Below are 56,232 nucleotides of genomic sequence, written 5' to 3' on the forward strand. Positions count from 1 at the left end.
TGTATGTATGTATGTATGTATGTATGTATGTATGTATGTATGTATGTATGTATGTATGTATGTATGTATGTATGTATGTATTCTTTAACACAATTAAATCTTTGTTAAAAACCAGCGATTCTGTCCTTAGGGAAATTGGGGGAATTAAAGAGAAACTAAAGCAAATATTTAAAGAAGGAAGAAGAAATACGAAACCTAGTAAGAAAGTTAGAAAGGCCAAGTATTTTTTCTGGGGATAAATCTCAGATCATAAAAGATCTATGTGTGACTCTGGGTCGTAGGGGCATCACTAAAGTCCACAAGTTACTGTCGCAATAAGCGTTTTGTGAGTTGAATTGGCGTGAGGTCTACCACGCTATAACGTGAGATCTACCTCCCGTTAGTACTGTAACGTGAGGTCTACCATTTCCATACATTTATTCTAGCGATAAAAACAATTTGCACATATCCTAGGAATGACTTAGATAGATAATTGGATTTCTAATTACATTCATATTAAAGGAAGAAATAGAAGAATAAACATGTTATCATATATTTCCATATATTTATTCCAGCAATACACACTTCGTACATCTTCTAAGAATGACACAAATAGGTTAGGTTAGGTTAGGTTAGGTTAGGTTAGGTTAGGTTAGGTTAAGTTTGGTTAGGTTAGGTTAGGTTAGGTTAGGTTAGGTTAGGTTAAGTTTGGTTAGGTTAGGTTAGGATAGGTTAGGTGAGGTTAGGTTAGGTCAGGTCACGTGGAAAGGTCATGTCTTTTTATGTATTTGGGCAGGTCACATGTTTAATGGGCAGGTGCGGGGAGCGTCCCGGAGGAACGCGGGTCACGTGGTAGACCTTAGGCTGCACCTGGGTAGATGACATATGGCGGTAGACCTCACGCTGTAGTAGCGCCTGAAATTTTCTCCTTTGTGGTTTGGTAATTCTCTTTGCGTTTAGTATTATTTTTTGAGCGTAAGTCTGACTATGATATATAAAGTATGCTAGTCCAGAGAGATGAAGAAGCTGTGTTATTTGTTCATTTGCCTATATGATATACAGTAATATGACGTAAGTCCTAATATGGCACATATCTGTTGACGCTTTGAAATGATACGATATATGTGATGAGTACTATATATCATTTTAAGATTCATTTACACTCTGTATCTAGCATACTGTAAATATGACAAAAAAAATTAGTATGGTGTATTTGTGATAACTTAGAAATAGTACGGTATATATATAATGAGTATATAATTCTAAGATTCGTTTACATTCTGCATCTAGAATGTTTACTAATCTAGTTTAGGAGTAACTCAGTCCTAGGACGGCTTCGTGTGACTAATTTGACGATGGCCTCAAACGGATTCATCCGGCAAGACTTGAACGTAATTGCAAACACACTGAAGTCAATTAAACTTGTGTTGTATGAACACCCGTTTCATGCAAGTGGGGGTCAAAGAGGAAGGTACGAGTATCCCACATCTAAGAATACGTAATAAACGCGGTTCACGCAAGAAATGTTTCGGCACCAAGTTCCCGCTTTTTCGGCAGCTTTGTCCCGCTTTGCTAGTGTGAACCACGGTTCACAAGATAGATGTATGAATGAATGAATAGATGAATTAATAAATGAATAAATAGATAAATAAATAGATAAATAAATAGATAAATAAATAAATGAATAAATAAATAAATAGAAAATAAACAAATTGATGAATAGATCAATAAATTAATAGATAAATAGATAAATGAATTAAACAAACCAATCAATCAACAAATAAACAAATTAGTAGATAAATAAATATAAGAATAGTAGATAAATAAGAATAATTGAATAAATGAATAAATTCAACCACATATTCAAGGAATGCCATATACTTCCTTCAAAACCAGTTTCAAAATAATAGATTGTAATGTTTATCAACTGATTAACACGTTTGCTGTTTAGTGACCTGTTTCTGTATTCGTTGTCATTACGAAATACAAAGTCTTCTGTTGGAATAATTTGTCATAATGATTATAATTAATTATCAATAATATAACTTTTTTTTTTTTTTTTTTTTTTGCTACCTCCCTTGTAAGGGGGGAAAAGTCTTTGGTATATGTGTGGTATATGTATGTATCACTCTATGCCCATCAAGTTCAATTATTTTCCCTTTTCTCGTTATTTATGTGATTTATTCCTAGGCTGGCAGTGATCAGCACCACACAAAATCAAGTCTTGTTATATTTTTATTTAATGTTCCCGTTATAATTTCATAGATTTATCTCTGCATCACCATCCAAAACTACATTACGCAAATACATACATACATACATACATACATACATACATACATACATACATATATATATATATATATATATATATATATAATACTGATGACCCACTTTCGGAGAAGAATAAGCGAAGATATAGAGATCTGTATATTTCGATCACTTACTGTGATCCTCTTCGGCAGATATAAGTTACAAAGTACAGAACAATGTGTATTTATAGTAAAGCAGTGAGGTAACATGAGGGGACGAGGCTCAGGTCAACACGCCCGGCACGCATGCTCGCATCTTGGTGGCTCAGGTCACATGACCGGCGTAGCATGGGCCTTGGTGATTTTTGTCCACCGTTAATGTTGATGGTAACATTTTATTTATGGCAAAAGAAGAAATACAGTCTGGTGACCATTGACCATGGGAAATGTTATAATTTGGGAAATTATTTATTAAGGAGGATTCTACTATTTTTCTTCTGAAACTACATTTGGATTTATAAATTATTTCAGCATCGTCCCAATTTATTCGGTGGTTTTTATTGGCGACGTGCTGAAATACTGCGGAATTTTCCTGTCCGTATTTAACAGAGTTCTTGTGCTCCTTAACCCTGGTATTGAGATCTCGACCCGTCTGTCCCCAATATACATCATTGCAATCTAAACAAGGTAATTTATAAACTCCAGGAGTTGTATTACTCTTGGATCTGTGATGTATATTGACAACTTTACTGAACAAATTATTAGGATAATGGAAGATAAAATTTACCTTTTCCTTTGGTAACATGTGAGACAATTCATGGATTGATTTGTTAAAAGGCAATTTTATGCTTCTATTATCCCAATGATGATTCATGGCGGAATGGGAATCTGTTTTGTGAAAACTAATTTTGGCCTTGATGAGAGCTTTTTGTAAAAACCACGGCGGGTATCCTAATTTTGTTAGTTGATTTTTCACTGAATTTAGTTCCAAATCTAAGTATTGGGAGCTACAAATTCTCAAAGCCCGTAGGAATAGGCCTGAAGCTACACTATATTTTATTTTGTCAGGATGGTGGCTAAAGAAATGTAGGTAGCTCCCTGTGTGGGTGGGCTTCCTATGAACTGTGAAGGACAGTGACTCCGCATTTCTTATTATTAAAATATCTAGAAAAGGTAATTTGTGATCTAATTCCCATTCCACCTTGAATTTAATATTGTTCGTTAGGTGATTGAGCTGGTTGTGAAATTCTTGGAATGATCCCCATTCATCATCCCAAACCGTAAAGATATCATCTACATATCTATGCCAAAACATGGCGGGTGGTTTAATTTTCGGTAATAGCACTGATTCAAAATATTCCATATATAAGTTGGCTAGAACTGGCGAGAGATTAGAGCCCATGGAACATCCGAATTTCTGTTTATAATAAAGATCTTTGAATGAAAAAACATTAGTGTTGACACAAAGTTTCGTTAAACTTAATATTTTTTCTAGTGGCAGTGGTAGAAACTTTGTGTCAACACTAATGTTTTTTCATTCAAAGATCTTTATTATAAACAGAAATTCGGATGTTCCATGGGCTCTAATCTCTCGCCAGTTCTAGCCAACTTATATATGGAATATTTTGAATCAGTGCTATTACCGAAAATTAAACCACCCGCCATGTTTTGGCATAGATATGTAGATGATATCTTTACGGTTTGGGATGATGAATGGGGATCATTCCAAGAATTTCACAACCAGCTCAATCACCTAACGAACAATATTAAATTCAAGGTGGAATGGGAATTAGATCACAAATTACCTTTTCTAGATATTTTAATAATAAGAAATGCGGAGTCACTGTCCTTCACAGTTCATAGGAAGCCCACCCACACAGGGAGCTACCTACATTTCTTTAGCCACCATCCTGACAAAATAAAATATAGTGTAGCTTCAGGCCTATTCCTACGGGCTTTGAGAATTTGTAGCTCCCAATACTTAGATTTGGAACTAAATTCAGTGAAAAATCAACTAACAAAATTAGGATACCCGCCGTGGTTTTTACAAAAAGCTCTCATCAAGGCCAAAATTAGTTTTCACAAAACAGATTCCCATTCCGCCATGAATCATCATTGGGATAATAGAAGCATAAAATTGCCTTTTAACAAATCAATCCATGAATTGTCTCACATGTTACCAAAGGAAAAGGTAAATTTTATCTTCCATTATCCTAATAATTTGTTCAGTAAAGTTGTCAATATACATCACAGATCCAAGAGTAATACAACTCCTGGAGTTTATAAATTACCTTGTTTAGATTGCAATGATGTATATTGGGGACAGACGGGTCGAGATCTCAATACCAGGGTTAAGGAGCACAAGAACTCTGTTAAATACGGACAGGAAAATTCCGCAGTATTTCAGCACGTCGCCAATAAAAACCACCGAATAAATTGGGACGATGCTGAAATAATTTATAAATCCAAATGTAGTTTCAGAAGAAAAATAGTAGAATCCTCCTTAATAAATAATTTCCCAAATTATAACATTTCCCATGGTCAATGGTCACCAGACTGTATTTCTTCTTTTGCCATAAATAAAATGTTACCATCAACATTAACGGTGGACAAAAATCACCAAGGCCCATGCTACGCCGGTCATGTGACCTGAGCCACCAAGATGCGAGCATGCGTGCCGGGCGTGTTGACCTGAGCCTCGTCCCCTCATGTTACCTCACTGCTTTACTATAAATACACATTGTTCTGTACTTTGTAACTTATATCTGCCGAAGAGGATCACAGTAAGTGATCGAAATATACAGATCTCTATATCTTCGCTTATTCTTCTCCGAAAGTGGGTCATCAGTATTATTTTACATATGTGCTACGACATATCTTTGTTGATATATATATATATATATATATATATATATATATATACCAAAGGCTCTTTCCCCCTTATAAGGGAGGTAACCAAAAAAACAAAGGCATAAAAACCACTCCCACCCATTCTATCCCTAACATACTCCACTCCCCTCCACCCTCTTCCCTCCCTCTTATCTTGGCACCTCCTGGATGACGGGTCATCCCTGCATCTCGCCCACTGCCCTGGGTCAGAAGCAGTGTCGTAAACATACATACATTAAAAGAATTATTCTTAACAAAATTTCTGATAGGTGAAATATATATATATATTGTTTAGTTCCTACAAGCGAAATGGCCTTTTCATATATGTATGTATGTGAATTACCATGGTCTTGAATCATGTGTTGGACTCGTGATCGACAGCTATTTCCCTCCCGGAAGAGAGATCAAAGCTCATATATGACCGATGTATGGGTAATGCTGTGACCTTACATGCACACACACACCCAACTCCCCACCCACAAGAGTTGGAGTAACGACTCGCAGCGCAGCGGTACTGAAATTATTTCAGCCCTGGGCGGGATTCGAACCCAGACCGCCGTAGTGGCGACCGGGAACTCTACCATTGTATGTATGTAGGCCTATGTATGTATGTATGTATGTATGTATGTATGTATGTATGTACATATGTATGTATGTATGCATGTATGTATGTATGTATGTATGTATGTAGGCATATATGTACAGTATGTATGAATTTATGTATGTATGTATGTATGTATGTATCTATGTATCTATGTATGTATACATGTATCTTACGGAAAGTCAAGCTAGATCGGCGCAGACATGAAACTGAAGCTAAATCATTAGCGTAAGAACATAACGACATACGACTAAACTAACAAACAAAATTAAATAAAACTATTATCACTACTCGTGAAACTAAGTTCTAAACATAGGAAGATAACGATCCATGGCTAATTCAGTATAAGTAAAGAATAATGATAATAGACATCATCACCAAGAAAGCAGAAGGAATAACATAAAGCCGGACGATCTTATTGAGACGCGAAGAAGACATGGCGTGGACGTGAGGCGGTCCCCAAGCTTCTGAGGGACTCACGGTAACCTTGAGAGAGGCTTGGTCAATGACCACGTGGGCCATGATCACCAGGAATAGTAACAGCACACACATGAAGAAACATATGTCGATAGCTTTGATGTATGCGCTCTCAGGGAGGGTGTTTGATACCTGTTCAAATAGACAAAGAAAACGGGTTTATGAGGTGTTCGTTCTTGAAATATGGCGTCTTTGATAAGGTCTTGGTTTTTGTGGGTTGTATTCATCTTTCTTTATTTATTTATTCATTCATTTATCTATTTGTTTATTTATTTATTTATTCATTCATTTATCTATTTGTTTATTTATTTATTTATTTGGTTGCTTGTTTGTTTGCCTGTATGTGTGTTTGTGCATGTGTGAGTCATTGTTTGTGCGTTTGTTTGTGTGTATGTGTGTTAGAGTGTGTGCATGTAGGTCTATGTGTGTTTGTGTTTGTAACTACAAGTTCATGTTTGTTTGTGTACGTGTGTCTGCGTGTTTGCGTGTGTTTGCATCAGTGTGTGTGATTGTGCCTGTGTTTGTGCCTATATATGCGCTTCTGTGTGTGTCTGTGACTCTGTACATATGTAAATATAATCAATAACAATATAACTGCATTGTGCATCGACCCAAAACTTGTGCGATTACTCACCTGTGAAGCGAGTGTAAAGAAGACCAGAAGAGTCGTCAGCGTAGTCATGATTCTGGGCATAAAGAAGGAGAGCTGGATGTAGAAGGTAATGTACCCAATACCCAGCAGGATCAGCGTGGGCAGGAAGAGTGACAGCACCACATAAGCGTTGTGCCTCTTGAGCTCAAAGAACACCCGCATTCCAGGGAAACCTCTGTAGGGGGTCTTCTCGATCCAAACCCTCAAGACCTCAAAACTTCGGAGCATCTTGGGACCGAAGTAATCCACGCGCAGGGCGAGTTCGTTGACGTCTATGATGTCCTTAGGTCCTGAGACCACAACGGCGTCGATGGAACAGGTTTGGACGTCGAAAGGGTATTTGAAGACGTCGAAGTCGCATGCCAAAGGGCCGGCAAAGATTTCTCTCAGTCGTAATCGACCGTTTGTTCCAGGGAACACCCTGTCTGTCAAGAGATAAGAAAATGTATTTCACTTAAGTTTACTTCAGAATGAGGCATCTACGTATATATATATATATATATATATATATATATATATATATATATATATATATATATATATATATAATATATATATATATATGTGTGTGTGTGTGTGTGTGTGTGTGTGTGTGTGTGTGTGTGTGTGTGTGTGTGTGTGTGTGTGGGTGTGTGTGTGTGTGTGTGTGTGTGTGTGTGTGTGTGTGTTTGTGTGTGTGTGTGTGTGTGTGTGTGTGTGTGTGTGTGTGTGAGAGAGAGAGAGAGAGAGAGAGAGAGAGAGAGAGAGAGAGAGAGAGAGAGAGAGAGAGAGAGAGAGAGAGAGAGAGAGAGGAATGTGGATAAAGAAGACACGAATTTAGGTCCGAGTTCATTACTGACTAGATTTGCATTAACCTTTGCCAATTAAATTAATTAATGCTTGTACAAAACTAATGAGAAACAATTTCAGATCAAATTCCCTTTTTTTTTATCCACCTTCCTCATCTTGCCAAATAAATAAACAAATGAAATATTATAATCAGATTATAGAAGATACTTTATTTCCAACAAACAATTATAATTTCCTAGGTTGACGTATGTATTTCAATGCAAATAGATAATCTATCTGTGAAGCTTAGCATTTGAAGGCATTAGGAGCTTATACAGATCAACTGTCGAATGCATTGCGTGCATTAAGATCGTACAGGAAAAATATATATATTCAATTTTGTCAATGGAAAATATCATCATTGATGGTACAAATCTTTAGAGAAAAAAAATTCTAATTTCAACATGTATGATCATTACCCAAATTTGGTGTAATTATTCATAAACTCCGGAATACTTCTGTTTTATTTGTTTTGTTTTAGTTTATTTGTCTATTTACTTATTGTTGTCGTGTCATGAAAAGCGTAGCATAATTTTTTCATCTTTTATTATTATCATTATTTTCATCATCATCATCATCATTATTATTACTATTAATATCATTATTATTATCATTATTATTATTATTATTATTATTATTATCGTTATCATTATTATTATTATTATCATTATTATTATTATTATTATTATCATTATTATTATTATTATTATTATTATTATTATTATTATTATTATTATTATTATTATTATTATTATTATTATTATTATTATTATTATCATTATTATTATTATTATTACTACTATTATCATTATTATCATTATCATTATTATTGTTATTATCATTTTGTCTGAGTGATATTTTAGTCCTACACGAGATTTTTTTTTCAAAAAATATATTAGTCATGAAAAAGTCAATGCATAATTTGTTCTAATTTCATTTTCTGCTTCATCTGCAAACAGATTAACATATCAAAGTAATATTTCTAAGAGATATGAAATATAATTCTGTTATTTATATTAGTTGTATGTCTTTATTTACTTTTCTGTTTTTTTGTTTTGTGTAGTGTATTTGTCTTGTTTATATATTTTTCATTAATCTATTAGTGTACTTATTTATTCACTTATCTATTTATTTTGTTTGTTCTTTTGGTCACATTTATTTTATTTTATACAATTGTTTATTTATTACATTCATTCATTTATTTGCCTATATATTCACCTATCTATTAATTTATCATTTTACCTATGATTATTATCATTGTATTCAAACACGTAAATTCTCCTTAAATTATCTATTGACTAACATGTATTATCTTAGCAAACAAACAAAAATCTTACCTCTACCTATATCTAGAAGATTATCTGGGGCTGGAGGACCAGTAACTTCGATGTGAGTTAAACGTTTAAGTGTCCTCGGACCTCCGTTAATACTATTCTTGAAACTGAGACTTGGACTCCAGACCATTCTGCTGTGATTCTGATTAATGTAATTCAAAATAGTTCTTCGGCTCAGGTTCTTGTACCTGACCCTTGTGTCTGTCCACAAGAATGAGATTTCAAAATCAAGGGAGATGTGGCCGTGTTTGCTATCAATCTTAGTAAATCTGTAAAGGAAAGCGGAGACGTCAAGTAGTAGAGGTTCCTCCCTCCTGTGTCCCGGAGGAGGCTGGTGAGGTCTGTAATCTTCGTCGACCGTCAACAATCGACAATCTTTCTCGTCACTTGTGTCCGGACAGTCGTCCCTGAGGTCGCATCTTTGGTCCATTGAGACGCATGTTCCATCCCAGCATGAGAACTCGCCTTTGGTACACTTAGATAAAGTTAAAAAGACGATCTGACCTTGAGACCGTCCACAAACAGGCTTCTCCAGCTTCCAAGGCCTTCTCCCTAGTGGATGTGTCAAAACTGTTTCAGAATCGAACACGGCTATTGTTTCATTGTCAAATCGATTCTTGAGAATCCAAGTTTTTTCTTGTGCGTAGATGATCTTGTCTACCAGGCCTAAGAAGAAAGGTCTCCCGTTCGTGTATCCGTATACATAGTAAACCGTTTCGCTTTCGTGGTTCTCGCAAAGGCCACGAAAGAATAAGTGATGATTGGGCTCTGCCTGACACACTGGACACGACAAACTGAAAGACCGACAAGGTCCTGCAATCCAGCTTCCATCCCATAGCATTCGAAGGCATCGGTGTCCATAAGTTTGAGGTTTAGTCTCGAGTAGTTTCGAGAATCCAAGAACCTTCCCCGTTTCAATATGTCTCCAAGAAGAGTTTCCAAGTTCTTGTCCTGCCAGCCAAAGAACTTTGCGGGACGATTTGCAGATTCCTGTTACCTTTTTCAATGAGGATACGAGATAATCATCAAGTTCCTGTGTTTCTGGGATATAAAAGCTCATATTGTACATGTGACACTTTTCCAAAGCCGCATCAACACTTCTGATTCCAACCGGAAGGATGACTGGTTCCTGAACATACATGCATAAGTCTGATCTATTCCTCAACTCAACAACTGCATGTGAATCTTCATTTACGTCATTCAAATTGATAAAGAGCAAATCTCCCAACATATCTTTCTGGCACTTCTGGAACTGAACGATGGTATCAGTCTCCAGACTTCGATTCCAAATGTTGATTTGGGCCAAGTCTCCATGAAATCCAGTCACAAAGCCTTTGTCTTCCAGAATCCTGTCTGTTTTAGTCCCTAAGACGAGGAAGCCGTTGGCTAACTGAGGCATAGGATCTTCCAGGGGGAGTGTGATGCTCCCTTTGGACTGTCCATTCCTGTAAAGGTGCACTTCTCCACTGCTCGAGAAAGTGAAACATTCAGAAAACCAACGATTCCTACTGGCGGGCAAGGACCATCCCGTCGGACCCCAGACGCAGTTGTGCTCCACACATACACCCGGTAGATTGTACTTGTACTCTGCAAGGATTAAACATTTCTTTAAGAAATACAAGAAGTCAATACTTCACCATGTAGGAATACACATATTGACAGGGAATAATATGAGGACAAGATACACTTCCACGCCAATAAAGAAAAGTCAATGTGACTCGAAATTGCTATATGACAGCCCAGATGACCTCCTACGGAGAAAGCATCTCACATCTTGCAAGAGAGAATAAGTCTATCTTGCGTAATAAGGAGAATATCCTTAAGAAAATTCAACATGCTGAATCATCTATCACTTTTAATGAAACATGTTTGAGAGAAGACCTCCTGCCCATACATACCCTTTATATATATATATATATATATATATATATATATATATATATATATATATGATACTATAATACAAAAACCAATTCGTTCAGCTATATAGTGATCAAATTTATTTCTGATACGTCATTGTAGGCTGAATCCTAGTCAGTAATAGTAACGAGCTTATAATCACCCAGCACGCTCATCATAATCTATCTAAGCTTAGTGTATCTGTACTCTTAGTTCGGTACTTACTAATTTTTATGTGTCCTTCGATGTCAACAGAGCTTCCAGTCCCTAAAACAGAGTTCATGAAGAACAGACGATGGAACATGACCCAATAACATATCGTGAGGTCATGAACAGGAAGCGCGTCCAGAGAGATCTTGACGGAGCAGTCCAAGCGAAGACATTCATCTTTGCTCATGGAAAGCACCCACGTTTCCTCTGCCAAGTATAAACGAGACCCTTTAAAGACACGAAGAGTAAATAGAAGTCAATATGGACTTTCTGTGTGACTCACCTTCGTAGTCCTGGTTCATCCCTTGGACTCGTGGTCGACAGGTATTACCCTTACCGATGAGAGCTTAGAGCTCATATAAGGCCCGGTCTGTAGGTTATGCTGTAACCTTGTGAACACACACACGCTATGTGGGGATTTCAATGAGTTAGACACCAGTGATATTCAAGAACATCTACATAAATCACAACACGTCAACTTCCCCACACATGGCGCCAACACGCTTGACCTCATTCTTAGTGACATGAGTGAACTGTGCCTCCACCCACAACCCCTCCCCCCAGTTGGTCGGTCCACCCATTCATCCATCTTGTGATTACCGGCCGGCACGACTTCGTTGGCACTCAGCACCACCATCCACCTTCACAGGCCCATGCCCGACTCACATTTGGGTGAATTTGGACATCTATATCAATATAATTACGCAGGCATTTCATCGTCATTTCCCTTTGAAGCAAATGCGGACACACTCAGCCGATACCCCATGGCTCACTCCCAGGATTAAGAGACTGATTCAACAGCGTGCTAAAGCTTTTTACACTGACATGAACCTTTTTAGACAACTCCGGAACAAAGTCATAAGGGAAATAATAAAAAGGCCAAGATGTACTACGCCAACAAGATCAAGCACTTTCAGCAGAACAGCAGCCTGTGGTTTAGCAGAGTCAAAAGCTTGTGTGGTATGAGGCAGGCATCTGACATCCCCCTCCTGTCACAATTCCCACCAGTCCTTGCGGCTGAGCAATTAAATGGCCATTTCGCCTCCATCTGTCAAACGCTGCCTCTCTCTCCTCCCTGCCTTCCTTCCCCTTCCCCCCCCCCAACAGTACATGTTTTTCAAGTTGCCAAGAAGCTCACTATTATCAAATCAAAAATGGTATCTACACCCGTAGACTTACTTATCAAACTTTATCGTGACTTTGCTCGCGAACTTGCCATCCCGCTCTGATTAATAATCAATGCCTCACTTAAGCAGAGCAAATGTCCCAGGGATTAAAAGACAGGCTTCATTACTCCCATCTCCAAACCTTCCAATCCCCAATCCTTTAGTGATATCAGACCCATCACTATCACTCCCATTCCTAGTCTTATTTGTGAGGATTTTGTCTTCGAGTGGCCATACTCCAAAGTCAACAAATTCATTGATCCCCAGCAGTTTGGTAACGTGAAAACATCCTCCACCACTCTCTTATCAGCTTACTTTACTTTATCTATAAAAATATCAAGCAGCGCAAGACTTCACTTGCAGTGGTGTTCATTGACTTCAAGAGAGCCTTCGATCTTGTAGATTATACCACTATCATCACCAAAGCCATCCACCTTGGCCTTCCTACATCGTTGGTGACTTGGCTGTCTGACTTCCTGACGGACCGTTGTCAAGCTGCCAGATATCAAGGACACGTCTCTGCAGTCCAGCATATCTCCTGTGGGGATCCCTGTGTCCAACACTGACCTGAACTACGACCCACTGCAGGACACGCTGGACAAGCTACACACATGGACAGTGCACAACAAAGTCTCCATCAACCACAAGAAAACTGTGGTAATGCACTTCCACACCTCCAATGACGTTCTCCCCCCTCCCCTGCTGACAATTGACGGCCAACCCCTACAAGTGATCCAGTCAACCAAGCTGCTGGGGATAACCATCGACAAGTTGACCTGGAAGGAGAACACCGCCAACACCGTCAGGGCAGCCTCCTACAAGTTGTATATGCTGCGTCGACTGAGTTCATTAGGGGCACAGGCTGAAGATCTCAAGACCATCTACACTTCCTTCATTTTACCCAAGTTGATGTACGCATCACCCTCCTGGGACTCCTCACTCACTATGACGCAGCAGCGACAGCTGGAGAAAGTACAGAAAAGAGCCTGTCGCACAATCCTTGGCAAAGAATACACCACCTATCAGCACGATCTCACCACACTAGGACTACCCACCCTTGCTGACCGCTATCTTCAGAGTCTGAGGTCGTTTGCGGTCACCCTAGTTAAACATCCGCTGCACCGGAACCTGCTACCTCCTCAGGTACCACGACCACGGCTGCAGGTGCGGCACCATAATACCATCAAGCCGATCAGAGTACGTACCGACCGGTATAAGAGCCCGATACCGACATTTGTGAACTTAATCAACAACCAGCATTAACATTGTTGTACTGCACACCTATTACTCAGCTTACTGTTTTTTGTCTACTTTTTTGAATGCTTGTAACATCTTTTCACTGTCATAGTTTTATATTGTAACAATCTTGTAGGATGTATATTTTCAGCGGTAATGCTACTATACCCAATAAACCGTTGATTATTATTATTATAATTATAAAACCAGCTCCTTTCCCAACAGAGCGGAGTAGCTTACAGTGTTGCCATTCTTTTCAATCCTGGGAGGGGAATGAACTCAGACCGATGTGTGTGTGATTCACCATGGTCTTGGATCACGTGTTGGACTCGTGATCGACAGCTATTCCCCCCACCCCCGGAAGAGAGCTCAGAGCTCATATATGACCGATCTATGGGTAATGCTGTGACTTTACACGCACACACCACCCAACTCCCCGCCCACGAGAATTGGAGTAACGACTCGCAGAGCAGTGATACAGAAATTATTTCAGCCCTGGGCGGAATTCGAACCCAGATCGCCGTAGTGGGGGCCAGGAGCTCTACCAAGTGCGCCATCCAGGTGTGTGTGTGTGTGTGTGTGTGTGTGTGTGTGTGTGTGTGTGTGTGTGTGTGTGTGTGTGTGTGTGTGTGTGTGTGTGTGTGTGTGTGTGTGTGTGTTATAATGTTTATACTGTATATCCACTAGTAATCCAAATGTTTGTTTGGATACTTTCTGATTATTACTCGATGGCTTAGTCTTTGTCATGACCTTGAACTTCGACAAATATATATTAATGAGGATCAGCTGATATCTGTCAATCTATTCTGAACGTAATTGGGAATACTCCAACTCTGATTAAATATTTAACTCTGGTGTGGGCACATAAGCCTCAAGAGCTCTGTCTAGATGAATGGAGAAACAAAACAATGAGTTGGGAACACCCAGCTGTTTTTCATTTTCTTCTTCTTCTTCTTCTCCTTCTTTTTCTTCTTCTTCGCGTTCTTTTTCTTCTTCTTCGTGTTCTTCCTCTTCGCGTTCTTCTTCTTCGCGTTCTTCTTCTTCTTCTTCATCTTCGCGTTCTTCTTTTTCTTGTTCAATTCTTATTTTTATTTTCAATTATTCATTTATTTTTTCGTTTTATTTTGTCTTATTCTACTCATTTTATCTTATCTTATTCTATTCATTTATTCTTTGAAAATGGCTGAAACAATTAACATGAATTTTTTATATAAAGATAGAGTTGTATGTGATCTTTAACTTAACTTAAAGGTCTCTGGCATCGAATAAATTTAAAAACCAATATCTAATTCATATATACTATGACTGTAACGCTCCCGAAATTATTAATTTTCCATAACAAGCACCATAGAAAACGTGTATGATACTGAGCATCAAAGAAAATGTTAAAATATTTGAATAACTGCACATCAGACAGTTATGTACTCAGTTAATTATTTAGCCTGTACTCTAAATGTACTCACCTGCAACAGAAAAGATGACGAAGAATGGAAGTGCAAAAAACAGTGCTAATTTAAGAATCTTCGTGTCCATGGCTGTGCAACTCCAAATTCGAAAAAAAAAAAATCACCATTTAATGAGGCAGTCTCTACACCTACAATTCTGTAAAGAATAAGAAAGTCTACTGGTAGCCTACTCCATTGAATAAATATGTTAAAATACATCACTAAGAGCGGGTAATAATGTTATTGAAATATTTGTGTGATATTCTCTTCAACACAAAATCGATCCTGCCCAAAAAAAAAGTCGGAATAAAGACTTTAATGATGCCAACATAGCCCAAATATCTTCATCACAAGGTCTTACCCTGAACTGAATGAAATCTATTCTTGTTGCTTACCAGACCATAACCCATAAACCGTCACTAAGGTGTTGATGCCACTGTTATGGACCGCTATTGATTAATACCCCCATAGGTTTCATCCTTATTCGCCCACTAGACCTGGCACAGTTATCCGCAGGAATTTTTCTAGGCAGGAGCAAAATTTATATTATACATATATGGTTAATGGTATCAGTTTATATCAAGATACTAATCACGGTAATAAATAGTTGATAAATGTACATGGTATTCTATTCATTTTGCATTTTCCATGTAATTTTTTATTAATTTTGTATTTTCCTTGCATTTTTTTCCATTAATTCCAGGGGGGACAACCCCCCCCCCTGCAGTCAAGTACTACAGACCACATTTAAACGAAATCGCATTTCAGTGAAATTAAAACTTAGTTGATTCAATGCTACTTTAAGGAAAAGTTTACCTTTTTCAGCTCCGTGATATGAGGACACTAGGAGACTACTTTCATTTCCTACCGATCCATAAAACAGCCATCTTTATTTTCATTGTAATTCGAAATCTGGTTCTATTCCACACATGCGATTGGTAAATACGAGTATGGTAATCATGTAAAAACCACAAGAGACGTCATCTAACTTTACAACATTCATTATTCTTGTTCTTTAAGTCAATTTATGTTCATTATGAACGATCAACAACTGCAGGACAGGTCATAGGCAAATTGAGAACAAACCATTCTAACCTAACCTCAGACATGTTAAAATATATACATGTTAACACTATATTTGTGGAGAGTAATTCATAAATAATCCACTAAGATAAACTTCCCAAAGTCAAAAGGTAAGGGTGTGATTTGTTGCATTTAAGTCCTTCACTCTCAAAATGAACAAAGTATTTTTTCAACAACCAACATCTCAATGCGACGTCACTTTGTACAGTGGGGCATAACTGAACTAGGTCAGGGTTCAAAATTCACTTATTTAAGACGTATACGTACACTAACACTTTGCAATCTAGAACACAAATTCTTTGCTGAAACCACGAAGGTAACAAACGATATTGACAATGATCTGAAACAACTGGGAGGTATAGAGGTCTAGCAGAGAACTTTAGAAGCGCTAATGCTTCACCAACAGCAACAACCACACACCACACCCAACATTTCCATTGTGCTAAACATAAATCAATATGCTTTTACCTTTGCAATTCCAAACTCATTAATCCTGATCTCAACCAAGCAAACATATGCGGCAATGAGAGAGGGCCTTTTTTGATAGACTGTTGATCAAGAGAAGAGTATTGTCTATTCTTTTTGTTTACGTTGGTGTGGTGCTGTATTGCGAGAGTTGTTTACATTGGCGTGGGGAGCAATCAGAATGTAAATGACTGGGCCAACAACTTGATGAAGCCTTTTTTGTCGGATCATTTTTCAAAGACGAAAAGATTTTTTTACGTGCATATGATTACGTTTATTGCGCAATATTAACTTAATTATGTGTGTCAGGTTGATGGCATTGGGCCCTAGAGAGTTCAGCAGTGATCCAAGACCACGCTTTAGATCAGAGGTTTCCAAACTGGGGTCCGTGGACCACTGGGGGTCCGGAAGAAAGCCCGAGGGGGTCCGCAGCACAATAAAGGAAAGTAATTTTTTTAACTAATGAAAAATATATATGTAGCCTACAATAAAAATGATATATCACTGCTTCTCTATCGTCATATTTTCTTATTTATGCGATGTGCAGTAATAAGTAAATATTAAATGTACTCCGTTGTACTGGATAATACTGGGTATTCCGGTATGACATTGTTAACTTTTATTTGGTTGGGGGTCCTCGGCCGGGACTCTTCGTGTTTGGGGGTCCCTGGTATGGTCAAGTTTGGGAACCTCTGCTTTAGATTATTCTTGACAATATCAATACACCTGAGAACAAAACCTTCTGATATTCTTCAAAGTTAATAGCTATACTTCTAAGTAAAGATTGACTTGTCTATTAGTTTATCATATTTTTACTGCAAGTAGCATTGTGCTAGTAATGAGGGGTTAGATTATTTTATTCATTAAGTTATTCTGTTAAGAGTGCATACTATTTGAGTGTCACTAGAATAAATGTAGAAAATATTTTGGTAGCAACAATACGCGTTGCGGACTTCAGATCTCACAAGAAATACACAGTAGATCCATTGGGTATATATATGTATATATGTATATATATATATATATATATATATATATATATATATATATATATATCTATATATATATGCATACATACACGCACACACACACACACACACACCAGGCCAGTAACTTCTTACCGACTGAGCTAAAGGAGCTTCAAAAGACTTTAACTTGGAGTTTATCTAACTCCCGATGAATCTATGTAGACTACTAACTGCCATCTTTACCTACTTTTCACAGAGTCCTGAGCTCAACTCATAGACAATCGGCAAGGCTGGTACGAAACTTTGATGAGCTTTTGTTGTTATGAATACCTGAAGCGAATCGATAGTAACCCACGCTCATTCCCCGAGGTGACTGTCGGAAATTATTTGCATGGTATACGCTGCTACTAGCAATTGCGTCCAAATAATTGAAATGAAATACAATATTTAATGTGATTTGTTTTTGACGTTCATTTGTTTTGAAGGGGTAAAGGTGAATGATGAAACACATCCTATATTTCTTCGATACTCCCTGCATCAGTTTCATCCCTACCAAAATCCGAGTCCAAGGCTGACATGACCAACGGTTTCAAGGAACAAATAATTTATAGCATCTGAATGAAATATTCTGTATTTTTCTGAAAATATTATATCAGAATTTAAAAAGCAGAAAGTCTGTTTTCAATCTAAAACCTACTTTTCATACATTCATTTACATATATATATGTGTGTGTGTGTGTGTGTGTGTGTGTGTGTGTGTGTTTGTGTGTGTGTGTGTGTATGTATGTATGTATATGCAGAAAAAACACCAAGGAAAATAATAAATCTATAACCGAGCGCTTTCTTCTATAAGACATTCTCGGGGGTACATACAATAGTGATGTGATGCAAACATGAATATATATATATGTATATATATATATATATATATATATATATATATATATATATATATATATATATATATATATATATATACATACATACATACACACACACAAAGTGGGAGGCAATGGAAGAGGATCACAGTCCGTGATCGAAATATATGGAAAAAAAAAAAAAAAAAAAAAAAAAAAAAAAAAAAACATACCGTTCGCGGCAGCGGACGTTTGGGCCACCACTTTTTTGACAATGAAATGACCAAGTTTATACATTCCTTGACTTAAATCTAAGTTGTTGACAAATGTATATTTAATCAAACTGAAATATATTATATTTCTAGTCAAATTTGACTTTTCTAACAATTTCTTTGGCACCCTCCCAATAAATGAAATTATCAAAATCCATTAAATGAACAAATAATGGGTTAGACATTTGACCACTCCTGACGCTATACTGATGTTTACTTATCATTATTTTCCAGTCTGACCTTTATATTATTTGTCACAATTTTACATGAAATTGAATAGATACATCCTTCTTCCTTGTTAGGAGAATTTCTAACTAAAAGGCTTCCAACTGTGTTGGAGTTCTTAAATGCTACTTAAATGTTGAAAGTCTGAAGAATTGAGGTAGTTTGACGAAATTCTCGTGAAAAGGAAGAACAAGTAGTTTTTTTTACATTAAAGATTTTACTAGTATTTTCCTCATAGATTCTTACTAGCATTTTCCTCATAGATTTTCTTCGTAGATGTCATATATTCTTAAGAATTCACCATCCAAAAACTCCGGACTACAGATTCTATACACTCTAAGGAACATTGATGGTAACACTAACATTTCTGCCCTGTAATGATGAGACGAATAAAAATGTACAAATGAAAGGACATTGGTGGGTTTTCTGTAGATATCAAATATGATAGACCTTTCATTTTTGTACATTATTACATCAAGGAAAGGTAAATGATTACTTTCTTCTTTTTCCATGGTGAATTTAATAGAAGGGATTAAGGCCTTAAGTTTAGATAAGAACAAAATAGGATCATCATTGTCAGGCCAAACACTATGATACCATCATAGTATAGATACATTGATGATATCATATGTATCAGAATATGAACAATTGTATACAGAAATGAACAACCTATTCTGTATATAGTAAAGGCATACTCATTATACTACTACAGTGATATTCTTTGTACTACAATGAGTATAACGTTTCAGGATTATAACAACGATTTTGATCAATTCCATGACACTTGGCTCGCATTTTTTCAAACGTTGCCATCCCAAGTTGTCACAGGTTAGACAGGTGGAATGTGGTGGATAATTTTTATAATCTTAAAAAAGTTACACTCATTTTATACAGCTTCCTTTACTACACACAGAATAAAAAAAATCAAATAGCACATAGATGGGAAATAAGAGATGGAAGCATCTGCTGATGTAGATTTACTACGATGTTTGCCTTACCCAGCAAGATCGACTCCATAGACAATAGACTTATAACAAGGAAATTTTGATATGGCGGAATTATTCTAAAATTGACATCTCGTCATTTGTTTCAAATAAAAATAATTATCATGTCCTAGATAAGCTTTCTAAAAAAAATAGTAAGGTAAAGTTGATATGGCGGAATTAATTCTAAATCAACATCTTTCCATTAGTTTCTAATATAAATGAGAATCCTGACCAAGATATGCCTTCTCGCGCTAAAAAGTAAGATAAGTGAAACCTCTCCCAGATTTCAGAGTGAGGAATTTATTGCTTTAATTTCATTCCTCGGTTGCTCTCCATACCAAACCATTAGGCTACATCCTTGAAAGGGGGTAGCAACAAATTTATAAGTAAATTTATTTATTTTTAATTCGGTGTGGAAATTATAGACCAATGCTGTTTTTGCCATTCAGATTCATATGATTACCACAGAAAAAAAAAACGTGGACATAGTCAGGAAACGATAATTTATTCAAACTTATACGATCGTAAGAGAGTGTGACAAATACAAGACGAAACGTATCGAAATCAGTATAGCGTAAAATAGTGTAAACAATTAACGCACAAACTGTAGAGGTCGTACTTTTTGGTTATAATGAGTTCAGGTGATACCACAGACGAATTAGAGACAAGTTCTCTCTTTACTGTACTTGGTGCCCTTCGTTCAAGCAGGAAGGGAAAGCTGAAATATGACAGGAATGGAAGAATCGATTTGCAGGTAAGATAAAGATTTGAATTACGAATGACTCAATGAGGGAATGATTTTATTAAGTTACTTGGAGCTCAGTAGATTTCCTCGCTGTTACTTGCAGTTCAGTTGATTGGTTCGTTTTATTAATGTTATATTATTCTGTATTCTCATATTTCGTGTTCATTGCAAAATCATTAGGCAATATCATAAAATATGATCGGCTGTCTAACTGATCTTTCGTCAAATTTTTACATTTTCACATTCAAGGTATGCAACTGTTGTAATTTGATTTACGAAAGCCACAAATTAGTGACTGCATGCTTGGGGCTGCTATGTCCCTAACTAAAGCTGGTATATGTTTATTTAATTCTCCAAGACTGATGTATTGGCAAATGCAACCAACTCTCCTTTCCTTCCAGGATATGTAATTATGTTTGGATGACAGTAGGTTCTCTTCCAATAATATGCAAATGCATTTTTCACTTTTCTTCTTTGTATTTGAAAGATCTATTTTTTATAAGCTGGAAGTAGGTTAGGACGTCTTGGACATTGTAAATCTCATGCTAAATATCTGTGCTTTTGTGTTTTGGGAATTTAACCTGAAATTATCACTGTAGTTACCAGTTGAGATGTCCTGGGATAAAAACGTCCCCAGGGCTAGATACAGTGAAAATATTCTCATTCAAACATACCATCACATTCTGGCTGATGGTGACGGATAACTTTTATTGTTTGTCCTTGGAGTTCTTCCAGGGAAAGTTAATCTTTTCTCAGAATTTGTAAAGTTTTACCTACCCACTGGGAGAGCAATTTGTATATTTTTTGCATCTATGTTATGACAACTCCTGCAACTTTTCTTAGTAATGTTTCTTGTAGCAATTAATGTTAAGGGCTAGTGAAAAAGTAATTCCTGCAACCCTCCCACTACCCAGCAGTGAAGCACATTTTTTTTTTTTTTTTTTTTTTTTTTTCTTGACAAGATTTTCTCCCTATTCTAACCTAACCTAAAAATGTGTGCAGGGACAGACGTACGTTTTGCACAATGGACAGCCATGACACGGCTTTTGTGTAGTGGGGAGGTTGTGGGATTTATTTTTTCACCATTCCGTAATATTAATTTCTGGGAAAATGTTACCAAAAAAAGTTGTAGAATAGAAGCAAAAAATATACAAATTGCTTTACAAACAGGTAAGATGAAATGGCAAGTAGCGGAAAGGTTGCGGGAATTATTTTTTTTACTATCCCTTGATATTAATTTCTGCAAGAAATGTTACTAAGAAAGTTGTTAGGGTTGTTGTAATAGAGATGTGAAAAATATACAAATTGTTGTGTGAGCAGGTGTGACAAAACTTCGTAAATACACATCTCTTTTCACTCACAGAAATATTTCAGTAAATTTTTAGTAGTGCACACCTATATTATATGACATTAGAAAATTAAACATTAATTTTATGAATTATAATACATTAACATAATATATGTTTTTCTTATTTGAAATTAATAACAGAAAAAGTTGCTAAATGTGATACTTACAAATGGCACTGTGGTGGCTGCTTGAGATGACATCTTTGTTTTCATAGATGTGGAGGGCAAAGAAATTAAATTATGATACATTTGTCATTCTAACCTAACCTGCATTTAGTAATGCAGTACCTGTAATGCTAGATGTAATTACGGTCATTGTCATCATTTTCAACCTCTGAATCTGTCAAATCAAAGATGGCATCTCAAGGAGTCGCCACGGCTTAGTTCGTTTGTGTATCACTCATAACTGCTTTTTCTGTTACTGATTTCTGCCAAGAAAACATATGTTGATGAGCTATAATTTGCAATATTTTTATTTCATTTCCTAATGCTTTATCACATAGGTGCCCACTTTGAAAAAATACCAGCATTACTATTTCTGGCATTTTCGTTGATTCCTGTTACAGGGGGTCACCGCAATTCGACAGGGATGGGGCGGTCTATCATCAGTCGAACCTGGGCTTTGTCTAATTATGATGCAGTTTTTCCCTTAGGAATACATTGTAATTAGGGGGGATAGGGACCGACCTCCAGCTCAGACCCCCCAAAATATCACTATGACCTCTAAAAAAAAACACTAACTTAGACTAAATCAGTAATATTAAAGGCTTCATTTATATCTAATTTTGTTTATTAAACACATTAAGCTGCTGTACAGTACATTTTTGGTGGTGGATGTTGTGGCCTGCAAGTCCTCCCACAGTGACAAGGCACGCTCCTGCACGAGCCCCATGCTGATCGGCATCTTGCGTTGTGTCGTCTTCTATCCACTTGAACAACATGTCCTCCATCGTGTCGAGACGGGAGTCCCTTGAGCCACAGGGAAGTCATGAAAGATGTTGATGCAGTGGCCTGGCGGTATTTGTCCCTGTTCTTCCAAATTGTTGATGCTGTTGATCTCGGGACACCCATTGCCGCTGCAACGGCAGAATGGGCCATACTTGCCACACACTTTCTTATAAGCTCAAGCTTATCTTTGAAAGGCAGGAAAGTGTGTTTCTTAGGGCTGGGGCTGGAGGTGGATTTGTGTGACATGGTGGAGTTGGAACAGCGGAGCGTGGCTTGCCTCGATGATGGCTGGGGTGAGAGTGAGACAGAGTGGCGGCAAATTCGACCGGGTGGGTGGCGCGCGAGATTTGAATGTCAAATTGTTGAGTCTGGCTGTCGAACCTTGAGGGTTGGGTATAAATTAGCTACTGTCGAATTTGCGATAATTCGAATTGCGGTAACCCCCTGTATTTAGAAATACAGGGGACCCTAGGATAACAAACTTAATCCGTCCCATGACGCTGTTCTTAAACCGAAACAATTGTGGTGCAAACGCACCAAAGCACTACTGAGCCGGTGGGATTCACATTGGTCTTTGGATCATGGGTTGGACTTGTGATCAACAGCTATTTCCCTCCAGAAAGAGAGCTCAGAGCTCGTATGACCGATCTATGGGTAATGCTGGGACTTTACATGCACACACACCCCGAACTCCCTGTCCACTAGAATTGGAGTAACGGCTTGAAGCGCAGCAATACTGAAATTATTTCAGCACTGGGTAGGATTCGAACCCAGACCACCATAATAACAGTCAGGAACATATGAATCTGTTTTCCCTAAAAAAAGCGTAGACTCAGAGGTGACTTGATACAGGTCTTTAAAATTCTAAAGGGTATTGACAACATCAAAAGTGACAGTTTTCACACTGAATGAGAATCAGACAAGAAACAATGGTCTCAAACTCTCCGGTGATAGATTCAATTTGGAAGTGGGTAGAAACAACTTCGCCAACCGTGTAGTTAATAAATGGAATAAACTTCCTGCAGAGGCAGTGCAATGTAGTTCAGTTCGAAGCTTTAAAAATCATTTAGATAAACACCTAAGCAAGATGCTGTAATGATTATTATTATTATTTTCTTTTTATCATTTGTCTGTTTGATTCTCATTTATTATTAGTTATATGTCAATTTATTATTATTTACTATTTACCTGTTTGTTTGTTGTTTGTGCCTATGCATTTATTTATGTGTATTATTTGATACTCGCATTATTATAGTTTTATTTATATATTTATTATTATTATTATTATTATTAGGACTTTTTTTGCATCCGACCTAGATATGGACCAAAAGGTCTCCTGTCGGCATGCTCCACCTTTGTAATCCTTTGTAACTCTACCAACCGCACCACCTAGTGTGTTCAGGTGTATGTGTATGTTCGTACCCTAAGGTATCATTCATTAACATAGGCTAAGCAAAACATTGTTCACAAAATTTGTTTGTTAACCGATTTGTTCATTGACTGGGGCTTTCATTATCTGAGATTCAACTGTACATAGTATCTGACATTCATGCAATCTCTCAGATTGGTACACTGCAATGGTGCACTCGCTGTGAAGTTTGATGATATTTTGCCTGTGGAGCAATTTAAAAAAATGCATGCATTCATTTTGAATAGATAAATTACTTATTCAGAACCAAAGTATGTACAAAATTGCAATATAGCTTTCAACCACAAAGAAGAGCAATGTGATAATAAATTCATATTATATAATGTAAAATAACTTATGGTAACCCACCAGATATTTCACTCTGGATTAATGGTCAGGGGAAAAAAGAAGGGACACATTTCCGTAAAAGCTGCTTGGCCATTTCATCTCTGTTTATATATTTGTTCCTTACTGTATTCAACTGACCCTGAAAAAGGCGGTATTGATGGTGTTGTAGATTCTCATTCCAAAAACTAGATGAACCTGGATTTCAATATCTCTGTTCCTGTAGCAGCTGTACAAGCAGGTAAAATAACAAATTCCCCCTGTGGGCGTGGCAATTCAGGGCTCCGTGCCGACCCTCTATGCCGTTATTGATTCATATGGGTTGTCTGAAGACACCATACACTGGCTTCCATAAAATTCCTTTGATCCATAGACTGTGTATGTAGACTTAGTAACTGTGTAGTGAGTGCTAAACTCTCAGTTCTTTTAAGAAACTGTTAGATGACTTTATGGATGGAGATGATTGGTGGTAATGGACATGGAACTGCCTAGTGTAGGCCTTATGGTATCTTGCAATCTCCTTCATTCTTATGTTCTCATATTCCCTCACTCTCTTGCTTAAGAACATGGACATCAAAAAATCATTCTACTTGTCTGGATACTATTACTTAGTTCATTAAAGTCTATCAACCACCCTTTCATCCACCACAAGTATTTTCAAATTTGTGACTATACTTAAAGAAGAACCGGAACAAGCTTGAATGGAACTCACAAAAAGAAGTGCTAAATTGGGTTCACAACCACCACCACCCAGACCAATTTATAGGGAAAGACTGCAAATGATCTAAACTTTATACCGGGAACTCCAGAGAAGAACCTTGAAAAGTTCAGATCCATGTGGCAGCATATTTATTTCTATGTATCTATAATGTTTTTGGTATTCTGAGATTTGTTCACTTAAATTCATTTTTATGAAGTATGTTATTCTGGGTTTTGTCACTCAAGGATAGCATCATATGCTATAGTTATAGCCTACTAAGAAACAAAAGACATCATCATACACTATACAGATTACAGGCATGATATTCCTCCGATTTAAATTGGGATTCCGATTTTTTTTCTTTTCCTGACAATGGTCTCTATTTTTTGTCATTAATTCCTGATTGTCATTATTTCCCAATTGTAATAAATGATCATGTTAAAAAAAAATTTGTGGTTGAATAATTTTTGGTTGATGTGAAGTATTGGGCAATTCGTATGTCGGCTGTACCTGTGTGTAAGCGGTTTATTTTGTGCTGGTCCGCAAGTGATTCATTTTGTGTAGCATTGCATGGTGTGGTGTGCACATGTACGCATAGCAAGGTGATGACTGGGGTAGATTTTATTTTGGCCAAATTATATTGATAGCAACATCAATGGAACAGCTTGCATGCATTTGTTTACAAGTGATTCAGCCCAGGGACATAGCCTCGGCCCGCGGCCCCCTGACCGCCCACCGGGGGTTCTGCCCCTGGACCCCCGGCCAATGTAGACTTTTTTTGGTTACCCACCCCACTACCGTTATCATGCCTGAGATTATATTTTAAGTCCTTCATAATTATTTTTGTGGAATTTGGCAATGAATGATTTGTTTTTGTTAGTACTCTGTCTCATTTTCTCGTGAGTTTTGGAGAAGAAAATATATTATTATTCTATTTTCAGGATGACACATCTGAAATCTGTGATTTGAAAAATGTGGGAGACCTTGAAAGGGTGCAGGACTCAAATGATTTTTCATTTAGTCAAGAAGAGGAAAATGAAGCCACCCAGACAGCTTGTGATGCAGTTGATAGTGATATCAGTAAATTTCAGGACAGCAATAAAACAGCAGACCCACCAGAAAGGTATATATATATACTATTTCTGTTTCTAACTACTAGGGTATTTCCAAAAGTAATGCCTTTTTTCCACTCATAACTCAAAAAGTTGAAGAGCTATGAAGATGGGAGTGACAGCATTAAAAAAGTGGGCATTTTTGCTCTAGAGTTTATTTTTCCATGTAATCAACATGGCTGTCTGGAACATTGTTTGTCACTCACATCTCTGTTGCTGATCCAGAATTGATGAATCCCTCTCCAGACCATGCTGGCATCAACTGCCTCTGTTCTGTAAATGTTCCCAGAGTGCCAGTTTATTGGTTCCACTTCTGTGTGGAGGAATTCAATGACTGGTTTCTGCTTCTGATGATCCATGACAAGGGGTATTTTATTAGACTGTCACACTGTCAGTATTGCAACAGAGAGATGAAAATTTTAGATTATGGGCATGAAGATTCAGTCATCACAACAATGTCATAAACAACTCCCTCAGATCCCGTAGTGCAGAATAGAAAAACAAGAGGCATTAATTTTGGAATTCACCCTCGTATGGTTTGATATAATATATAATTGCAGAATGGATGTTTCCAAAGTCATTGTATGATATTGATCTTTGCAGTTTTTAATTTGTATAATTTTTGCTTTTACAGGACTAAGAAAAGTAAATCAATGCTCAAGTTAGAGATTCAACAAAACACAGAGGTTGCTGACCCTGTTAGCCCTGCCTCGTATCATATCAAAAGTTTATATTACCAACTAGAACAACTTAGATTGGAGCAAGATTGCAAAAAGGGTTCTGAGGTATGTCAAAGATCTTCAGTTTCTAATAATATTCTAGGGCCATTTGTTGTGTTTATATGACTTTGCCCCACAGAGTAATGCAGAGTTGTGGTGGTTATCAGGCTGTAGACTGTACACACACACACACACTGCCTGAAGCACTAAAGATTTATTGTAGGTAGTGGGTATGGGATTACAAGACTATCTTTCTTTTTTAAGGAGTCATAATCCAAAATGTTTAAGAACCACTTCTATAGAGGGTACTGCTAGCTCAGAAATATGAAGGCAGTACTGAACTAAATGGTTCTTGTGGTTATTTCCTTAGACTTGAGTTGTGTATGCTCTTTGAAGCTTCTAATGTATATTACCTAGTTGTATCTTACAAGAAGGGGAGCAATGCTCATGGTGTCCCATCTTTGTATCTCACAGTGTCTAGTTTGCCCTTAAATTCATGTATAGTTTTTGCACACACTTGTTTTATCCAGTTTATTCCAAATATCCATTACTCTCTGTTTTTTTACATGTCTTTTCTATAACTATCCATGTATTTCTCTTGTTCCAATTTAGTAAGTCCTCTCTGTCAAGGACTTCTGTGCCTTTCATGATTCTATAAATGGTCAACAGATTGCCTCTTTCTCTTTTTGTTCCAAAGTCTAATTTCAATTTAGCCAGATTCTCCTCGTATGACAGATTTGAAAGTGTTGGGGCCATTTTCATGGTTGTACTCTGGATTCATTCAATTTTCTTTGTATTATTTTTGGTTCTGGGTGACCATAGTGTCACAGCATACTTTAGTCTAGGCCTTATTAGTGTAACTAGTAATTTTTTAACCATTTCTTCATCTAAATAGGTAAAAGCCACCTTTATTGATCTTAGCAATTTAAGATTCTCCGACTTTTTTGTTTATCTGTTTATCAGGGGACATGTCATTTGAAATAATTACTTCCAGGTCTTTTTCAGATCCCACTTCTTTACTTCCTTTGTTCCAATTTTATATTGTCCTGATTTTTTTTTTTTTCCCAAACTACATTATGATGCTACATTTCTGTAAGTTTAAGTTTAAGTTTACTTCCCACTTTTGGCTTCATTTCCAAACCTTGTTTAGGTCTCTGTAGTGATTCACAATCCATTTCAGTATTCACTTTCCTCAGCAATTTAGCATCATCTGCAAAGAAGCTCATGTAACAATCCACATCTTCATCCGTCATTCACATAAATAGCAAACATTATTAGAGCCAATACCGATCCCTGTGGAACTGCACTAATCACCTCCCAAGCTGAACTCTTTTCTCTGAGCACTACTGTCATTTTTCTGCCAAGCAAGAAATTCTCCATCCATTTTAGTAATTTGCCTTGTATCCCTCCTATGTTTTCCATTTTTTTTAAATAATTTTTTGTGGTACTTTGTTGAAGGCTTTTTGTAAGTCTAGGAAAGCACAGTCAGCCCATCCATCCCTTTCTTATATTACATCTATTAGTCTTGAGTAAAAACAGATTAAGTTTGTGGCACATGATCTTCCCTGTCTGAATACAAATTATCTCGGTTTTATTATATTGTTTTATCCATCTATTCTTGTGTGTGTGTGTGTGTGTGTTGGCAGAGATTCCTCAGCTACACTATTTTGTATTATTCTGGAATTCATTTTTGGCATTTGTATTATCTATGTTCTTTCTGGCTCTAGATTTTTGTTGTTAGATTTCTTTTATGATGCAGGGCATTTGAGACTAGGTCAGTTGAATGAAGTATTTTAGTTTTCATTCATTAGCTAGAGGCTTTCACCTACATGTAGACCCTTGGAAAGCTCATCTGGGAAAGAATTGTCTCAAATGTACATTTTATTTCCATGCAGCTGCTCTTCAGCCTTGTTATTATCTAGTCATGTATAGTTTCAAACAACTTAAGCATATCATACTCTTTTCAACTCTATTATAAACTTCTCTGCTAAATGTTAATCTGTTGTATATGACCAGTGAAAGTATTTAGCAACCATAGCAGAATAATTTACTTTTTCTTAGTCTCTATTCTATGTAATGCTGTGCTTTCTCTTTAGGTAAGGGGGTTTGAACTTTGTGTGTTATGTATATTCTAAACTGATTGGAATCATATTCTCAACAGGATATTATTAGGGATTATCGCAAAGAATTTGAGGCTAAAATAAGGCTCATTCGTGAAGAACATGAGATAAAGCATGAGACCTATTCAAAAGAACGAGCAAAGAGGATCGAAGAACAGCAAGAAAAACAAGAACTGGAAAGAAAAAAGGAGAAAGACGAAATGATAAAAGTTTTGTAAGTGCTTTACACCTGTTTACTCTTGAGTTGTACATACATATACCAAGGCTTTTTCCCCCTTACAAGCGAGGTAGCCAAAAAGGAAAAGGCACAAAATCACTCCCACCCATTCCATCCCTGAATACACTCCACACCCCTCCACCCTCCCTCTTATCTTAGCACCTCCTGGATGACGGGTCATCCCTGAACCTTGTCCACTGCCCTGCTCTTGAGTTGTACTTATGATTAATCATTGTGGTGCAGTGTATTGGATCTTACTAAGAAGGGATGTTCGTCTTGTATGAATAAAAAAAAAAAATTGAGTGGATAGAGGTAAGCAGTACCATTTAAAGAAACAGTAGAAGAAAACCAGCTCTAGCAGTTGGGCCCTGCGGTGAAGGTACTGTTTTCTTAAATTGACTTTTACATTGAGACCTCTCATTAACGGACGTTAATTAGCTGTGTTTTTGGTGCTGTTGTTTAGTGCATGCAATCACTATGCCACCCAAAAACCACTCCAAATCAACGGATTATTCACATCAACGGACACCGTTACCCCCCTTTTAGTCTGTTAATGAGAGGTAGTACTGTACTTCATTAGCATAGTAAGAGACAAGGGTGTGAAGGAGGGAGTGCCAGAGGGCTGGAGGAGTGGAAATATGCCTTTTGACTTTGGCTACCTCCCTTGTAAGGGGGTGATAGCCATATGTATGCATGTATTTATAAATGCAATATAACTATGTATTCATACATACTGTATATGTTTTCTATACTAAACTGATTATTGTGTATGGTGTAATGTACACGATACAATAGGTATCATATATGCCTATAAATAAGCCTATCGGTTAAACCGGACAATCAGCTAAAATGAACACCCTTCCCCTGCTATTAGTCTGTTTTAACCCCTTCCATACGGTGAAGCCTACATAGGCGTCATGAGGAGCAAGTGGGTGCGCGAGGATGCCGACGTCAGCGTCTTGATTATATTTACTGTAGTTGTACCTGTGTGACCCCCATACTCTGTAAACTGGCTTCATCATATTTTCTATGGTTATCAAAATTCACGGGTGAAAGAGAAAACGATTAATACAGAGGTGACTTTATTTTTTATAATGCAAGTATTATGACGCAACATTGCACGTCTGGCAGCTGATGCTGCCCACGAGATTTTGGCTCGTATTGAAGAGGTTTGACTATATATCAGCTGGCCCATTCTTCCTTGTAAGGGGGACAGCCTAATTAAGGCATACACCCACCCTTCACCCATTCAACACCCATTTGTTGGCCGTCCCCCTGACCACTGCTTAGATCAGAAACAATTAGCTTCTGACTTGAGCATATTATTGTACAAGGCTTTTTCCCCCTTACAAGGGAGGTAGCCAAAAAGAAAAAGACATAAAACCATTCCCACCCATTCCATCCCTAAATACACTCCACCCCCCTCCATCCTCCCTCTTATCTTAGCACCTCCTGAAAATTTCTTTTAGACATATGCCAACCTTTCTTATTCATCATTATATGATAAATACAGGTTACTCCTTTAACCACACAGGAACCAGCTTAACGAAAGGGCTGCTGCTCAGTCAACAAGAGTAACTGAAAAGATTGCTGCTGCTATAAGAACAGAAAAGCTGGCTGCATCGTCCAGCCTCCAAAAGATACAAAAATTATATAAAGATTATACGGATAAAATTAATGATTTGCAACAAAAAGTAAGGTAAGGTTTCTTGTTTTGATTGTTTATTTTATTTTGAATAACAAAATATGAAGAATTGCTCACTAAAGATTTCTGTTTTTCTTTTATTTTGTCTTTTATATATGTTTTTACTATTGTTATTATTATTATATATATATATATATATATATGTGTGTGTGTGTGTTTATGATAAGTATTTTAGACAAATGATTTGGATGATTGAGAACAAACACAGGGAAGGCACAGAACCCTAAACACTCTAACGTTTATCTTCAGATAAATTCTATGCGAACGAAACATTAGTGTTTAGGGTTCCATGCCTTCCCCTGTTTTTATGTTCTCCATCATCCAAATCATATATATATATATATATATATATATATATATATATATATAATTTCTCTCTCCCAATTGCAAAAGCTTATAAAAAAAATATTTTGTTTTTAAGATCTCTGGGTAACCAAGGATCTATAGGCAAGGAAAATCAAGAATTTTTCGACCAGAGTCAACAGAATATTTCTCTTCTTATGCAAGAAGCTGAAGAAAACCTTCAATCATTGACAGAAGAGAAGGCCAAGACTGCTCAGAAGACATTAGCTGCAGGTTTTGAGAAAATTCAACAGGAACTCAGCATAGTTGGTAAGTGTAATATTAGTATTTTAATCTGTAGAATATATTTGTACTTAACTCTGGTTTGGTGTGTATGATTCACCACAGCCTTGGATCATGTGAGGGACGTGATTGGCAGCTACTATCCTCCTGGATAAGGGCCTAGAGCTCATAAATGCCCCAATTCATGAGTAATGCTGTTATATTACACACACAGAACTTGTTGCCCACCAGAGTTGGAGTGCTAGCTCACAGTGCAACACTATTGAAATTTTCAGCCCTGGGTGTTAATCAAACTTGGTTTGTTGAATTAGCAGCCAAATTCAATACCACCACTCCATCAAACTGTGTGTATGTGTTTATGTACACATACACAGACACAACTTTTTTAATTTGACAAAAGCCCTAGAATACTAGGCCTTACTTTTGATACACACATATTCTTCAGCCCATGCATCAAGAACCAAATAATGGAAATCAACAAGAAAGTAAGCATACAAAGATCATATACATGTTTTGGTCAACAGAAAGAATACAAACAGCTCATAAGAACCTTTCTCGACTGTGCCCCATTAGGATCACTTGATCAATTGTTCCCATAAATTTATCAGAGGTAGGGGCTGGTAATGGTCCTCAGAACCTCCCATAGGTTCCTCTGGGAAGAAACCTTGGACTGTTGTCAGTGTTGTATTAGTGCGGGAGAGGAGAGCAATCTCTGGGTGTCAGCTCTCCATACGTGAAGAAGTATAAGAGATACAGTTGAAGTTGATAAAGAGATCTTGGGCCCATTCTGGAGAAAAGGCATTGACAAGGTAGACAGGAAATCACTGTGGGAGATTTTGCAGATTTATGGGATTAGGAGAAAACTGTTAAGAGCAGTCAAGAGTTTTTATGAGAGTATTATAGCATGTGCTAGAATTGGTAATGGAGTGAGTGGTTTGAAGTAAAGGTGTCTATGTATCAGGGATGTATCATGTTGCCATGGCTGTTGAATGTGTACATGGATGGGGTGGTGTGGGAGGATAAGGATGATGAATAGGGACCTGGATATGGTGAAAGAAAATAGGGAAAAGTGGGAGGCAAGCCAGTTGTTGTTTGCTGATGACACTGCACTTGTGGCAAGGTCAGAGGGGGGATTAAGGAAGCTAATGACAGAGTTTGGGAAGGTATGCAATATGATAAAGTTGAAGGTAAATATGGGTAAAAGCAAAGTGATAAGATGTACAAGGGGAGAGGATGGAAGTGAGTTGGAAGTTTTAAAGGAGAGAGGCTGGAGGAAGTGGATAGCTTTAGGTATTTGGGGTCACATGTGGCAGGAAAAGGAGAAGTGGAGGTGGAGGTAAATTGTAGATTGAAAGAAGCAAGTAAATGCCTTGGGGGATTAAAGAGTGTCATAAGAAATAGGTAACTGGGAATGGATGTATAGAGATTGTATGAAGGGATGATTGTGCTGATGGCATTGTATGGGGCTGAGACTTGGAATTTAAGAGAATCAAAGAGAATTTTTTTAAATGTGTTTGTGGTCCGAGAAATATGGTAGGGGTAACTAGGTTAGATAGAGCAAAAAACAAGGAGGAGAGTGGGGCTGATGAAAGAGTATTGGGATGGTTTGGACATGTGGAAAGAATAACAGAAGAAAGATTAGTAAAAGTGGCATGGAAGGCAGAGGTGGATGGAGTGAACTTGAGGGAACGACCAAGGATAAGATGGATAGATGTGGTGAAGGGGGTATTGAGCAAGAGGAAGGAAGGGAGAGGTAGGGGATGTGTGGTAGGGGGTGCATATATATATTTTGACACAGCCCAAAGGGATTTCTTTCTGTCGTTTCTTTTTCTGCATGAGGGGATGGTTGGGGTCACTGATTAAGTGAAACAGCCTTGCTGTGGATGTACTGTGTCTTGCTACATCGCTTCTGACCCAGGGCAGTGGGCGGGATACAGGGATGACCTGTCATCCATGAGGAGCTAAGTGGGAGTGAGGAAAGGGTGGTGGATGGGATTGAAATGAGTGGGAATAGATACGTGCCTTTGACTTGACTACCCCCTTGTAAGGAGGAAAAAGCTTTTGGTATATAGATTTATATAATGAAAATTATGACACTGATAGTCTTATGGTTTTGGAAGAACGATGGTCGACAAAGGATCCTGGGAAGATGGTGGACATTGTAGGCTTGGGCAGACTTGGGCAAGTCCTTGCCAAGATGGCAGACTGTTGGTATGGGGTTGGAGTTGGGGCAACACTTGTAGGAAGGTCTACAAGGCTGGAACTCCAGCGATGTCCACAGAAAAAACACATAAGACAATGTTAAGAAGATCTGGCTGGAAACTTCTGCAGAAACACTAGGAAGGTCTCATAATTTGACATAGAATTTCTGTGTAAAAATGGATGACACATAGAAGTTGAGGGCAGTGGATATGTGGTGATTGAGGCAGAAGATTTCCGTTTGTTAAGTTATGGATTAGATGGAATGGCAACATACTTTATTGATAATGTGTGTATTGTAGTGGTTCAAATCTCACCACTGTCACCAAATATTGTTCTTTATAACATTACACAATAGATGCATGACAACTAAATATGATTCAAAGTTTCTGTGAGTTCTGTAAACACATACACAAGTAAAAATTAAAAGAAACCAAGTCTACCGCTAGATGTGGCATCACCCGCTTAATTCTGCTGAGTATGCGTTTCCACGCTGTCTTGAGCATAGCTAATGTCATCTCTTGACGAAAAATATTACTAACTTCGTTGCAAAATTTTCTACCCACTTTAATTCAGTTTTATTTAATCTTATATTAATCTTCCTATCACCACTACAAATTAAATTACCTGAACCTAGATAACCTAACTTAACAGAAGTAATTTTCATAATTCTACGTACATACATATACCAAAGGCTTTTTCCCCCTTACACAGGGGGTAGCCAAAAAGAAAAAGGCATAGAAATCACTCCCACCCATTTCATTTCCCATATATTCCACTCCCCTCCACCCTCCTCCCTCCCTCCTATCTTGGCACCTCCTGGATGATGGGTCATCCCTGCATCCTGTCCACTGCCCTGGGTCAGAAGCAGTGTCACAAGACACAGCACATCCACAGCAAGGCCACTTCATAAATTCGGCAACCCCCCTCTCCTTCAATGCCCGGAGTCTAGTACCCCTTAGTGACAAAGAACAATTGTGTCTCAGTATACACAGACTGTAATGCAATGTAACTTAAATTGGTGTAATAAAAGTTTAATATCTCAACCTTGTAACAAATTTGCTAGCAAATTTCATTCGGCTGATGACAGGACCTCATGGTGAAAGGGGTTAATCAGTGGGTTGGCAAAGTATGCTGGTGGAGAGAGGAGCCAAACAGTCTTCTCCCATATGCCAACCTTTCTGTATTACCAGAAGAGTTGGGTACGTTCCTCAATTTTGGGTAGTGCATCAGCATTCCTGTGTTCCTTCGGCTGTGGTTAGTGCATTCATGGAATAGCAGTCCCCAAATGTTTTTGCTCAGTGCTTTCCTGTATCCTTGCTGTTCTGTGTTAGCGCTTCCAGACTATTAAAGCGTCCCTCAAAAAATAAAGTAGTGCATTCCTCAAAAAACCTGAAAAGGTAAAAAAAAAAAATGTATTCCCCAAAAACACTACTGTGCGCATCAAAAGAACTATTCTGCAACACAAAAATAAAACAAAATACAATGTGATAATACATCAGAGTTTCATACATTACAGTATATGTATATTTCAGACAACTAGACAAGTTACAACATTTAAAAAAATTCTAAAGAATTAGAATTACTGCTCCTACACCATTTCCTTCTCCTCCTCCTTGTCCTGCTTCTGCATCCCCTTGTACCCAAGGAGGTGCATGTTCCCCCTCACAAACACCATCTGTTCAAAGTTAAGGCTGCTGAGGCTAGACCTTTTTGTCTGCAAAATTTCTCCAGCTGAGTTAAACAGCCTCTCTGCAGAAGACCTAGGAAGAGGAGTATTGTATTTTTTAAAGAGGTCCAGATAGGCATCCCTGGGGAAGAGGTCATAGCTGAGGGGGACGCTCACCATCGCTCTCTTCCACTGGTCCAGGGTCTTGATGACCATCTCTTCCACCTAAACACCTAAACATAAACAACTAAAGGTTTGGTCGTCTTTGCTGCTGACCAATGGGAGAGCTTCCCGCCTGAACGTGAATGACAGAATGTTACCGCATAGTGAATGTCATCTTTGTTGTTTCCATTAAAAATATTTTGAAAAAAAAGTTTCATAACACTTGGAATACAGGAACACAAAAAAATCAGGTGGTGCATTCCTCTTACTTGCATTCCTGCATTCTTGCATTCCTAAAAAGTCAGTGTGTACATACACAAGAATGCAGGAACACACTAAAGGAATGCAATTGCTCACCTCTGCTTACAAGTGATATAGGTTCTGCACACCTGACTTTGTTGTTCAGGTATTTCATCCCCACATTTTGCACTTTCATATTTTAGTTGTTGGAAGCATTTACACCAGAATATTTGTGATCAAGTGTAAATGGTGAGAATATTAATTTGTTGTAAAGCTAACAAGAACAAGGTTAAGACTGTAGTAACCATTATTCTGTCATATACATTCTTAAAGATAGTTTTGTGAAAAAATTAGAAGAGGTGTTTTTCATGAATGAATAGTTGGCAGAGGTCAATGTATATCCTCCTGTACTTGGCACAACATTTAAAGTTTTTATATAGCCAAAAATTATATGATAATATATTATTCCAAAAAACACCAACTAATCTCAAATGTGCATTGTTTATTATATTTATATATATAGATGTATACATATATAATTTTCATAATTATAACATGTTTCACACCAACTAATCTCAAATGTGCATTGTTTATTATATTTATATATATAGATGTATACATATATAATTTTCATAATTATAACATGTTTCATCATGTGGTATTGATGTTTGACTGTTTTTATGAATGCTTATATCATTTGCATTAGAGACTTCATATTTGCTTGTAACACTAAGGAATATGTGCAGTGCATATTTGTTTTTTGTATTATAGGAGTAGATGTTAGTGAAAACTTTTCATTCTATCAACTTATTCTAGGTGATAAGACCCGGGAAGCTTTAGAAGCAGAGAGGCTACGGGAACAACAAGAAAAGGAAGAACAAGAAAGAAAGCGAGCGGAGGAGGAGGCAGTAGCTAGGGCACAACAGGAGGCTGAGCAAACTGCAGCAGCAGCAGCAGCAGCACCACCACCACCACCACAAAGTGCAGAGTCATCTTCACGAGAAGTGCCATTTTATAGCCAACTGGCACAAAAGGTTGAAGTTTTAAGGAAAAAACAGAATGAATGTGCTGAAGCTGCATCTTCTATGGTAGAACAAAGGAATATGCATCATCGTGCCAAGTTAGCTAAAGCTGTCGGTATTATAAACCAGTTAAACTCTGTAAATTCATCTGCTAATCGTGAAAAGTTACAAAAAATTATATCTTTATTAAATGGAAAGCCAATAACCGTTTCTGATAGTCAGGTGGGAACGGAAAATAATCCTGCTGCATTAGCTTTTGTTAAGGAGATGTTGGCATCCCGTTTGGTCTCCTTAGGCTCTGATAAGCAAGTAGCTAATATGGCCGTATATGCATCATTCATATTTTCTCTTTGGATCCATTTTCCAGATTTAGGAGAACTAATTTTGTTCAGGCTTTATGACACATGCCCTTACTTGGTTCCACTGAATCCACAGAGACAAGAAGGCCAATCAGATGTGGACTATTGTAAATCTATTGGTCGAAAGTGGAGAGACAGTAGAGAGGAAGGTGCTCCGGAAAACTTTGATCTTTATCTTAAACGGATGGGCAATGCTTCTCGGCTATACAGCAGAATAATTGCCATGCAAGTGAGACAGGGAAGCCATCCACACGGTATTCAACATGGATGGTATTGGATCTGTGCCTTACTTTCTCTCCCACCCGTTTCAGGAACAACTGCCACAATAATTTTAGGCTTTCTTGAAACTGCAGGTAATGCAATGCTGAAGGCTTACAATAGGCAGTTCCAAAAAGTCTTGAATTATATGATTCAGAATTACATTCCATGTATAGAGGCTGTTACCGAAGATGGTGGTATAGGTGCTCTTTCTCTACTGAAGAAGTTTCTGGAAACTTTTGTAAAGACTGGGAAGATAAATCAGCCAGAAGGTGGAACACTATGTCATTTTTAGTCATAGTGTAATGATACTTTTTTGAGGGAGAGAGAGAGAGGATGGGTTATGATTAGGTGAATACAAATTAGCGTTAAGATGATATTTTTTATTCAGATTTTTGTGCAACAGAAAGTACCACAGTTTATGGTAATACACAAAATAATATCCACACACCATTCAACTCTTGGAACTGAAATTTTTACACATGAATTGGGTCTAGGTTTGTTGCATATGTACAAGTTCATGTATCGGGAAATGTACATAATGAAAGACTGGTGTATGTCAGAGATAAATGTAAAAAATTTTAACAACTAAAATATGGACTTTTTTGGGCTTGTATTGGCTCACTGGAAGGATTGATATCTGTGTGTTATAACACACAGATATAAAAGATATATAGCATTGTACCAATCGGAATAAAAGGAAAAGAGTAGCTTTGATACAGGTATTTGTGGGGACTGGAGTGGAGGCAGTTTGAGTTAATAGTAAAGGACTACAGTAAATTTACCCAGCACTGTTCTAGTCCTCCCTGAGAGGGAAAGTTTGTGACATTAAATTGATTCAAATACCCGTAACTACCAAGGGGATACCTCAGAAATTAATAGAGTAGTTTGTCAATAGCCAGAATAAAGTGAAGAGTGCCACTCAGTCTATTTAATTTTGAAGGGAGTGATACAAGGATATATCTCTACCACTGGGTCAGTCCCTGGCACAGAATATCCACAATTCTTTTCAACTTTGTAGCATATGTTATGAAATTTCCATGTGCTTCTCCAAAATTATTTTATCAACCTCTTCAATACAAGTCAAATATTCACATGCACGTCAGGTTGCCTGATGTACGCCGATACATCACAATACACACATTACAAAATATAAAGTTACTGCTGTTATACACATTCTATTTCACCCTGAATAGATATCACAGAAATCGTGATCAAGCCTGTTCACAGAATATGGGGGTCACTCAGATACAACAAAATAAATATAATCAGGAAACCGACTGGCATTCTCATACACCCCACCTGCAGTTCATGACATATACATATGCGTCATCGTATTCAAGATGTGGGGTATCCCTGTGGACTTGAGGGTTTAGAACTATTACACAAGTAGCTCTTCCTAAACATGGGCATTTTGAGTCGAGTATAAAGTGTTAGACATGAAATTATGCAAGTTTCTACACTTTTCCATCCCAGCAATAGTTCAAACTTGTATGATCTTGATTCTAATACACTATGGTTGACTTGAAACAGTTACATTCAGGAAGAGCTACTTGTATTGAGCTGTTAAACCTGATATGTTTTATTGAGTGTGATGGTTTTACACCTAGTTTAACTAATGTAAATTTGGTAACAAATTTTCTTATGAGCTCGCACCAGATTATTTTTACTGCTGAAGAATGGCATCTTGAATGAATGAATTTATATTGTGGGTTTGCATGAGATAGTGTTCTACAGGTAGAAGTGCCTTAAATTGATTCCCAAAAGGTATTTATACCTATATGAATTGTATGTTTAAAGAATAAGAAATTGAAAGGTATTATGTAGGATGACAAGATTTATGGTCATAAAGATCACAGGAGTATATTGTATTTACATTAGGAAATGTAAAACCCCTGTTATTGAACTATTGATGGTCTGATGTATAAAAAATATTAACATGATCATAATATACCATGATAATACTGTACACACCTTTTATATGTTACAAAAAATGCCATGTACATTTAGACTTTGTAAATAAAATTTTAATTTTTGTTGAAGAAATAAGGATATGATGTATCCCCAGTGTTGTTATTTTCTGTATTCTGATGCTTGAAGTACTTTTACTTATGTGATCATAATTACAATATAGACTGACCTTGATAATACATGATAATTAGTTTCCCGAAATGCAAGGGTTTACAAACTGGCTTTTTTTGTTTACCATATTTATCTACATTTTTCTCAATATTTTGTAATTCATTAGAAAACACCAGTAAGTACCACAAATAAGTACAAAATAGCATTTGATAATGACGAATATTAGCCCAGTTCCCCTATGCTTCACAAACTAATACCAACACTCACAAACTTCATAAATTTGATGTGAATATATCATTACACCTAGGTCTCTTAATCCAACACTTGGCAACTGCAACTTGTGTGGACATTTGGGGCCAGGACATAAACCCACTTTGGGAATTGGTCCAGGACATAAAACACTAATTCTAGAAGTGGCTTTATGTCATAGGTCCAAACATCCACACAAGTGGCATTTGGCTAGTGCTGTTGGATTAAGAGTCCTAGGTGTACATTAGTAGAGGGATATAGGCTGGTTAAGTATTATATACATACCAAAGTACCTTTGACCCCTTGTAAGAGGTTATCACACTGGGCTATTTTTCCTTCAACATCCCATCGGCTTCCATTTGAATAACTAGAATGACTTACATACATACATATACCAAAGGCTTTTTCCCCCTTACACGGGGGGGTAGCCAAAAAGAAAAAGGCATAGAAAGCACTCCCACCCATTTCATTTCCCATATATTCCACTCCCCTCCATCCTCCTCCCTCTCTCCTATCTTGGCATCTCCTGGATGATGGATCATCCCTGCATCCTGTCCACTGCCCTGGGTCAGAAGCAGTGTTGCAAGACACAGCAAAGCCACTTCATAAATTCGGCGACCCCCCCTCTCCATCCCTTCATGCAGAAAAGGAGAAGACGGGGAGAAATCCCTTGGGCTGCTTACAGAAATCTAGACTTCTCTAAGAACATTTCAACAGTATGTCTAATGTTCACATAGGTTTAAAATCTCTTGGTTCATCATTCAGCTTTGCTATATGCAATGGAAAGATAGTTTGGTATTTAGAGATTTGAAAAAATAAAATATTGTAACCAAAGTATGGTCATAAGATGTACACAGGGAGAGGATGTCAGTGAGTTGGATGTAAGTCTTACAGGAGAAACGCTGGAAACAACTGCATAATTTTTATGCAGTCAATACTTATAGGAAGCTTGCTGGCTGAGCGAAGGTCGAGGTGAGGGCAGATTGAATCCTGCCACCGGCGCAGTTGAACCAAGGGGACGTTTATTTAAATTCCACACTACAAAAGCCCTCTGTGAGGGGCACTGTCCTAGCCTCCCGATAGGGGGGGAGTATGTGACATTAAACCATATCATCATCATCATCAATACTTTTAGGATTTTAGTGACATCTACAGATCAGTTATGCTGCCTTATTTCATAACACACATATACCAAAGGCTTTTTTCCCCTTTACATGGGAGGTAGCCAAAAGACAAGGCATAGAAACCACTCCCACCCATTCCATCCATCACACACTCCAGTCCCCTCTGTTGATGCAATTGAATTAGTGAAAAAGAGATCAAGAAAGCGAGAAAAAGCACCTTGTCATGTATGCATACATGTTAACATGAGTGCAAAAACAATGCATTTGGAGTGGTGTTGATGGTCAAAACTACCAAGGAAGGTTGACCACAGGTCAGGTAGAGTTATGGTGTGGGGTCAGCGGCCAATTAAAAGGGGGACCGGCAGGTGTCAATACTCATTTCTCAGAAACTATTCTTCAAGAGATCTGTGTCGCCTTGTCTCACCCTTCCCAGGAAACCAGTTACATTAGCCATGTGGTCCCTCTCTTCAGACCTTTGTTTTTGTAGTTTCATTATTGTTCTTTGGGTTAAGTACATTGTAAATAGAGAAAATAGAATTATTGTCTATTATTCTTTCATTTGTGCCCATACTAGACTCACCCTGATTCGGATGAAACGAAAATACCAAATGGGGAAATTATTTTCACAACCTCCATAGCAGGGCCTGACAGCTGTATCTGTTTTATTTACACTGCTTCAATGACAATAATTTAATCCAGGTGACTTTCCAGCTTTGCTCTTTTTCTATGTTGCTTCTATCTCCTGCTACAAACTTATCTTTCTCCTCTCCCATCACAGTCACTGTCCTGCTATTATACACCCCCCACAATTAAATCCTCCCTATCCTCCTATACATCTATACATTCAACAACTCTGAAGTACTCCAACTACCTTCATCTACAGTTTTCAATTATTTAATTATCCCTTTGCCTCCATCACCCTCTCCTCTACCTGACTCCCCTCTTTGCACTGCATTTCCTTAAAAAAAAAATATATATATATATATATAATTTTCAGAAAGGAGGAGTTTAAATGTATTTGAGATGAAGTGTCTTGAGAAGTATGGTAGGGGTTACAATGATGTATAGAGCAAGAAATAAGGAGAGTGGAGTTGGAAAGGGAGTTGGTAGATAGGGTTTATTGGGATTGTTTGGACGTCTAGAAAGAATTGGTGAAGTAAGATTAGAAAAAGATGTGTGGAAAGCAAAGGTGAATGGAGTGAATTCGACAACCAAGGACAAGATGTGGTGAAAGGGGCCTCGTGAAAGAGTGGAATGTCTGTTGAACAAGGCAGGGGATAGGGGTGATGTCTATTGAGCAAGGAAGGGGATAGGGGTGAGCGGGGACGGATAGTTCGACGCAGCATGAAGGGATTTCTCTCCCTGTCTTCTCTATTTTCCACATGAGGAGGAAGCAGTGAATTACATTTCCTTCGGCTAAAATACCCAGACAGACCTTGGCTTATAGCGTAAACTAGTAAATCACTGGTCTGTCAAGCCCTTCATAATCACTTGTTCCTAGATGCAACTCCAATTTTAGGAAATGAGGCAGATAATTGTTTGCGCTTTTTATGGCAACCTCAAGCATGTCATTACCAGATTACAGAAGAAATAGCAGTTTTGATATGAAAGTAATGTTGCTGGAAACTTGTGTCTTGATAAGAACTTTCCGTGATTGTAGTGTTATATAATTCAAATGTCAAAAGATAATTACAATATGAGAATGTTATTACATTCAATGAAAAGTATAAATTTTTGTCTTGCCTATCTATTTATACATATAACTATATATGTATGTGTTTGTTCAAAGAAATCACAAACAACTCGTGATTCACAAAATATGCAAGTAACCACTAGGAAAATGAAAACTTAGTAACCAAACGATTTCGTGTATCTATAATATCTTCAAAGGTACCTTTGAAGATATCTTGAATAGACGAAATCGTTCGGTTACCAAGTTTTCATTTTCCAAATGGTTATTGTAATAATAATAGCAATAATAATAATGATGATGATAATAATAATAATAATGATAATAATAATAATTTTATTTGGCATTGAATCAATATACATGAAGTGCAGATAATGAAATGAACACATAGTTCGAAATAACAATTACAATTGCCGAGGATAACGCAGAAAAAATATATACAGTATATATATGATGTACACCAAGAGGCTTCTTCCCGTTTATTAGAGGTAGCCGCCGAGACCCGAGACCCTCTTCCTCTCCCATACATTATCCATTTGTTTCCCTTCTATCTCAGCTCCTGGATGAATGCCCATCCATACTCACTGACCGGGTCAGAAGCAATGCAGCAACATACAACATATCCACAGCCTATACTTCTTTATTTACATAACGGCTTTCCCGCGTCGTCCATTCATCAAATTTTAGTGGTAACATATTTGCATCTAAAGTATCTAGCTTTAGGAGGTAAGATAGAGAATGTTTCAAAAGCTCACAATTGTTTTCTATATAAAAGAAAACCCCAAATAAGCATCGTTTCTAAGACACCCCCTCCCCTCAAAGAAAAAATCCAAACTTCGTTTAATTGAAAACTCGCTATCCGTTTAGGCTGGCTGTCACTCACATACATATAGACAGACAGACAGACAACTAGATTCCTGCGCATTTCAAACGAGGAAGGAACAAATGTAAAGCATCCTCTTGTCATATCTTATCTAATCGTTCACCACGCTTTCATGGCGATTTCCTGGATCTTATCGACATTAAACAATAAACACACATAGTCCATTGAACTGTTTTGTCTGTTTGTTTATCATTTATTCATCCATTTACCTGTTTGTTCCCTTAACCATTTACTCGTTATATCTTCCTTTATTGACATATTTACTTTCTTGTTTATTTATCCGTCATCTATCCATTCATTTACTTCTTTATTCATCTCTCCATTTTTCCGTTTACTCGTTTATTTTTTATTCGTGTTTATTCTTTATTCATGTTTATTCATTTATGTTTATTCATGTTTATTCTTGTTTCTTCGTTACTGTTGCATACAGCGCTACTGTCTTGCTCTCAAGAAGGTAAAAAGTTATTCTACACATATACATACATATACCAAAGGCTTTTTCCCCCTACACGGAGGGTAAGCCAAAAAGAAAAGGCATAGAAACCACTCCCACCCATTCCATTTCCCATATATTTCACACCCGTCCACCCTCCTCCCTCCCTCTTATCTTGGCTACTTTTGATTATAATAGGTAGGTCCAGTTATAACGATTTTGGCGCCCTAGGCAAGATTAGAATTTGGCGCTTCCTGAGGTAGCTCCATCCTCCCTCTTACCAACACACATATCGGTACACCAAGTTCAATTGACTTCAGTGGATATTGGCGAAGTGTTCAAATGGATCGAGGACTTTAACAAAGGGGATGCAGACAAGGTCATCATATTAAGACAACAGTGCAGGACTCGCAGTAATGGGTTAAAACTGGACAAATTTAGATATAAGAATGAAATGAGCAAGAACTGGTTTATTTATTTGCATTTTATATACTTACTATTCATACTTTTTATATTTATTTGTTAATATTCTATTTTTATTTATTTATTTATTTTATTTATTTGTGTATTTGTTTTAATAAGTGTTTACAGGGTCAGTAAAGTCAGACATTGTCTTTGCTGATGATGCTGTCCTTGCGGAGTCGTTGGAGGTCCTGATTGCATCCCTCGAGTCACTGCACTGGGAAGCTAGACCGCTTGGACTTCAGGTCTCCTGAACCAAGACCAGTCCAGGCGTTTGAGGGCTAACTAAACAACACAGTTCAGTCTGACCATACATATGGCGAGGACATTGAGGTCCTAGGAAGTGTCACACACTTCGGTAGTGTAGTGCATAACGGTGGCGGCTCATATCAGGAAGCACTTCAAAGAATTGTAGTTGCCCATGATGTTATGGAAATACTCATCCAGAGTATATTGCGTTGTCGATATTTATTCAGGAAGACTAAGATTCGAATCTTCAAGTCACTTGTGCCCCCTGTCCTTCTGTACGATTGTGAGGCATGGACATTGAATGCCAAATCGAAGAGGGGTCCCGATGTATTTGGTACTAAGTGCCTTCGGAGAATCGTGGGTGATAGGCTGGTAGTCTGCCCCACGTTGGGCAGCCAGATAGGCAGGTTGAAGGCAAATTCTGGTGGAGATAAGGGTTGATTTTATTTAACAATGAAATGTTGGGCGCGTATGGGGGGGGGGAGACGGCGAGGGAGGTGACAACTGTGTTTCAAATCGTGTCTCCGGAGCGATCTGCTTGCGAGGGAGCAAAAGGGTGGGGGGGAGGGGGGGAGAAAGCAAGGGCTAATAAGCCAGGCTCGCGTGTGTTTCTCCGAGGCTATCTGCATCTTCGGGAGTTGTTCCATCCTTCATATACACGGGCAGGTCATGACCCGTGCTTCCCCTCACAAATAGGAAGATTCTTCGACTCCAGGAGTCCAACAGACGCGAGCGTGTCTCACGGGGTCACTCGGGGGTCAAAGGGTCGTGAGACGTCGAGAAGAGGTGAGGCGGGGGAGTGAGGACCGGTGAGTGAGAATCGGTGATTGGGGACTACTCCAAACAGTGAGGGTGTTGCTGGAATGACTTCGAATCAAACCAGAGACTGTACTGTGACGCTAAGTCTAAGCCAGTTACTACCACGTCAGCTCCGGTTCTATGGGCGTGTGACACGTTTCTTTGGTGTTGATTCTATTCACAGTGTTATCTCCATAAAAGACAACCCTCAATGCACGAGAGGGGCCAATTAGATATATCTCAACGCAATATATTTTAAATCATAATTATCTTTGCAGGTGGATTTTCTTATTTTTTTCTGTGCTTATAGTGTACTTAGAATTTTTGGCATGCACATAAGGAAAACGGATATAATTGCGGTCCTGACCAGGGCATAGAATAAGCGAATAAATAAATCAGTATTTCAATGAACGAGTGTAGTGGCGGTACTCCATCCAACACCCACCGCATCCGAGACAACAATCTTCCATGCTGATCGAGCCGGGACTGATGACGTCACCAAAGCTTGCGCACTCACTAGGGCTTGGATTTACCCCACAGCAGAAGGGAAGGTGGCCAATCATAAGACTAGTCAGAAAATGGGACCTGACTGTGAACCGCTACCAGCAACAGCAACAACTCGTCTAGCTCCAAGACATTCTCTCTCCTAGCATCTGATGGGGGATCCATAACCTCCAAGACCTTCTCTCTCTCCAAACACCGGATCGAGGACCCGCTCCAGACCTCAGGCTCGCCACATTGTCGCCTGATTCAACCAATAAAGAGGAAAGGTAATGCTTTGATTTAATTCCTTGGTTTCCCTCCATACCAGAACACTACATGAGTAATAAATAAACGAATGAATAAATAGAATAGTAAATGTATACATATATAAATGAATAAAACGATAAAAAACGCAATTAATTGTTTGTATATGTTTATCGATTTATTATAATTCATAATAATTACAATATTCATCATAGATGAGTAAATAAATAAACTCGTTTATTACAACAAATTGGTAAATAAACAAACGAACAAATACAAAGGGAATGGACCCTACTCATAGACCTGCCAAGGACGAGGAAAATATTTCTCTAAACATCTTCACCATTCACACGTCTTCTGGCAGCCAGACGCGCTGAGAATGCAAAGGAGGTGGTTGGGCCGCGGAGGAGGTGAGAAAAAGTAGGTTAACAAGAATGACTCGTCAGAATGCGTGTCACTTCCACGCCACGGGTCGTTGAGAACGGCATGTACAACGGAAAAAGAAGGAAAGAAAAAAATAAGATAAGAAATATATAAACAAATAAATGAATTAAAGTTGCATTCTTGCTTATGTGTTGGTCTCAAAGACCTCGAAAACTTGCCGTATTAATGCGTCTGAAATGAATTGGTCTTAATTATTTGTTACGAAGAGTACCTATGGTGATTGTTTTAATGTATGAAAATGAATAAATGCGAGCAAAATGTAGACGGGATGGGTTAATTTTTTTTTTTTTTTTTTTTTGAGGTTCTTTCTAATAGAAACATATGAAGCTCGAAACTTTAACAACCGGAACGAAAAATTCCGAAATTTAGAAAATTTCGCGTAGGAGAAGCACTTTCCCAATATCACCATAAATCATCAAGCGAGATAAGCAAGACGCGTTGCTCTCACGTTCCATGTTCTACCTGAGCAAGTTTCCATGCAGCCACCCTTCCCATGCCAAATAACTCTTAATAGGTGCTATCAACTTGCCTCAGCCATTAATTCTGTGGACGTCCCGTTCTTCGTCGTCTCTTATGGAGACATGAACCCTGTGAATAGGATCACCATCTGGGGAACTTGCCACATGATGCCCATATAGAATGTTGACGTTCACGAATTACGCTAAAGGTAATCGACCCAGACTCACACTAGGCTGGTTTGCTACGAAGTCATTCCAACGATACCCCATGATTCTCAATATACATTTATATAGAAAACCATTTCTTCAAATCCTTTAGGTATGTAGTCTTCCTTAATTTGTTCCCATGACCTCTTAAAACCCTCCTACCCTTATCAAAAAATCTCCTCTGTAAATATAGTCTATCGACCTGAATACTGTAATCATATTACCTTTTTTCTCTTTGATCTTTCAAATTTTGCAAAAAAAAAAAAAAATTCCTCGTATGATTTATCTGCCAGGCTGGGAACCATTTTGGTTTCTGCCCTTTGTATACTCTCGATCTTGGTTATATCCTTCATTCTGTGTGGGAACCATACCATTGACAATTGGTCTTTGACAGATCAGGGCTTCTATGCGTTTTTTCATCCTCTTTTCATCCACATGATTAAAAAGTTCGATGATCTGTGATTTATGAAGAGAGCGAGGTAAAGGAGGAGAGGAGGGCGAAAATATTGTAACATTAGGAAAGGTTCCTGGTTTGATTTAAAACTTCCTATACTTGAGCTCATTCTCCCTCGCGCTGGTTGGGGTAACGGACTCGCTGTACAGAAAGGAACTGAAATTCTGTACATTCCTGAGGCATATAGATAATACAGTATGGATCGTCAACCGTGACTCAGATGAAAGAGTTCATAAAGAAGAATTTGTGTAAGGAGAAGGAAATGGAGAAAACGACGTATTCTTGATTGGTGAGTGATGCGGGAGGTGAAACGGATGGTGAGCTGCGAGCAGGTGACGCAACAGCCAACGATGCAAGTGAAGATGGTAGATCGCTTCCGCAGTTGTGGGAAGTCCGAGTGAATCAGAGAAAGTGAAAGTGTGCGCTGATTGGCTCGCGGTAAGACGACATAATGACGTGCAACTTAAACGTCAGCCCGGTGGTGGAAGTAGTGGAATGGGAGAAGAACATGAAATCGTTGCTAGGCATTAAACGATCGTTTAAGATCTATGGCGACTGATGCTATTGATTATGAAAGATTCCTATTTAAATTATGATGCTACCAGGAGGATCCTTTTGGGAGCGCCAAAATAAAGTTCGATTTTTTTGGAACCGATGTTTACAGATTTTGGTTGTGAGCATAAACATATAGATTTGCATCTATTATGTAGCCTACAATATGACAATAATGTTATTTTTTTGAGTAATTTCCTGTAACGCTGTTTAATGTTTGTTCGAAAGATAATGAATGAAAATGTAAATGTTTTAGAACTACCCTTGTGTTGGGAAAACTGTCGACTTAGTCCAGATGGAAAACGGTACACAACAGTGCATGCAATTAACTACATAAAATCATAACTGCTATTTAAGATTGTTGACAATCTGGGGGATTTGAAAACATTGAATTTTGCACAATATCTTGCGGCCTTCACAGTCTGGTCAGGCAGGCCATATAGATAATAAAAAACGATTTTACATATGATAATTGCTTTACTACATACAAAAATCAAATAAGATTTGGAGGATTCAAAGCTTCAGAATCCGAGGGAGAGAAGAAATCTTTGATTCAGCAAACGAATCGCCTCGCAATACTATTAATATTCTTCCGAAAATATCCACTTTTATCGGCTATTTTGACGGGATCCAACTTGATTTAACTTATTCAAAATACCAGTCACTAAAAACGGCTACTTTGGATTTTGTTGCAGACTCCACTAGTTTTTAGTCCTCAGCACTCCAACCAACGTTTCAATTGATTGTTGATCTAACTGGCAATACATTGAATGTCACCCTGGTCCCAGGGACATCGTCCTCTAATAATAAAACATTTGGAAATAGGCCGCTTGTCGCCATAGTGAATTCCCTTTTCATATACAAAATGCACTGAATTTGTCCGCATCATCCGTAGTTTGTCCAACTGCCGATAGATAGCGTGGTAACTGTGACGTCAACTACACGGTTTGCTATTGGCAGGCCGGCCGTGTGAACCAGATCAGAATCCAAAAGTCATTGAAACGTTCTGGTGGCCTTGGCAAAAACATCGAGACCTTGAGGGAGCATCTGCCGATTACGAAGTTTGCGTTCTTGTGGCTGGCGACTTTGGTGAAGCCGGCTGGAAGGAATGGGTCTTTGTCATTGTGACGTCATGTCGCTGTTGTTGTGTTGAGAAGAACCTCGGAGAATGTTGTGAAAGATCACCAGGAAGATGCACGTTCTCGTCATAAAGAAAATTAAAGAAACTATCCACCCAGAACGCAGAAGTTCTTTTCAGCCCAATAAAATCGCTTGGTGTTAACCAGAACTATGTATATTTTATTAAGAAACACTTTCGTAATAGGATTTAATCGATATTATTGATTAGTTACGATTTTTATCAAATTATATGCGTGAGTAAAAAGGTCAAAGGATTAAAAAAAAGGGGGGAATACTCTGTTGGCCGGAGTTGAAATCCAACGACTATTGGTTACTGCAACTTGAACGCATAGGACAGTGATTGTATGTCAAAGGTAATTTTACTACTTGGAGATTAGTGAATAAAAGGCACACGAGGGTTGAATTGAAAATACCTTAAATATTACATTGATTCTGTAACACGCCATAACTGACTAGCCATGTGTATATATATATTTATATATATATATATATATATATATATATATATATATATATATACACATATATATATGTGTGTGTGTGTGTGTGTGTGTGTGTGTGTGTGTGTGTGTGTGTGTGTGTGTGTGTGTGTGGAATGTATAATCTCCATCGATCAAAGTTTATTTCGTACAGAACCGTATTATAGTTATGGTGATTAATATAATTGTTATCATGATCATTGTTATTACTATCATTATTATTGTAATTTTGAGTTTTGATCTATATTTGCTGGTTTGGTGAAATAAACTAGTTGAGGTTGTCATCGCTTTGTCTCAGTCTTCTCTGTGTACAAACATGAAGCAACCTCCGAAGAAAACTCGGGGAGTTGCCAAAATTATAATTTACACATTTTATTTACAAGTGTTGACATATGCTGATCGGGAAAGACTGGTAGAGTTTATGTCTATTTTGTTGTGTCAGGTGTATGGGCGTTGCACGAAACGCCTGGCTCCACTGGTAACTGTCAGATCCGGTGACAATGGAAATATCCCTTAGGAGACAGGTCCGGGCACAATGGAGGGTAATTAAGAGTTGGCTGAAGATGTCGGAGTTCACTGTCACTCCATATGCGCACGTGCGCGCGTGTGCACGCTAGACATCTAAAGGATTGACTCTTCATTTCAATTATCTTGTAACGTTATAATCATCATTACTATCATCATCATTATTATTATTACTCTTATTATTATTATTATCATTGGGAGATGCCGAGATGAGAGGGAGGGTGGAGGGGCGTGGAATTTATAGGAGATGGAATGGGTGGGAGTGGTTTCTGTGCCTTTTTCTTTTTGGCTACCCTCCGTGTAGGGGAAAAAGCCCTTGGTATATGTATGTATGTATTATTATTATTATCATTATCATTTGTGGTATCATTACCACGATATATATATATATATATATATATATATATATATATATGTATATACATATATATATATATATATATATTCTAACCCAATGCATCAAACCGAGGTGGCAAATACAGTATATGACCACCATCTCTTTGACACGGAAGTATTAAGTTAGCTCTCTCCCGGCCCTCATGGTTGCCGTGTTGCACTGGGGGATGATTTCTGATCTTCTCCTCCTCCTCCTTTTTTTTTTCTTCTTCTTCTCCTCTCCTCCTCTTCCTCCTACTCCTTCGAGGCGGTATTGACTTCCCCCGACGAAGAAGAGCCCCCCCCCAAAAAAAAAACAAAAAAACTCGATTAATGAAAGCTGAGGAGGCACTGGCCTGCGGGTCCCCCATCAGCCTCCTCGTTCAGCTGAACAAAATCGCCTGGCGGCAGCTAGACTAACAGAAAGATAGTATAGATGTGGTCACGGTCAGATGACCCAGCAGGACGCGAGGTTAGGGTGGTTTGGGGGAGAAGAGGAACTAACTCTTGCACAGCAATGCTGTGTGATCGACGCCAGGAGATTTCCTTCATGTCGGGCATGAAGGGCCTCAAGCCAGTTACTTCACTTCTTGCATGAAGGGACAACTCTCAAAAGGCCCTTCAGCCAGGCACTCAGGGACATGGCTCGCCAGGCACTTTTATTGACCATACATCAGAAAAGGCCAAGGTGCCAGGCAGGCCCAATAAACTTTGCGGTCACTCGTTCCTCGAAGCGAGACGTCCTGCTGCGTAACCGGCTGGGAAAGTTCACGCACACATACACACATACACTCGGTGCCAGTGGTCTCTCTCTCTCTCTCTCTCTCTCTCTCTCTCTGTGTGTGTGTGTGTGTGTGTGGTCTCGAGACCACACAAACACACGACTCGGTGGCGTGGTTGGTAGAGTGCTGGACTGGAAAGTACGGTAGTGCTCGCAGTACCCAGTTCGAATCCTGCCCAGGGTCGAAACTATTTCGGTATCGCTGTGCTTCGGGTCGTTACTCTGACTCTCGTGGGCGGGGAGTTGTGTGTGTGTGTGTGTGAAAGGTCATAGCATTACCCATAGATCGGTCATACGAGCTCTGAGCTCTCTTCCGGGAGGGAAATAGCTGTCGATCACGAGTCCAACACGTGATGCAAAGACCAAGGTGAATACACACACACACACACACACACACGCACGCACACACACAGACCACTGTCGCCGAGGGAATGTCTCAGCCAAGGAATTTGTCACCTCTGACATATTATGTCTCCGTCTCTGAAGACTTCATTCTGGTTTAAAGATGATGTTGCATTTAGGAACTTTATTTTGGCTTATGGGGTTAAGAAACTCGTTGCTGAACATGTCCTTGAGAAAATATTCAATATCAGTGATAGTTCCAAACCAAGAATGTAATGTACAACAAATAGCGTCGAAGAGGGACACCGAAATCACGCCCCACCCCTTTCCAGGCATGTGACACCCATAATCTTATCATAATATCGGTTCGAACCCACAGTCCAGGCTAGCTAATCTTATATTTAAGGGATAATTAAAGATAAGCCATGCCACTGAGGGTTTATTCTCAACTAAGAACGGCTTGTTTGCAATGGTGGATCCAGGATTAAAATTTTAGGGGGCGGGGAAGGTCTAACCTGAATTTTGTAAATATAGATGACGCTTTGGGAGGGGCTAACCTGAATTTTGAAAATGTAGATGGCGTTTTTAAACAGACATACTCTGTAGCACAAAAACGATGATTTTTTATATAAATTGAAGTATATGTCCTCACCTGACTTAGTTTCTTTCAAAATATATGGCAAAAGTAATACTTAATCTTACATTTTTAAGGATTTACCTTCAATAATGTGTTGAACATCCTTCCAGTTATTCTCACTGAAGTATTTCATTAAATGCTGGGCAAAAAAACAAAACAAAAAAAACTGTCACTATATTACTGCTTTCTGCCACGTACCGTTGTATCATTTATTTTATATTATTTGTTTCTGTTTTGTTATCATTTGTCTGTTTGAGTCTCATTTATTATTAGTTATATGTCAATTTATTATTATTTTCTATTTACCTGTTTGTTTATTATTTAATTATACCTATGCATTTATTTATGTATTGTATTTGTTATTTACATTATTATAGTTTTTATCTATTCATTCATTATTATTATGATCTTTTTCGCATCCGACCTAGATATGGACCAAAAGGTCTCCTGTCGGCATGCTCCGCCTTTGTAATCCTTTGTAATGAGGCAGTTTCTCGACCACTGCAATGAGGTAATGAAAGAACAAATTTGGAGGGGCTTCAGTCCCCCTCCTGAATCCCCCATTGCTTGTTTGCTGTGGTAAAAACTGTTTAGTAGCGTTATATTAACCCGCGCGCACACACACACACACACACACACACACACACACACACACACACACACACACACACATGATGTAGCGCTGAAGTCTCGGGACAGCCTACCATACCTGGTAACTGTTCTCGAACTTAAGAGAATTCGGGCGGAGTGGAAACGATGATTGGGGGGGGGGGGTTCTCCTCCACGCTTCTCTCAAGATACGAAAATTATTCTTTTGTTTACCGCGGAGGCCTGAGCGATGACGTCACCTGGAGGACTTGCACCCTGGAGACGCCATTTCCGCCCCCTCGAGGCTGTTCTTTTGTTTTCAGCTGTCATAATCGCATGCAGAGGATCGGCATGTCGTGACAGACAACTCGGGTACTCGGCGTCGACTTCGAGTCATTGATCTTCGATGTCGAGAGGTCTTCGTGGTGGAGTTGATCTCAAGAGTCATCGGCTTTTTATGACTGAAGATTAATCCTCTCTCAGAAAAGACGCTGATCACGTTTAACCTCTACTCTCCTTCCTACTCAAACCTCTTCTTTACCGACCTCATGGCTCTACCTCTCTGGTGTGATGTTGTCCTTAAGAAAGGAAACACGGGTGAATGATCAGCGATGAAATGCAACGCAGAATGACCCCCAACCCCTCTGTGGAAACATGAAAAACTCCTCTTTTTTCGGTAGACATAATAGAACAGATATTCCCGTGCTTTTTTCTGCTCGTTTCCCACTTTTTATATATGATCTGTAACCCACGCCTACAGTGACCGTTTTCTACACTCGAGCGGTCCATAACCACTTTCGCAAATTCTGTAACTTTACTGATTCCGTTTCTTATGTTTTACTATTGTTAACTATTAATAAAAAAAAAAATGCTTTGCTGAATCTTGTATCATGTTTGGAATGGTATTAAAGAATTAATGTTATGCACATAAATATATTCTTATTTAGATAATTATTGTAAAAAGCTGTTTCAACATACATAAATCACACATATAAAAAAGAATCCACTGAATCAAAGGTACATTAATAACTGATCTTTAAATCCGACCAAGTTGATGACTTTATCATTCTGAAGTTAAATGCCGTCGTTACCACTCAAAGATTCATAATCAATTAATTATAATCAATTAATTATTTAATTTAAATTAACTGCAAAGACTTTAGTGGCCCATCTCCCAGACCATTTGCCCCTGAACGTTAGTGCTAGGCTCATGTTTCGTTCATTTGAATCTTCAGTCTACTCAACGTGAAGGATGATGTTCGCAGATTACCAACCAGCTTATTGATTCTTGTTTTTATTTCACTTATGCACTTATGTTTTAATGTGAAGTAGTTGAGATAATGTAGTCCCACAATAACAAGTTGATGAAAATGATAGGTGGCGAAAAGCCATGTCACACAAGTTTAGGTATGAAGCTGCCATTGATGGTCAAAATACTGTGACAGGTTGTGTTTAGAATTTCATCTTGGATCCAGAATCCTCCTGAAGTGTCAGTTCAATTTGGTCATCATCATTGTTACCAGATGTGCGTGTCACAGGAACAGTGAATCGAGAAAACTGGGACGTAACTTTAAGAATCCCTTTCCAAGAACTCAAGATGTTTGGTAATCAAGTTCTGTGTACCAGCACCACAATCCTCTGCAACTTCTGACACTGTCTCCGATAGAACCATATTTCTCATTCCAACTTCGAGCCTCCAGTCTTTCACCTTACGAATGGAACTTTGATTTTGTCCACAAAAAAGTTCCAGGTTCAATGTGTTAAACTGTTTGAATATGTTATTAAGGTAGGCTAGCCGCATTTTGAAGCTGTCTACAGATCATACTGACAGCAAATACTGTTTGTTTTCTATTTTGAGGAAGTCTGATCTTTCCTCTGAGCTCAAACACACGCTGAACTACATTTCCTTTTGTTATCCAGTGATCTTTTGTGTGAAATAGGAGGGTTTCATGTGTTGCATCCACATCTTGGCAGAGTTTCTTGAAAAGGCATGTGTTAAGAGCAGTGAATTTTACAAAGCTGTCTTTATTCAGAGTATTCTGTAATTCTGAGGGTAATTTTTTACACAAGAGCTGGCCTGTGGATTATGCCGTGAAGAGAAATAGCATTTGATGTTTCTTGTATAACTATTGTAACAAAACCTGACTGAGAGTCCAATATAACTAAAGCCCCGTCTGTGCATATCCCATGATAAACCCCAGTCAGTACCTTCAGCTTCGAAGAATTATATTTCTGCATTACATCTTCATTTTTTGTAGATTGGTCAAAAGGTTCACAAAACAAGAATTCCTCCTTCAGAGCCTTAACATACCTAACAAAAACTAGGAGTTGTGAACAGGACTGGACGTCAGTGGACTCACCAAGTTGAATGCCCTTATTGTAAGATTTGCATCTTTTGTTTTATGTCAAGAACAGAAAACCAGATAAATAAAAAGGGTAATTAAAAAAAGGAAGTGTCTGACGGCAAGTAAGTTGGCTGCTACGAGCTCCTTGTGGTCGTGAGAGCGTGCCCAGACCGAAGGCTAGGCGCCTCCAAGTATCCGCCTGGAAACAGACTACTTCCTGACGTGATTGTGTGTAGATCGATGTAATAAACTCCCAACATAAAAACCAGTGTTTTGCATTTAATCATCCCTGCCCGCTAAACTCCTTTAGTTTTGCCTATACATAGTCCCTTACATTTTGCTCTTTGGCTCCCCAGTGGCTCATGGCCCCCAGTTTGTGAGCCACTGGACTATAGAGGAGCACCACTTTCGAACTGTTTCAAAATTTCTTCCAGGTAATATTTTTTGTTCACCCCCAACAGTGCCGTGACGGCGACGAACCGTTTGGTTTGAAAAACAGGTCCG

The 56,232-nt window shown here is 38.2% G+C and overlaps 1 protein-coding gene and 1 pseudogene across 1 annotated transcript; one reads left to right on the forward strand and one right to left on the reverse strand.

The window, feature by feature from the left end:
- Window positions 1-20,373: 20,373 nt before the first annotated feature.
- Gle1 (Gle1 RNA export mediator) lies at window positions 20,374-39,733 on the forward strand. Its single transcript, XM_076184602.1, has 7 exons — window positions 20,374-20,578; window positions 26,259-26,440; window positions 27,064-27,214; window positions 29,310-29,482; window positions 31,020-31,184; window positions 31,612-31,802; window positions 36,862-39,733. Exons 1-7 carry the CDS (start codon window positions 20,456-20,458, stop codon window positions 37,977-37,979), a joined length of 2,103 nt encoding a protein of 700 aa, XP_076040717.1. The 5' UTR covers window positions 20,374-20,455; the 3' UTR covers window positions 37,980-39,733.
- Window positions 39,734-54,623: 14,890 nt separating this feature from the next.
- Window positions 54,624-56,232, reverse strand: part of LOC143024575 (zinc finger BED domain-containing protein 5-like) — a 2,204-nt pseudogene continuing 595 nt past the window's right edge.

The sequence above is a fragment of the Oratosquilla oratoria genome, chromosome 4, assembly GCF_046742065.1.
Source record: "Oratosquilla oratoria isolate Oo_2021 chromosome 4, ASM4674206v1, whole genome shotgun sequence".
NCBI classification, from domain to species: domain Eukaryota; kingdom Metazoa; phylum Arthropoda; class Malacostraca; order Stomatopoda; family Squillidae; genus Oratosquilla; species Oratosquilla oratoria.

Excerpts from the sequence above, each read along its gene's own strand:
- Gle1 (XM_076184602.1), top strand. The coding sequence starts at position 20,456 with ATGAGTTCAGGTGATACCACAGACGAATTAGAGACAAGTTCTCTCTTT. Across the intron at positions 26,441-27,063 it reads ACAGCAGACCCACCAGAAAG|GACTAAGAAAAGTAAATCAA; the intron begins GTATATATATAT and ends TTGCTTTTACAG. Across the intron at positions 27,215-29,309 it reads ATTGCAAAAAGGGTTCTGAG|GATATTATTAGGGATTATCG; the intron begins GTATGTCAAAGA and ends TATTCTCAACAG.